At 41.2% G+C, this 72,089-nt stretch overlaps 2 protein-coding genes and 1 pseudogene across 2 annotated transcripts; 1 reads left to right on the forward strand and 2 right to left on the reverse strand.

Moving 5' to 3' along the window:
- Positions 1 to 6,589: 6,589 nt before the first annotated feature.
- On the reverse strand, positions 6,590 to 11,539 carry LOC143858528 (protein TIC 20-II, chloroplastic-like; annotated as a pseudogene).
- A 12,794-nt stretch (positions 11,540 to 24,333) lies between these two features.
- On the reverse strand, positions 24,334 to 25,149 carry LOC143858454 (uncharacterized). Its single transcript, XM_077369107.1, has one exon. It carries the CDS (start codon positions 25,147 to 25,149, stop codon positions 24,334 to 24,336), a length of 816 nt encoding a protein of 271 aa, XP_077225222.1.
- A 22,243-nt stretch (positions 25,150 to 47,392) lies between these two features.
- On the forward strand, positions 47,393 to 48,308 carry LOC143858455 (uncharacterized). Its single transcript, XM_077369108.1, has 2 exons — positions 47,393 to 47,829; positions 48,080 to 48,308. The coding sequence occupies exons 1-2, from the start codon at positions 47,393 to 47,395 to the stop codon at positions 48,306 to 48,308; spliced, it is 666 nt and encodes a 221-aa protein (XP_077225223.1).
- The last annotated feature ends 23,781 nt before the right edge of the window (positions 48,309 to 72,089 follow it).

Raw genomic sequence — 72,089 nt, forward strand, 5'->3', positions numbered from 1 at the left:
ATTTATAGTGGTCCGGTTACTACCACGGACCTACTCCACTCCACCAAGACTTCTTGGTGATTTCACTATGGATTCCCTTAACGGAGGGGAATCAACAAAATTACAAAGATGGTTCGGCTCCGCCTTGCAAGACTCGCCACAAACAGGAGAAAGCTACGCCGTCTCCAACACTTGCTCTTGAGATAGCTCCGCGTCTCTTTGCACTCGCCAAATATACAATTATCTTGAAGAAAGAAAACTAAAATTCCTTCAAGAGGGTTACAAGATGGATGAAAGATGTACAAAGATAAGCCTAATTCCACTTCTTTGCTTAGAGATGAGAGATGCACTAAAATAATTTGATTTTGATATTTTGGATGTTCAAGATAATGCAAAAAAGATGGTTTGGAAAGGTTTAGATAGTGTATATATAGCCCATTTGAAAATATGACCGTTTGGGGGTAAAACTGTAAAAATTTGGGTTGAAAAAGTCAACCTGCGCCAGCCCAAACGACTCTTTTTTTAGGCCGCGGCGGTCGACCGGGTCACGGTGGTCGCCCGCCCTTATCGGGCTCTCTTTTGAAAATTCAAATTTCTTACTGTCGCGGTCAACCGACCCAATGGCGGTCGCCGGGAGAGGGCTACCTGCTTGATAAAAAAATTAAGCTCAAACCTTTCCGCGGTCAATCGACCTTTGGTCGCCCGCCTAAACCATGCCGGATTTATTTCTGTGAAACAGAAACCTATTTGCAGTCGTCCGAGACACCCCTGTCGACCAGCCCGCTATTGAAAGCCAAGTGCAGGATTTCCAGCACTCCTTCCACGGCCGCCCGGGACACCCCGGTCGCCCGGCCCTGTATAAAATTCCATTTTAACATTTAAACTTCAGGGGCTTTTGAGCCATGGTCTTTGGACTTAAGTCTTATGTTTTCAAATACATTTTTAAGTTTATTCTAAACCTTTGTTAAGTGCCTTTAACATCTCTAAACACAAAGGAGAGGAATACAAATTAAATTGACTTGACAAGCACTTCAGTCTTCTCTTGAACTTCAAGGCTTCAAGTCAACTTCACTTCTTGGATCGTCCAAGCTTTGGCACTTCAAATGCTTTCCAATTAAGCTTCTAGGCCTCAATCCAAGCTTCCTTACATGCAAACTAATGGGATCTACAACTAAAGAAAATCAAACTCATTAGTGATACAAAATCACTTGAGATTGGAATCATCAAAACAAGAATGAGATGCCAAGGGTGGGAACCATTGTGTTACATTCTCCCCCTTTTTTATGATGACAAACACAAGGGATTTTCCAATAAAAGCATATACATATCTCTCCCCCTTTGGAATCAACAAAAAGTTGGGGCAAGAGACAAATAAAGAGAATAAAATTTTCAATTATTAGGGTCCCCCTAAATTAAGAAAAATTTGTAAACAACAACTCCCCCTATTTGATTGACAAATATAATAGATGAGGGATTGTCAAAAAGATATACAAAATAAGTTAAAGCTCTCCCCTTTTGTGAAAATAACTCACCCTATCAAAGATAAAAACTCAACACAAGAGGGAAACACAATTTTGTTTTTTGATAAAAAATAAACATGCCAAGGTAAGCAAATAACCAAGAATATATTTGAACCTTGGGCTTTAAATAACAAATTATGAAGGATATTCAAGATTTAGCACAAGCCCCTAAACTAAACCAACTTCAAAATGAAATCAAGTTGGGGCTTTGGGAGTCCAAGCTTTCTTGGTCCCACGGCTATCCCTACTTAGCTTAGATGCACATTGAAATTGATAATGCCCATGAAGGCCACAATAATGACATCTAACTAAGGGGTTAGCAAAACTAGTTCGATTATGATAGACATGTTAAGGTCTTGAACTAGCCTTTTTTAGGATTATGTCTATAATTTTGTCTCCATTCATAAAACCATATAAACACATCCTTAGCATCTCATTTTTATTTTGAAGATGATTTATTTGTTTTAAAAATTCAAAATTTTCATCTTCAAATGACTTGGATGAACTTGTCATATTTTGAAAGCTCAAAACATGAGTCTCAAGTTCACTCAAGCGACCCTTAAGGGTCTAATTTTCAAGCTTTAAGTCATTTTCTATTTTGGCTTGAGCTTGAAATCTAGAAGAAAAGTCTTGATTTAAAACTTCAAGTTCTTTTTGAATTTGAGAAAGAGTTTTCTTTAAAACTTTATTTTTAGACATTTGCAAATCCAAGGTTTGACAAATTTCATTATAAGACATTTCATTATCACTAGAACTTGAGCTAGAAGATTGATGTGAGCATACCTCATTTTTATTTTCTTCGGTGATGGCCATGAGACATACGGTCGGATCAATATGGGCCGAGATACAAAAGTTTGATTTTTCTTCTTTGGAGCTCTTAGTTGATGATAAACTACTGCTGTCACTAAGCCCATCCCAATTTGTCACATGTGCTATAAACTTCTTCTTCCATATTTCTTCATTTTGTTCCTGAGGAGAGGGCAATCCGGCTTTATGTGTCCCGATTTGCCACATTCAAAACATATTATAGGGTCATCCTTCTTCTTTTCTTCCTTATTCTTCTTATCTTTTCTTCCCTTCTTCTTATTCCACATTTTCTTAAACTTCTTGAAGGTTTCCAATTCATCGCTATTATAACTTGAGGAAGAAGATGATGATTTGGTGGTAAAGGCAATAGATTTTCCTTTGTCTTTCTCCTTGAGCCTTGATGCTTCGGCTTGTTGGTTCTCCCTTCTCTTCATCTTCATTTCGTGAGTAATGAGGGATCCAACTAACTCATCTAACTTCACATTATCAAGATCCTTAGATTCTTCAATAGCCGTGACCTTGGGGTCCCAATTAAATGGAAGACACCGGAGAAGCCTCGTCACCAATTCTAAATTTGCATAGGTTTTACCTAAACCTTCAAGCTCATTAACAATATTAGTAAAACGAGAATACATTTCGAAAAGGGATTCATTTTCATTCATTTTAAATGCTTCAAGGTCACTAACAAGAAGACTAACTTTAGACTTCTTGACTTGTGAAGTCCCCTCATGAGTGGTTTCAAGGATTGTCCATATTTCCTTAACCGTTTTACAAGTAGAAACCCGATTGAATTCTTCGGGAGACAGAGCACAAAAGATTGTGTTCACTCCTTTAGCATTCAATGCGGCTCTCTTCTTTTGAGCAGCCGTCCACTCAGTTCTATCACTTGTGGGAGCAATGTATCCATCTTCAATTGATTCCCACATTTCATAATCTAAAGATTGTAAAAAGAAATCCTTTTCCAATATCCGTAACTTGAACCATTAAAGTATGAGGGTCTAGAAACGGATTGTCCTTCAACATATTGGGATGGGGTTGCCATAACCTTTTTCTCTTCTATTTTTAAAAATTTACAAAAACCTAAATAAGAGCCTTGTGCTCTGATACCAAGTGGAATCCCAGGGGTGATGGCAACCCAAGAGGGGGGGTGAATTGGGTTTAAAACTTTTGCCAAAATTATTGCGGAATTAAAAACTAGATGGCAATTTAAAAACGTTAAGCACACAAACAAAAATAAATCACAAATGCACAAAGACATAGAAAGAGATAGAAAGAGTGCACCCGAGATTTATAGTGGTTCGGTCACTACCAAGGACCTACTCCACTCCACCAAGACTTCTTGGTGATTTCACTATGGATTTCCTTAACGGAGGGGAATCAACCCAATTACAAATTCGGTTTGGCTCCGCCTCGCAAGACTCACCACGAACCGGATAAAAATACGCGTCTCCAACACTTTCTCTTGAGATGGCTCCGCGTCTCTTCGCACTCTCCAAATATACAATGATCTTGAAGAAATAAAACTAAAATCCCTTCAAGAAGGTTACACAAGATGGATGAAAGATGTACAAAGATAAGCCTAATTCCACTTCTTTGCTTAGAGATGAGAGAGGCACTAAAACACTTTGATTTTGATCTTTTGGATGTTCAAGATAATGAAAAAAGATGGTTTAGAAAGGTTTAGATGGTGTATATATAGCCCATTTGAAAATATGACTATTTGAGGGTAAAACTATAAAAAAACTGAGTTGAAAAAGTCATCCTATGCAAGCCCCAACGATTCTTTTTTCAGGCCGCGGCGGTCAACCGGGTCACGGCGGTCGCCCGTCCTTATCGGGCTCTCTTGTGAAAATTCAAATTTCTTACCATCGCGGTCAACCGACCCAATGGCGGTCGCCCGGAGAGGGCTAACTTTTTTTATCAAAAAATTAAGCTCAAACCTTTCCGCGGTTGACCGACCTTTGGCGGTCACCCGCCCAAACCATGCCAGATTTATTTCTGTGAAACAGAAATCTATCCGCGGTCATCCGAGACACCCTGGTCGACCGGCCCGCTATTGAAAGCCAAGTGCTGGATTTTCAGCACTCCTTCCGCGGTCGCCTGGGACACCCCGGTCTACCGGCCCTATATAAAATTCCATTTTAACATTTAAACTTCAGGGGCTTTTGGGCCATGGTCTTTGGGCTTAAGTCCTATGTTATCAAATACATTTTCTAGTTTATTTTAAACCTTTGTTAAGTACCTTTAACATCTCTAAAAACAAAGGAGAGGAATACAAACTAAATTGACTTGACAAGCACTTCAATCTTCTCTTGAACTTCAAGGCTTTAAGTCAACTTCACTTCTTGGATCTTCCAAGCTTTGGCACTTCAAATGCTTTTCAATTAAGCTTCTAGGCCTCGATCCAAGTTTTCTTGAATGCAAACTAATGGATCTACAGCTAAAGACAATCAAACTCATTAGTGGTACAAAATCACTTGAGATTGGAATCATCAAAACAAAAATGAGATGCCAAGGGTGGGAACCATTGGGCTTACACTCGTAAACCTCCAAGGATGTGTGGTGTATACTCAAGATACATGGGAGAACGTGTATGGATGCCTCTCTCCAGCCCTTATGGCCTTACCACATAAGAGTTGGTGTTGGAAACAAATTACTTTCTTTGTAGATCCTACAATTTAGCAATTATTATCCAACAAGGAGTTTGAGTCCAACTCAAAGTCCTTGAGTAATTGTGACTCTTTTCCCATCTCTCCAACCGATATGAGAGTTTTCTGGGCCCCACAAACTTTATCCAAATGTGTAGTCCTATCACAATTTCCAATTCCGTAACTTTTGTAAAACCGGTTTGGGAATAATTATCCTCATTTGGATTACACATTATTATACTTATTATTAATCAAATTAATAATACATAATAATGTATAATAATTAAATAATCAATTAACAAGTTAATTAATTAATAACTCACATTCAATGTGAGTTATTTCGGCTCCAATTTATCTTCAAAAAATTCTCTTACTTTCTCTTGTTACTTACTTAACAAAGACATGTATATTTACATATAACACCACATATATATACTTAATTAATATCCACATTAATCTAACGGATCATATCCTTCTGTGCAATCGCATAAAATGTGGAACCCTGATCCGTTTGGATGTTATTGGGTCATTCGAGTTATGAGTGGGATCGTCGCAAGGATCCGACGGTCAATCATGTAGAACCCTATGGTGGGCTTCACTGCGATCTCGCTCTATAGTTAAACTACACTCGCATTAGGTCAGTGGCCTCCATCGAGACGTAACCCTGAAGATGACCGTCAGATCATCTTACCCCTAATCACATCGTAACTACATCTACTGAGTTGAGTCATAAAGGAGGTGGACACCATTTACCCCCTTGGCCCACTTTTGGTACCATTTTGGTCAAGCAGTATTCGGCCTCCAAATGCATTTGTAAAATTCTTTGAAAACAATTCAATGTTTCATAAAACTTTCTGATAAACGTTATATCAAATCCGCCTGGCCATGATATTTAATAGGCCTACCGCTCTGATAAAATTGTAGATGTCAATCCCTAAAATTTAGGATGAAGAATCCCTTGTTAAGTATCACTATTGGTCTCAAGGGTTTGCTCTAGGATATAGCTCTATCCAAATGTGACTCTAAAATAGAGTCACTATAAGATAGACTAAGACCCCAGAACGGGCTGGCAGACCAATAAGATCCCTCAGGTCTTAAGACATGTGAAATGCCATATCCGGAAGAACAACTTTATACTTTCTTGTCCACAAGTTGTTCTTTATTTGATCTGGTTCGATTGCGCGATCCAATCATCGCACTCACTCTTCTTACTTAGTGCCCACTACGCAGATGACCGAGATAAGTTACCTCACGACACGTGCATGTAGGCAAGACTGGTTCTAGTTGTATACAGAAAGAGATGTCCAGTCTCTTTTCCAACTAGGAACTATTAAGGCTTGCATAGAACTGAGATGACATATCTCCTTGCTCTCTTGGATTTGTGAATCCTTTGAGCATGTCATTTCTACTACGCTACCCAAGGATGAACATGTGTCAATAAACAAGCACATCACAAACATTCATTATTATAATTACCCATTCATGTCATGAAATAAATCTTTATTGATTAGAAAATATCATTCTACAGGCTTTTCAGGGCATATTCTCTAACAGTAATATCCATGTAAGAAGATTCAAGGAACAAAACCCTAACCCACACCACCATCTACTACCAATCAAATAAGATACTCAGAGCTACCTATCAGCAGCTCTGACAACAAAAGGCAAGTAAGGCGTCTTCCCAAGAACACAAAACCCTAAACTATAAATAAATCATGCAACGTTAAAAACAAATAACACATCTGTTATAAGGTGTATGTATTTGCCTAAGGGCATTATGGTTTTTGTACTCTTTCTCTTTAATATAAGTGAGGGGCAACAACTCTCAAACTCACTCTTTTTCTCTTATTCCCTTCTCTTCTTCTCCTCTCTCAGCATGGAATCAGAGCCCTAGGGTTTTGATCCCCTAGGGACCATCATTGTCTCCCCTCCCTTCTCCTTCTTCCTTAATCCTCCATGTCTCCACTCGCCACAATCCTTCTCTCCTCCACGCAAAGCCCTAACGGCAAAACCCTCCACACCACTAACGCTCTAACCCCACCCGCCGTGACCCTCATCCCTCGCACTGAATTCCTCTCTCGTCTCCCTCACACACACCAACCTTCATCTTCCTCCCTCCACACTTGTTGAAAAGCCCTACGTTCTCTCTAATAGTTCTCTTATAATCCTCTTCACCAACCCATTGTGCCTTCAACCTATTAAATCCCATCTCTAAAGGGGTTTCATTTTCTTCTCTTACTTTTTCCCCTCTCCTTCATGGCCTAACTTCTCATTGATGTTCTTCTCATTCATCTCCATGGCTTCGATTTTGTCCCTCGCCTTCCTTTATTCTTTTCTTTGGCTATTGCTTATATCTTCTTATCTCTGTCTCTTCACTGGAGCCGCGGTGCACGCTTCGTGTTCGATGATATATCCAAGTGGGGTGTTGTGCCTCCGATTTCATCTCTTCGCCTCTCTTCTCAACCTGGATAGTGGTCATATTTCTAATTCTACTATGTCTCTTCATCAGAGCCGTGGTATCATGGCTGAGCCCGTCGTTTGACTCGTCCTCTCTATTGTTTCTCCTTTGCCATCGTTGTGGATGAGCGTCTATCTATTTCTGTCTTCATGGATCCTCATGATAGTCGGCCTCATACTCTCGGATCGACCTCTTCATCTTCGGCTATCATCTCTAGTTCTTCCTCTTATGTAAAGGCTACTTTCCCCCATATGACTTCCGTCCCACTTGACAGGTCCCGAGCTCGGGTGCCACGCTTTATGAGGCTTCATGGGTCTAGTGCCCCTTCTATTTGCACTTATATTCTTGGCGCATATCTTGGTGGTGATCATTCTGGCTGTGGCGATTGTTGCTTTGCCAGATGTCTGGGCTGTCGAGGCTGTGTTCGTGGTTCTATAGGCAGCCGTGTCACTGGTGGGCATGGATGCCTTACTTCCAGCCCCCCTCTTTGCTCACATCATATTTGTCAGCCTCCCTGGTGCCTCTACATCCTCCTCCGCTGGCCCCGTTGCACCTGACGATTGTGTTCTTGTTTCGAGGGCCGACTATGATTAATTCTTGCGCCTACGTGCGCACCGTCGAGCCCCTACTGCACCATTCGCTCAGCAAGGTAGTTCACCGACTTCTCTCCTCACTACCTCCAGTTATTGGATCATCGATTCAAGGCCTCCAACCATATGACGGGTAACTCTGCCTCCCTTCGTTCCTTTAAGCCCTTTCATTCTGCCTCTCATACAATTACTTTGGCATATGAGACCACTGCACCTATTTCTGGTATTGGTACTATTTCTCCTCACTCTAGTCTTCCCTTGTCCTCGGTACTTTGTGTTCCTCATTCTCCATTTAATTTACTTTTTGTTAGCCAAATTATAAAAAGTCTTAACTGTTCTGTCTCTTTCTTCCCTTCCTATTATGTTTTTCAGGATCTATCAACTGGGAAGACGATTGGTTCGGTCCGTGTGGTGGATGGTCTTTATCAACTTGATTGCATCCTTCCTTCTGCTGCTTTACATGCATCAGTGGATCCTTATCAGTGGCATTGCCGTCTCGGTCATCCCTCACTTCAAAAGCTTCGACAATTATCCTTTATTCCTAGCCATGTTCCTTATTTTCAGTGAGAGTCATGTGAGCTTGGGAAGCACCGTCGTGTGTCCTTCCATCTCGAGTTCTTAGTCGAGCCACCACTCCCTTTGAGTTAGTGCATTCTGATATATGGGGTCCCTCCAGGACCACGTCCCTTTCTAGTTATCAATACTTCATCATTTTTATGGACGATTTCTCCCGTATGACCTTGTCATTCCTACTTAAAGGCCGCTCTGAGGTTTTTCATGCTTTCCGAGCATTTCATGCGAAGATCACTACGTAATATACTTCTACTCTTAAATGTTTGCACACTGATAATGCTAGGGAGTACTTCTCTGCTATTTTTCATGATTTTCTATCCACTCATGGCATTGTTCATCAGTCCTCTTGCGCTTACACCTCTCAGCTAAAATGGTGTCGCTGAGAGGAAATTACAATACCTACTTGATATAGCTCGCACCCTTCTCTCTCAGATTCGGGTTCCTCAACTCTATTGGAGTGATGCCATCCTTATGTCATGTTTCTTGGCCAATCGGCTTCTTTTGTTTTAGATGGTACCTCCCCTTTCTCGATTCTACACCCTAAGGGTGATCCCTTTCCCCTCACTCCACATGTTTTTTGTTGTGTTTGTTTTGTTCACAACCTCTCACCAGGCTTGGATCAATTTAAAGCATTAACACAAGTTAGGGTTAGAGTTTACCAATCACCACACGTGCAAGAGAGAGAGAAGGAAGAAGTCACACCACAAGGAACACACAATTTTTATAGTGGTTCGGTCTATCACAAGACCTACTCCGCTCTTCTAAGTTTTCCTCCTTGGATGCTCCACTAAGGTTGAGATTCTTCAATGGCGAATCTTCGAGCCGTACAACCCAACTTCTTCTCCAACTCCAAAGGGAACAAACCCTTTCTGCACGAAGCCTTGCGAGGGGAGACACCCTCTTACAATGGATTCACTTTTCTTAACGGGCCGAATCGGAGACCCTCAAATACAATAATTCACCTTTGTTACCGGGCTGAATCGGAGACCCTCAATAATGAAGAGCAAATAAAAAGAAAAACTCAATGCCTCTTAATACAAGAATTACAACTTTGTAAGCTTACATAAACTCTCTAAAAGATAAGCAAGTTAAAGCCTATGGAGATCCTCTTGTCGAATGTAAATCACAAATCAAAACATAGAAGAGGATAAACTAAGAACCTTTTGATTTTTAAGTTTAGGCTCAAATAGATTTGAAAATGAAGTGTAAAAAGGTTGTTTAGTTGTGTTTGGATGGGGTATAAATAGCCCATGGAAAGATATGACCGTTTGGGGGCAAAACCATAAAAAACGGGGTTGAAAAAGTCAAGCCGCGCAGGCCCCAATGGCTATTTTTCCAGACCGGCGCGGTCGACCTAGGTATTACGGTCGCCCGCCCTATTGGGCCCTCTCTTTTTATTTTCAAATTTCAAACCAGTGCGGTCGACCGGGTCATGGCTGTCGCCCGGCGAGAGCTACCTGGACTTTTATATTTTTGTCTAGTTCCCTATTCGCGGTCACCCGACCCTATGGCGGTTGACCGGCTCAGCCATGATGTAGTGTTTCTGGATTTCTAGAAACACCTCCGCGGTCGCCCTGGAAGCCCCGGTCGAGCGGCCCATAAAAATCCGATAGGTGCTGGATTTCCAGCCACCTTACTGCGGTCGCCCGGGAAGACCCGGTCGACCGGCCCTGTTTAAAATTTCATTTTAAAGTTAAAATACAAGGGACTTTGGGCCATGGTCTTTGGGCTTTTGTCCAAGGTTTTCAAGTACATTTTGGGGAGTGTGTAGATGATATTCAAAGATGTTAAAGTTGTTATGAAAACTATTTTGAAAACTTTTAAAAGTGCAAATACATAAAGCAAGAAGACTCCAAATACAATCTAAAATGATGTAACCTTGAGTCTTCTCGGATTGCTTGGCTCCTTTACACTTCCTTGGACATCTTCGACTTGTGAGTGGACTCTTCAACATTCTTCGGATCATGTGGCTTCCTCCATCTCTTGGACATCTTCAATGTTGCATGAGAAGGCCACTAATACTAGTTCAACTCCAAGCTTCTACTGGCACTGTGCTAGGCAACTTGTGGGATCTTTGACTTGAGCTCTTGACTTGAACATCCTCCAATGATGATGTCTCCGATGTAGGTGCAAGCTCTTTGGTTTGCATGTTGATCCCCAAGCCATGTGTTGTGTTAAGTTGTGTAATAGCGATATGACATGTTAAGTTCCTGTCTAGGACACAACACTCAAAGAAAACACATTAGTCTATAAAGACTAATCAATTTAGGTTTGCTAGCATTAACACAAGAAGGTAAGATGAATGATTAAACCCATGGGAACCCTTGGGCTTACAATTATGGTCTTTGTACTCTTTCTCTTTAACATATAATACATAAGTGAGGGGGAGCAACTCTCAAACTCACTCTTTTTCTCTTATTCCCTTCTCTTCGTGTCCTCTCTCAACAGCATCATACCCCATCACCATCAACTTAAACCCTAATATCTCCTTGGGATAGAAAATACTCTCCACAGGATGGTGCGAAATCGCAAGAAGAACATCCAAAACCAAGGTCTACATCGCATTAAACCTAACATAGCTTCTAAAACTAGGCTTTCGAATGACGGTGAGATAAAGCACGGAGAACATTACGAAGTTCGCGTAAGGGATTGTGGTAGAGACTTAACAGTGGGAAAATCAGCTTGAAAAGAAGACATATATTAGGGTATTTTACGAGGAGAAGATGACAGTACTGTACGCTGTTGAAGAAAGGGAGGATATAAGAGATTGTAGAGACTAACCTTTCTGTGGCAAGAACAGGTTTGTAGGACATGAAGATGGACTTTGAAGATAGGACTTTGGGGCGAGTGATCCTGACCGTTGATACGAAAGAATGGGGGATTCAGATGGTTGGAGATGGAGAAGAAATGTAGGGGTTTTGGGGAGGGGAGAAGGGAGAGGCGACTAAGAGGAAGGGAAGTCATTTTTTTCTTTCTTAGGTTTCTGGGATGAAATGAAAGCAACACATGAGTGAAATATTGGCAATATATATATATATATATATATATATATATATATATATATATGAGAAAAGGGTTCCTGAGGTTAACCTCATATAACTTATGAGGTGGGGCTCACAAAACATAAGGGGCCCACATTATTAGGATGATCCAAAGCATTCATTTGAAAGCACCAGTGATAAGATCGAGTACCCCAGCTATTAGGGTTTTGCAGAGAAAAGGGAGAGAAGGAGGAGAAGAAGAAGATCAAAGAAGGAATATTTCATTCGTTATCCCTCTTCTGATTACACTCACTCTTTTAAAAGCATATCCTAACGATCTGTCATGTCTGTCAGACCCTACAACCAACTAAGTATTCTACTACCCTTATACCTTCTAAATCCATGCGGCCAATACATCGAGTATAATACTACCTCCTACATACAAAAGTACTGCTAGGGACTGAAATTAACGATTATCAGTTAAGGACCATCTTATTAACAGGCTAATCCTGAACATAATCTGCCATCCACCCTGGTTTATGCCTTACTCTGCTTTCCTTGTTCTGAGTCTTGAACTCTGACTGATTCTCTTCAAGCCCTTCAACTTTGTCGACATCAATCTCTGTGTTTAAGTCATCTTCCTTGGTCTCCTGGATGTCTGAAATGCTATCAGATTCCGGCAAGATCGCCGGAATCAATGGAGGTCGAGGCTGGGAAAGGGGAAAGAGTCATCAAATCTAGGGTTTCTAAGTTGGATCTAAGGTTTAGGTTGAGAAGATGACTGAGATTTGAGGATTTAGGGGTAATAACAATGGGGTTTGAAGAGAGTAGAAGAAGAAGAGCTAGGATATGAAGCAAATGGTATGAATGGAAAGCTCCATGAGTGACCGGAGTTCCGGCATACTCAACGGAGAAGAAGACCTTCTTCTTCCTCTTCTCTCTCTCTCTCTCTCTCTCTCTCTCTCTCTCTCTCTCTCTCTCTCTCTCTCTCTCTCAGGGTTTAGAAGAAAACTCTAGAAAAAAATCCCCCCTATGAGACTCTCGATTCCCCTTTTATAAGGAAGTAATAAATTTGCACCCCTATTCTTTACCTTGGCAGCCCCCTTTATTTCTATTTCACCCCCCTCCCCCCTTTTCATTAAAAGAAGAAATAACATTCCTTTGCTCCTTCTCGTGTTAGGACCTCCTCTTTTGGATTATTCACCCTTCCTTTGCCCTAAAGAGCAGTAACATTTGGTTCTTTTCTGTTCTCATGGGCAGCTAGGAGGCAGATAATTCACCACCCTTTTGTCTTGGATAAAGGATAGTGTTATTTTAATTATGACACAAACTAAGCTTGTCTTATTATCCATTTTTGGCCCATGTTCCGCGAAATTTCACAAGGATGCTCTTGGGATTCTAACCTATCCTAGAGTAAATTTTGGAACACTAATTCAGAGGATTTTTATTCAAACACATCGATTTGGGGTTCGGTCAAGATGGGGTGTCTACACCCATGACCCATGTCCGATCAATATAATATAGTTAAATATTGTCCTATTTATGCAAGGTTTTAAATTTCGAATGAAATCCGAAATTTCGGGTTTCGGTTGAGACCGAAACCGAAATTGGGTAAACTCGAACGTTACAAAATTCAACCAAAATTTCAAGGATTTCACCGAAGTTTTGTAAGGGGTAAAATATTATGTTGTTTGATTTCGAGAAATTTCGTCCGAAATTTTGAAATTTCGGTTTCGGTGAGGACCGAAACGCACTTCGAAACTGAAATTTAAAACCTTGTATTTGTGATACTTTTAGAGCACGGTAATAAACGGTTTTTAAGAGCACACTCACAAAGGGTTTTCTTATGACGTCTCACATATTACTGTCCTAAGTGGAGGCCTACATAGAAATGGGACTAGGTGGGACCCAGCATAGTATGGACATGTTTAAAGGGCCTAACTTAACACCTTCCACAACTTGTTAGTTGTAACATATATACCACCCCTAGTCCCACCTAGTCACATAGCAAGGCACGCCCTTATTTAAGACCAGAACACCATGTACATGAGCACAAGATAATATTTAGTTATGGTCAATTAGGATATGTTTCATTCGACATAAAGTGGGCTTATAAATTTTTATTTCCTCGTTATAAAAGTGGGTGTAAATTTTGTTAGTCTCATTTTGCATCAAAAGAAAGGGATTTGCTAGGGAATTTCGCGGAAAGCCATTTCGCAGCTTACTACAGGTTGGCTGTTGTCTCATGCAAATCTGCTACAGGTTGGCTGTTGTCTATAAAATACTTCCACTTGATCATTCTGAATAGCCTTAATTACTAACAAATGATGACCATTCTATGTAATATAAGACAAAAAAAACCAATCAATTCAAAAGCAAGTCCCTTGCTTTCCAAACTAAAAACAGAAATGCCTACCGTGACCCACAATAAATCAAGAATTGATTACCATTGCCACTTTCTGATTTTTGTCTCACCTATATCTTCAAGAAATAGTCCCAATTGTCTATGAGATCCGGGTTTTGCTTCTTTTGGGATAAGACATTGTAAAACACATTGCTGAGAGCCGTTCTAGAGTTCAATGAAGCTTCTAAAAGACACAAAGCCTGCAAAATATATCCATGTTGGTAAATATCTAATGTAAAAGGCCATTGCATAGTTTGCTATTTGTGACAAATTTGGTAAATAAACTGGAAAAAGATAGCCACACTCCCCCATCTTTATAATGTCTCTCCCCACTTTACTAGGCCCTGTATCTTTCGACGTTAATTAAATGAGTGTAAAGCAAATTTTACGTGCATTTTGTAGACTTAAAAAGCATTTTGTAGACTTAAAAATGAGGGTAAAATTTGTTTTATACCCATTTCACATTGAAAGAAACAGAGCCTAAGCACTTTTCTGGTTAGCTTTTGATAATTGTAGGGCGCGTTCGGATTGTCGGACTCAAGAATTGGAATCGGCATCTCCAATACAATTTAACTAGAATCAGAATACTGCACTTGGCTAGAAAACATATTGGGCCATATATTCTCCTTTCTATTTTGTCCCGTTTCGATTCCACCATTCATTTATTTCAATCAAAGCCAATATCAGGGGGAATCGGAATAGGATGCTAATTCCGATTCATGATTTTGGCAATCCAATCAAACCCATAGAATGCTTTTGGATTACTGGAATCAGGTGTCAGAATTGAAATTATATCCCCATTCCCCATTAAATTCAATGAAAATTTAAAATAAAATTTTTAATTCAAATAAATTCCAATAAAAATTTCATTCTAACTAGGGCGGAATCAGAATACAACCTCTTGGCACGGGAAATATATTCTGACATTTCCCCCCTTTATTTCCACCCCAATTTCAATTCCAACCTGCTCCATTTATTTATTTTTGAACCAAATGTTTGAATAGAACGGAATCTAAATAGGATCCTGATTCCAGTGCTTGATTCTAACGATCCAAACGCACCCAACTTATTAGAAAAGTGTAAAATGAAGAATAGTTCCAATATTATTTTGGTAGGTAAGCTAGGATCGAACCTCAGACCTTAAGGTTGAAGGCCAAAGCATTTACCATTGAGCTAGAGGTTCAATCCCATTTTATTTTCCACCATAGGCTCTCACCCATGAGAGTAGTTTCAATATTATAACAAGTGAATGCTGAAACAATTTACCAATTTACTACCTATAGAAAATATCTAACATTACCTCTTGCTCCCCCATGCTTACTATCACTTCCTCCAAGTCATCGATCGGCTCTTTGATCGTATTGATAAGATTGATTGCTGTGATGGGCGAATACGGTTTGACAACCAAATCATCGGTTACCATGAATGTCGTACTTTCCTTCGTGTATCCACCTCCACTTTCGGTTGCACCATCGAGAAACTTCGGATTTATGTAGCATAATTCTGTACACCCTAACTTATGTGAGCAATTTTCTGCCTTATAGTTAAGTAATGGATTATTATTATAGCATATGGAACACTTAACTATCAATGCATTCCTTGTATCTTCTTCAATATGTAATAATTGGCTCTTGCAACCATAATGCTTCACAAGCCTTGGGTTAAGCAGCATGTCTAAGAACTGGGACTTAATACGATGCTCAGAGCTCAAATTTTTGACACTTTTGTACAAATTTTCGACACATCCGATCGAAGAAAATCCGCCCAAGAGTTTTACTATTGCTCCCAGAGGAAATGTGAGGAAACTAAAGAGAAAATCTGGGAACTCTTCCTCTGATTCGGCGTAGAACACCTTCTTCTTAGATTTGCTATGCAAAAGCTTGATGCAAATCTTCTTACCATCTCTTCTTCTCTTTCTTTCCATTCGAGAGCAACTTCTTTTTCTTAGGTTTAAGTCTACTATGTCGGGTATATCTTTTTCCAGTAGAAAAACATCGGTCATTGGCGTCTTAGAAAGCAATGAATGCTTCAGTAGACGCAAAGCCTGTCAAAAAAATAAGTCAGGAAATGAAACCATGTGATTATAGGAATTTTAAGGATTGCCCGCCAAAAAAAATTATGGATTACAAACAAATAAATTAATGAGTAAAAGATCAAACGATACAAAATATGGTTACGTAAAAACCCTCTAATCTTACAGTTACAAATTGACCAACTAGTGTGATTTTTAAGCTATGATATAGATAAACAATTTAGATCAAATAGACATGCCCCACTTGTACACCATTCTGTACTATTATAAAGCTAAAGACGAATGCTTTTAGAAGGAAACATCAGCAATATATAAGAAACATGTGTTTCTCGTGTCTGTTTGCAATATAGATTGTATTTCTGTTTTTTTGGTTGAATCTCTTGCCAACACTCTAAAATACACATGCTCAATAAAATTAATCCAGTAACTAAGGGTTCAACTTGGGTTGAGGTCAATCCGAGCCTGACGGGTTCAACACGATTTGGCTTGGGTGGGGCTGCCATTTCCTCATATTGGGTTGGGTTAGGGTTGAAAAAACCAACCCTATTTAATTTCTGGTTGGGTTAGGGTTGAGGCAATGGGCAACCCCACCCGACGTGAACCTAACCTCTGTCCTCTAATTTGGTTGTGATTTTTAAAATCTTAATATAGAATGGTTTCTATTTGAACCCTGTTCCATATCACGAGTTGAAGAAGTCGGATGTGGAAGCAATCCAAAAGCAGAGATGAACCATGCACATACATTTCTTATGACTCCCTGATTATACCACTTGTCATGGAATTGAAGGGGGCTTTGACTACGCTAGCAGGTTTGGTCTAGGTATCTTTTTCTCTAACAAATGGGCTTACAGCGCTCTAGGAAATAATGATTCCACTATGGGACCTGGGCTCCCAAGTTAGGTTTGAGAGATTTAGAGGTGGGATGGATTAGGGTTGACCATCCTCAACCCAAGGCTTGGGTTGGATCGGGTTAGGATTAAGGGAATGCTATCTCAGTTTGGGCTAGGGTCGGACAATGAAAGACCTTGTCTTGTCTCTTATTTAGACCTCTGTGCTTTCCCTTTGGCGTTGGCCCATACCCAACCCAGCCCGAGTTGCACCCCTACCAGTAATGATATCAGATGAAAAGAAAGTAGATGCTCTTACCTCCTCCACGCTAACATTTATATTTCTTTCCTCAAGAACAGTCCCTTCTCCCATCCCCAATTTGATTCCAAACTTCTTAAGCAACAGCAAGCTCCTCGTCGTAGACGCAGACATTACACGCAAATCATCAGTAATAATAAACCTCGAATTTCCCTTCACAAACACACCCTTGCTATAATCCAAATCTCTCTTCCAATACGTCGTTTTGTTCATGATTTCCCCACAACGACATCGAACATTGCTCACACTGCTAATCAAGCAGTTAAGTCTCGGTTGTGCAACCCCATGTTGGGCATATATAGTTGTCTTCTTTCACTTTAATTTCTGAAGCACTTCTTGGACTAAGCAACATGCTCTTACATTCCTTTGTCTCTAGATACTTCACGTCGAGATTCTCCACGCTCCCGTACAATGTATCCATACATCCAAGCCTAGATTTTTTTCCGGCGAGTCCAATGATTTTTCCTATTGGCATTGTTAGGAAGCTTAAGAGAATATCAACAAAATCCTTATCAGATTCCGCAAACACAACTCGATTCTTCTCCTTGTCTACCAGTAGCTTCAACCCAATTGAATTGGAAGCCATGGATGCAAAAGCAACAAAACCCAAAATCCACCAAATACCTATATACGATCTAATTTGTAATGTTTCCTGAAAATATTGAGATGATAGCGAATTATATTCGGAAAGTCTGAAGTATTTCTAATTAAGAATAATTCATTTCTGCTACTTTAATGTTTTTCTTCTCTCTTAAATTACCACGTTATTAAACACCTAATTTTTAGAGATTAGCAACAACAACAACAAAAGGATTTTTCTTTTCAATATTTACAAAAAGCAAACGACTTTCCACGTTTAGGCTTATGTTCCCTTCTCTACATTCCAAATTCCCTAAAACGTTACTTAAATTCAGTATTTACAAAAAGGTAACTACTTTCGACCTTTACTTCGGACAGTGATAAATCCCACCCGTACAATCCATTTTGAAAAGTACTTTGATGGGCCCAATAAATAAAAGGCCTTTCCATGAAATTCATCTCTATGTTGGAATGTATACTGAAGCGCATGTATTGGGGTCCACCTTGTTCAAATATATAAATCCCAAAGTAAATAGTCGTACCATTAAAATCATCGATGAGATTTCTATATGGTGTAGTTTATCTATAGATCAAAGGGTTAGGAACATCTAAGCCTAATGACATTAAGGCCCAATTGTAGGCTCCACCCGTATTTTTCAAAATGAAGTGTACGGTCCATATCATAGGATGATCCAAGCCATCCATTTTCTGGGCCCCAACATAGATTGCAGCCCTCTGATCTATAGAGGTTTCCATAATATGCGGTGTCTCTATAGATCGGAGGGCTAGCATTATCGTATGGAAATAATTTTTTGGGACACAACCTATTTATGATGTGGCCCATCAAATGGACAGTTTAGATCATCATCTGGTGCGGGTCATTCAATTCATTTTGAAAAGCATGGGTGGTGCCTACCTTGCTTGGGCCGACCAACAGTTCATGTTGGAGAGACGGACAGAGAGAGATCGGTTTATATAGTCTTGCACAGGTGGTGGTGGCTTTACAACCGGTTGCGGGATTTATTACTGCCCTTCCTCTTTCGTTTCTCTATATTACAAAGCTGGAAACCACTTTCGTTTCTAAAAGAATTTGCAAAGCTAAAATTATTAACTAAAACCTCTTTTAGTAATACAGAGTCCCGATCCATAAAAATATTTTCACCATTCAAAATCATCATAAAATTCCTATCAATTGGAGCCTTCCATAAAGTCATCAAACAATTAAATTGTAGTACTAAAAAGTGACAGAGATTGCTCCACCACCTATTACTAGAGTACCCCTTCTCCTCTGTCAAAAATCCTGATATCACCATTGAAATTGTGAGTTCCCACATCGGAAAGGGAGGAAAAGTTGTTGGGCTATGTATGGGTGTTCCCCCTCCTCTGTGTAGACGCGTTGATTAGTGCTGCTGGAAAACAAATTCGGGGAGGGTGGAAAAACTAGAACCGAATAATATTTACACAGTGGGGTCAGGTGATAGGACTACACTCCAATGGACGGTCTGAAATCCTTGACATAGGTGGATCCGATCCGAATTGGATCCATTGACACCCCATGTGTTGCAGAAAGAGAAGTTTATTTCTTTTGAAGGATCAGAACAAAATATTTTTCAAGCAGACAGAAGAAAAGGAAACCCAAAATAAAATTCCAAATCGCTTGGATATATCTACGAGAGGAAATAGTTGATTTCAGCTTACTTACCAAAAAAAGGAAAAGTAGTTGTTTACTGATTAAACTAAAACTTTCTCATGCTTGACTTTATATGTGCACTCCGCTCTTTATGTCAAACGTTAAGCTGCTCTAAATTGACTATTGACTGCAACTTAGGAATAAATATGATCTTTTTTTTTAGTGAAAACTAAAGAGATATCGTAGGGGTGTCAATGGATCCAGACGGTCCGATGGATTGTCCGAATCCGAACGTTAATGAACAGGATCTAATCATCTGAATAGGATCCATGGGCATATTTCGGATCATCAAATCTAGGATCAAAAAAATTTTGGATTGTGTATGGGCACGCCATAGATGCCCATTGGATAGTCACGATCCGAAATGGTTTACAAAAATACCCACCAAATTTTGTTAATGCTAACCGTTCTATGAAGGGTATTTTGGTCAAAACCTCTCTTATCACTTAATGAATCGGATGGTAATGCGATTTCACTCATTTCAGTCGTTTCATTTCATACCTTCATGAAGGAAAAGAGAGAGGAGTTTTGTTCTTTATGCATCATATTCTTTGATAATAATTATACATTATATCTGTGTATGTAATTTTGATTAGTTTTATTGTTTACAAGCATTATGATACACATAGATTAAACATAGATAAATTTTTAATTTAGTTGAAGAAAATGCATAGAAACACACTAATAGTGGACTTCTATTCTCTCTCTTTTTTTTTAAATTAATTTTTTATTTTGCTTAGTGAGACATAATAGGACACTCCGATGGACGGTCCGAATTAAAATGGATCGTGATCATGACGTGGAAAGTAGGATCCGAAGAACAATCCGACCCCAACCCGACCGATAAGGAATTTTAATGGATCGTGACTGTGACACAGGTGGATCCAACCCGAAGTGGATCCGTTGACACCCCTAAAGATATGTTAGACTATCTCCAAATTAATCAATGACTATAATTTCTCTTTTATATGGTGTGAGCCCATATAGTTCCGTATGTTTCTAAAAGTACTGCACGGCACCCCATAGGATGATAATGGACGGTTTGGATCATCCTATGGTGCATGCCAATCAGTACATTTAGAAAAATATGGAACTGTAAGGGCTTACACCATATAAATCTTGCTATTATGATGTGTGCACGCGTGAAGCAAAGTATTTGTAGAAAGTTACAGTGGGACCCACTTCAAAGGATGATTCAAAGTTTCAAATTGTTAATTTGTTGGGCCACAACTTCGATAAGTTGTACAGAGTAGATCATTTCCATATAAATTTAAGAATAAAACATAAATATTTTTTAGTATATGCCACGACCGTTAATTACTAATCATCCCCATAAAAGGTAATATAACTACGGTTGGAGAAAAATCATTCCTAGTTTTTTAAAAAACAGCAACGATAAATTTTCCCAAAAGCTTATTATTTTGTTGCGACTGATATGTTACCGTTGCTATTGGCTTTTTTCCTTGTAGTTATATAATGCATTGTGACAAGAACGAAGATAATTTTTCTTTCTTTCGTAATATAGTTAGGGTTTGCCCTATTTTTTCTAGTGGATTCAAGGCTTTACTTGAGGTTGAAGATGGTGATATTCTTTTTTTTTTTTGAAGAGGGCAACAGAATATATATATATATATATATATATATATATATATATATATATATATATATATATATATATATATATAGATAGATAGATGTATTAACAGAACCGAGATGGTCCTGAAGGAACAACGAGAATAGAAAGATAGCAATACAATAAGTCAAGGAGGGAGATAGTCAAAGCACTCAAACTCGGCCCGAAAAACGCCTTTCTTGGCCAGGGAGTCAGCATCCGCATTGGCTGATCTCCTGACATGGCGAAAAACTATGGAGGAGCCCTTAGATCTATCCTCTATCTCCTCTAAGAGAGGCAAAAATCGCCATGGGGGAGCCCGAAAGCCAGCGAATAACATTTAAGGAATCCCCTTCGACTATAATTCTATCGCACTCCAGGCGAGGCATGGAGTGAAGCCCGCTGTGCACGGCTCTAACCTCTGCCTCATTCGAGTCTGCCAATCCAATAGGCCCCGAGTAGGCCCAGAGGATTTCCCCTTTGTGGTTTCTACATAACCCCCCTACTCCTGCCGCTCCTGGGTTGCCGATAGAGGAGCCGTCAAAGTTAAGCTTCAGGGACCCCGGCGGAGGAGGAGACCAGGAGGGGCGGGTTTTCACTTTGGTAGCCGATTCCATACAGATGATTGACCATCCTTCCCAGAGGTCAAAAGCTGAAACAAAACGAAAAAGAGGAAGTATACGGGCCCAGGAGATGACCGCAGCTATCACCTGAATATAAATCCAATATGGAGAACTAGCCTTCCCTTCAAAAACACGCGCATTCCTCTCTTTCCACAAAAACCACCATGAGGTTAAGAGACACATCTTCCACAGAATTCTGCCTTTCCTTTTCCAAGGAGCCCATTCCCAACTCTGAATAAATTCAGCCATAGAATTGGAAGGGACCCAACTGATCCCAAACCGAGAAAAGAGAAGACCCCAAATAGATCGAGCAACCATACAGTGTATAAAGAGGTGGTCTATGGATTCTCCTGCGGATAAACATAGAGGGCAGTGATCCACGAGCCACATTCCTCTCTTCCTCAAGAAATTCATAGTTTGAATGCGGCCCCAGCTAACCGACCACCCAAAGAAAGTAACTCTCGGAGGGCAAGATTGGCGCCAAACCGAGGAGGACACATGCTCCACTAAAGGAGGGATCGGGTGATGATAAAAAGATTTGACGGAGAATATCCCCGACGGATTCCAAATCCAAATTCGACGATCTACGCCCGAAGACTTGATGAAGCAAGAGTCCAATAAGAAGAGGAGGGCGCTGTGAGATCTTAACTCGCTAACAAAGAAGGCTCTGCGGAACTTAGGAGCCCACGCCACTTTTCCCTGTTCCCGTACAAAACATTCCGATACCCAAGCCTCTTTCTGAGATGAAACGATAAATAAGTCAGGAAACATAACTCGAAGGGGATCAACCAAACACCAAGGGTCCTGCCAAAACCGAATATGATTCCCCCTATATACTCTGTATCGAACTCCAGGAGCAAATAAAGACTTCAACTGCAAGATGTCCCTCCAAACCGTAAGCCCTTTGTTTTTAAAATTATCAACTGATTCCCAATGCCCATGAGATGAACCATACTTACTTTCAATGACCCGGACCCACAAAGAGGAGTGTTCTTCGCCATATCTCCACAACCACTTGCCCATAAGGGCCTGATTAAAACTCTGTACCCTCCTGATACCCAAACCGCCATTTTTAGTAGGCAAGCAGACCATACTCCATTTAATCAGGGATACCCCCTTGGAAGACCCTGAACCGCCCCACAGAAAACGTCTCTGAAGTTGCTCGATGCGCTTAGTAACAGAGGCGGGACATTGAAAAAGGGATAGAAAATAAATCGGCATATTGGATAGAACGGCCTTTAGAAGCACCAATCTACCTCCTTTGGAAACCAACCGGCGCTTCCAGGTGGCCAACCGACGCTCGATCCTTTGTATAATAGGAGCCCATAGGGTGTGTTTCGGTTGACCCACTCCGAGAGGAAGACCCAAATAGGTTGCTGGAAAGACATCTAGACCACACCCCATAATTCCGGCGAAAGAGGATGCATCGCTCTCAGAAACATTAATCGCGTACATCCGAGATTTGGCGAAATTGGATCGTTGCCCCGAGACCATCTCATAACAACAAAGCATGGCCTTAAGATTGAGAACCTGGGATATGACCGGAGAACAGAACAGAAGAGTGTCATCCGCAAACTGAAGAAGCGAGACTTCCACCTTACTATTTCCAATAAGGGACCCTTTATATAGCCCCATGTCACTACATTTTTTCAGCAGACTGCACAGGGATTCGGCCACGATCAGGAAAAGAAAAGGAGATAGAGGGTCTCCCTGCCGCAAGCCTCTAGATGATTTGAAAAATCCTTTTGCTGATCCATTGATGAGGACAGAAAACCAGACGGATGATAAGCAGTTCCGAATCCACCCTCTCCACCTACCCCCAAAGCCCATACGACCCATGAGAAAATCTAAAGCGGCCCAATCCACTCGGTCATATGCTTTCTCCATATCGAGCTTGCATAAGATGCCGCCTTCCCCTTTCCTCCGGTAATAGTCAATGGCTTCATTGGCTGTTAAGGAACAATCAAGAATTTGACGATTGCTTAGAAAAGCACTTTGACTTACCGAAATAATAGATGGAAGAACCACTTTGATACGGTCCGCCAGGACCTTTGCGAGCACTTTGTAGAGGCTGCCCACCAAGCTAATCGGGCGAAAATCTGATACTTTTGATGCTCCTTCAATTTTTGGAATGAGGACTAGAAAAGTTGCACCCGTCCCTTTGTCGAGGAGAGCACCCTCAAAAAATTCTAGGAAGAATCGAAGAAGGTCCGATTTTACTGTTTCCCAACAAGTCTGAAAGAAAACCAAGCAGAAACCATCGGGACCAGGGGCTTTATCTTTTGCAAGAGAGAACAGTGCTGTTCGGATTTCCTCCTCAGAGAAGGGGATTTCCAATCCGGCTGAGGCTTCCAGGCTTAAACTTGCAAAACAAATGTCTTGAGGGATCGGGCGTAAAATCCCATCAGCGGAATATAAAGATCTGTAGAATGCAATAATTTCTTCAATAATCCGCTCCCGGTCAGATACAATCTCCCCCTCCACTTCTAAGGATTCAATTTTGTTCCTTCGTCTGCGAGCACTGGCTATGGCATGGAAGAAGGCTGTGTTTTTATCTCCCTCCAACAACCACTTGACTCGAGATCTTTGACGCCAAGAGATTTCTTCAAGCATCAACAACTCTTTATGTTCTTGTATTAATCTTCCTTGTTGCTCAAAATCCTCCGCCGATGCCAAACCACTATCGGCCAATTAATGTATCTCCATCAATCTGTCCTCAAGAATCCGCTTCCTACCGTAGTCAACTTCTTTCTGCTCCTTATCCCACTCTTTTAATTTTCCTTTAATGAACCTCAATTTTTTGCCAATAACGACATCGCCGGGACCTTCGAAAACACATTCAGACCACCATCTGACTAACTGAGCCTCCAATAGGGGATTTTCCAGCCAAGCTAACTCAAATCGGAAGGGTGGGGAGCCCCAGGACTCCATTTTAGGAGACAAAAGGATAGGGCAATGGTCGGAGACAGAATGGGGTAGAGCCTGCTGATAAACTTCGGAAAGAACTGCCAACCAGTCGCCCGATAGAAGAAATCGGTCAAGCCGACTCCGGTGCGAACCTCTTGCCCACGTGAAAGATGATCCACCCAAAGGTAAATCTGCTAGCTCATTGATGGCGATAAAATCAGCAAAAGATCTCATGCCCACAGTAATTCGCTGGCCCCCGAGGCGATCCCTTGACCCTAGGACTTCATTGAAATCCCCCCCGATACACCAAGGAGCGGAGCATAGGCCGCGCATCTGATTTAATTCTTCCCAAAAATAGCACTTCTTGGAGGGGGACAAAGGACCATAGACGCCTGAGAAGAACCAGACTGAACTATCTTCACATTTTCTGAAGGCAACAGAGAGAGAGAATACTCCTTGCCAAACATCTGAACTGTCCCACAAGACTGAATCCCACGCCACCAAGATACCCCCTGAAGCTCCTTTGGATGCTAAGAAAGCAAAATTCCAATCAGAGTTGAACCCCATGCTTCTCATATCTATGGTACTGATTTGCTCCATCTTAGTTTCCTGAAGACAAACAACCTCAGGGCGTCGATGTTTAACTAATGCTTTGATTTGAATTCTTTTCTCCCGAGAGCCCAAGCCATTTATATTCCAGGATAAAATCTTCATCAACAACTGTATTCCGATGAGTTCCTCCCCTCCCTGAAACCAATCTTTCTTCCTTTTTTCTTTCGTTTGAGACCATTGCTATGCGAGCCAGAGTCATAATTGATATCCGATTGAAGCCGCATCAATTCTCTCTCCGTGCGTTTCAGGTTTGCTTCGGATATGGATTCTGGAGATGACACTCCAGCGACCTCCCGCAATTCTGCCGCCTTTATGCTAGACCTGTATTCCTCAATGGGACCCGGGAATACTAGGCCCAAGTGGGAACTGAGATTCACGGTATGGTCCACCATCAATTCAATCACCTGTTGGGTAGAAACTGGACCAAAGTCATCCCTTGAAGGGACAGAATAGAGGTCTGGGGCACAAGGCAGGAACTGGATGTCCGCCTTGCTACACCATCTCGTGAACGAAGATGGGAGTATCTTCCAAGCGATACCTTGACGAGCGAGCGAAAGGAAATCCCCCTAACTTCACCATAGAATAAAGACTTCATACCTCCCCAGCCACTATAATCAAAGAGCACCGTCCTTCGCCCCACCCAGCACTGAAGGGTAAAATGGTCCTCTCGAGAGAAAAGGATGCACCTACTGTTGGGACTTGTCAGACGATGCCCCCTCAACTGGTTGACCCCAATCTCCTCCTCAGTCTCAGGAGAGGATCGAGTGATGCCCACTATATTGGATGCGGAATGGAGACTCAGAGGTCTAGAGCTCAATAAATACGGAGAAGAGGCAGCGTTTGGGTTGGAATTGGGAGAAACAAGCTTCAGAATAAAATCAAACGCTGAGAAAGAAGGAGAATGATACGCGGGCCCAATGTCTTTGTCGACCCAACATAGATATTCATACCCAAGACAGATTTGATGAGGCCCAAAGGCCCATACCTCCTCCTTGGTCCCAAGGCCCACCAGTGGAGAATCTCAAATGTCCTCTGAACCAACTCCTCTTTCATCAAATTCCTTTTGACCCGAAGCGGGCACGTGGCTTACACCCACTCGAGGATAGTCCCTGTGATACGGAGAAGTTAAGGCTGAAATAATGTCTGCATAGCTGTTGACCTTAGAGTAAGGAGTATCTGAGGTTGAGAATTCCTGAATAGGCCGATCGACACTGTGCCACCTGTATGATTGTGTGGGACCCACTTTTTGAAATTCAAAATTTGCGCCAAATGAAATGCTGCTAACCGGCGTCGCTTGCTGCACCCGAGAAGCGGGATGCGAAGGAATCGCCGACTCCACCAACCCGAGGACCCCGACATTTATCTCCGGCACAGAAGGAAAATCTGAGGCTTCATTGATGGCATTGAATGTATCCTGGACAACATTTATGGACTCTGAGGCTTCATTGATGGCATTGAAGGCAGCCTGGATTGCATTAATGGGATGGTTATCTTCTTCAGCTGCACATACCCCTCCCTTAGCATTATTTAGAGGAGTACCCAACGCCTCTTCCTCAACCAGCTGCCCTACTAGAGAAAGAGAGGAGAGTTTTGCAGAGTTCTGATAGCCTTCATCGGATTCCCGGGAGGCTAGAATCCAGCGAATTGTGCTATCGATAGAGCTTGGGAGAGATAGTTCACTTCCGGGACGACCTTCAGTTATGATCTGCATCCTACCCACTTCATACCCGAAGCCCTCGTAACACGACAAATCCACCTCCACCACCTGGCCTATTTTCCTCCCTATACGCCGAAAATTATCAGCGCACCATGCTTCAGGCGGAACGCCTTCGATTTTCCACCAGGAAGGCTTCCCCTCCTTAGGATATTTTGTATCCCATTTTTGCAGGTCTTCCAAAGGAGAATGGGATGGAGAGCACCAGTCTCTGATTAAATGCGATCGATTAGCGCCCGCAGGGATGGAAATTTGGATTTCAAGAGGAGCAATTTTACACACCACAGTTTCAGTCCCTTGACTGCCATTTCGAACGAGCCAGGCTTCCAACGCATCCAGATCACCATCCCACCCCTCCTTCATCTTCCCCCATAATCCTAAGTCTGCATTACTAATAGACTTAAGGGGGACTACTTCAAGGTTGAAAGCTAACCCATCCGAAGTTGCAGGAAGCAACGGCTCCATTCTAACATTCTCTGCTGGATGCTCTTTTGATTGAGGAAGAAGCCGACGCCTCTCCACCTGATCCGCTCTCTGTTGTTGGTGCCCTGGAAAATTGAAATCCGAACTGGACCAGACTTTGTGACACTTCCAGCAGCTAACCCTCCTTCTAAAATTCCTGAAAGCACATCTGTGACATCGCCAATCTCCCAATTCTCTGCTCTGTCTTTTGTGGAAGACACTCTCCAGGCGTCTTCCCTTCTTGGTTCGGACGGGTAGCCAAGCCGCCTCTTCAGTTCGGTGAAGCCACTTGTTCGACTCATCTGCCGGCTCCGATCGAAACTGCTGCCCACCTTCTGGAGGAACGCCCAAAAGGCCTGGTTCGGGATTGATCCGCCGGACTCCAAGAGGGGTTAAATTCGCCCCACTGGCCCATCTAGGGCGAACTCCCACCCCACGGCTTACCCCGCCGGAGTTCATAAAGTTCACCAAATCCTCCTCCACTCTGCAAAATGTGTCGCCCACCAAACCGTGGGAATCCCCCGAATTCTGAGTCGGATACCCACGAGGAGACCGAGATGGAGGAAGACACCGAATCTGAGGGATCTGAAGAAGAAGAGGTAGAGGATACGGATGAGGAATCCGATGAGGCCGACGTCTACAACAAAGAGACCTCCACGTCGGAAACCTCTATATCTGGATCCGAGAGGGATGAGTTTGAGGCGGTAATAGAAAGATACAGATGGGGAGATGGATCGACGGCGGCTACTACAACACCGATGCCGCCAAACTCGGAATCGCTCCGGATCGTGTATCAACCTCCCGAAGATCGCCAAATGAGAGCTTTACCCCCGGCGAGTCCCGAGTCTGTCATTGAGGGAACCTCAGATTCGTCCTCGGAGGAATCGTGACTCGGCCATAGGATGCTATAAGCGGGGGAAGTGCCGTGGAACGTCAGCAGCCGGGGAATCGCTCCGTCGAATCAGGCTCGCCGGAGAGAAGAAAAGGGGTGTTTTTACAGAAATTCAAATTTCACTCTAGAAATTCTTCCAAGAAAATAAGATGGTGATATTCTACCTGGTGTTTTTGCGTTTTTGGGTATTGTAAACTTCTTACAAATGGCTAGAGGTGGTGGGTCAAGTTCATCAACCTAGCCAGATCAAGATAATATATGCAGCAAAGGTCACTTAGGCTATGTTTCTTTCGACATAAAATGGGTGTACCGTTTAAAAACTGGTGTAAATTTTGTTTTACGCCCTTTTTACATTGGAAGAAATGGATTCTTAATAAATCATGCAATGTAAGGCTATAAAATAGTTCCACCTGATCATCCCAAATAGACTTTAACTACTTACAAATTAAATGATGACCTTTCTATGCTATATAAGACAAAAGAATACCAATCAAATGAAAGCAATTCCCATGGTTTCACCATAAATCAATAATTGATAGAACAATGAAACTTCAGTAATAAGGATTACCATTTTCCTGGATGATCCTAGCCTCACCTATATTTTCAAGAGATAGTCCCAATCGACTTTCAAATCATTGGTTTTGCTTCTTTTGGAAGAAGACACTGAAGAACACATAGCTAAGATTGGTTCTAGAGAACAATGAAGCTTCTAAAAGACACAATGCTTGCAACATATATCCATGTCGGTAAACTTCCAATGTAAACGGCAAGATTTTATATGGTGAGTGGGCGGACATGCTTGCGTTCCGGGTACCAGCCCTGGGTATTTGATCCGAGCATGTCCGCTCGTACACCATACAATTTCTCTGTAAAAGGCCATTGCTTACTTTGTTAATGGGAAATTTGATATAGAAATGGGAAATGATAGGCACACTGCCTTTCTTAATAATGTCACTCCTCAATTTACTAAGTACTTTTCTAGTTAGCTTTTGATAGTATTTTACAGAATTGCAGGGTGCGTTTGGATTGTCGGACGGACTCAAGAATCAGAATCAACATCCCCATTAGCATTCCACTGGAATCAGAATACCACCCTTGGGTAGACAAACAAATTGCACCATAGAAAATCTTATCTATGTAGCCTAACCTGACCCAACTCGACTCGATCAACCTGACCTGATCGGGAAATATAGGTTAGATGGGTCAGGTTAGGGTTAAGACATTTAAAGGTGGGTTGCGTTAGTGTTCTCGACCTGAGGCCTGGATTGGGTTGGGTTAGGGTTGAGGTAACACTATCTCAGTTTGGGCATGGATGAGTAGCGAAGTCATTGAATTTGCACAATGACAGGCTACAATATCTCAATTTTGGGTTTACCAATAGTTCTAATATTTTTGTTAGTGAAAACCTTTTTTTTTTCCCGACGGTCATGACCACCACGTAATATTTCTTTAACAAAAATATTTTTACTTTACCCGACTGTCACGACCCTGTTCGTTTTGGGTTATAACAATCGATTGCAAGCCCAAAAAACATCACTACACTGCCAACTGGTTCACTTGTGGTATCCCATCCAAAAATATATTACTTCTATCAACAGAAAACATCGCTCGAAGCCATTTTAGACATTAAAAAAAAGGCCTTGAACAAAGCAAGAGCCCCAACCACAAACTAATCCTGATTATGTTCTACAGACCAAAACGTTTTGACAATGATAAAACTATATATAACCAAATCAAACAAAAAATTATTATCGGAATGTTTTTTTTTTTTTTTTGAAGAAAACTTAGGGATGTAAATTTTGCAAAATCATTATATTATTTAATAATTATTTTCTTCAAAATGATTAACAAGTTGTCTGATCAAAATAAGGAACATTTTGAATTGAGGAAATCCGAAAATAAATGCATAATTGGAAAAATAGAAAAATCCCATGTTTGTATTCGATTCAAGATGGTGGGTTTATTAAATGTAATTGATTGGGAAACTATCTAAGGGTTGTACACAGTATACTTTATTGTAATTAGCGATTAGCGATTGATGATAGTTATATTGGTAATTATATGATTGGTGATTGGATGACAAATTCACCCCTAACAAATTGAGAATTTACCAGTCACGGTTGAACATGGAGTGGATCAAAAGTGGTCGGTACTTTTTTTTTCTGCAGGTTGGCGATTCAACTTCTCCAGATGCACGATTTGATCATCCGCTGCACATTGATTCGAGGTGTGATTCGTCTCTAGAACATAAACTGCTCTTACCACGGGAACAATTAAGGGGCCGTTTGAATAACTTGATTTAGAATCCAGGTTTTAGTTTGAAAACAGTGTAAAAGAGGGTTCATGATCAAGCTGTTGTTGCTGTCCTGACAACGTTTCGTGGAATTTAAGTAAGAAACCAAGGTTTTAGAAATCTATCCCCCATCCTGGGATTTCTAAAACCTGGAAACATGGAACGATCCTGCTCTTTTGTTGTTCGAAAGAGGGTGAAGAAATCAGAAAACGACGGCTGGTCTCTTTTTTTTCTTGTCTCCCATCTACAGATTTGAGGAAATCCAAGATTCTAAAATCCGCGTATCCAAACTGCTCCTAAATGTTGGCAAAAAATGAAATTTTAGATTTTTTCTCTACACATATGTTGCTAGGAGTGTCAATAGACCCAGATGGTCCAATGGATCTTTAAGGGACAGGATTTGGGAATAGCAGTTGGATACGACCGTGTCTATTGGATCCATATCCTAAGATAGAAAATTATTTCAGATCAAGACCCAGACAGCCACAAAATCTGATGTACCATCCTAGATTTCGAATGGAGGGTTAGGATTATCCTATGGAGATGATCTACTGGCCTATTCCTAAAAATCCTCTAACTCAATCCACGTAAAAGTGAAACTCTAAAATATTGCCTTCTCTTGGACGTCCAACCTAAAAACAATTGTTGAAAATAGTTAAATTAAATCCTAATTAAAAACAACTAAAGAGGACTCTTGAAACTTCTAGTGAATGAGGACCGTCAATCTTGGCGTTGTTCGAAATCTTCTAATCTGAAGGCCTCGGGCAATCCAATTAAGTATTTAACGATCTTGACCGTTGATCTCGTGAAGTGCGATATACACATGCATCAGTATGCCCTAGGACACTCCGAGGCCCGATTCAAAATGGATCGTGACCTGACTTAGCAAGTAAGACCCGAAAAGCATTTGAAAAAAAAATCCAGCTAATAAGGAATCTGAAGTGATCGGAACAAAGACATAGGTGGATCCGATCTGAATTGGATCCATTGGCACCCCATGTGTTGCAGAAAGAGTTTTCTTTGTTTTGAATGATCAAAACTAAATACTTTGACTGATGAAATTTAAATGTTCTTCCCTTTATTTATTTATTTTTTATCTATTCGATGTGATAAATTCTTCAGAGTTAATATTCACACAACTCTTGATTTAAAACGTTAAGCTGCTCTAAATTGACTGTTGACTGCAACTTAGGAATAGATGTGATTTTTCTAGTTTATGTGAAAACTGAAAACATCTGTTATTTAAGACTTTGAACGGCCATAGACTATCCCCAAAATATTCAAAGCCTATAATGTATACGTACATGCAGTTATTAAGTACCGAGAATTTTTATGGTGTGCGCGTGTGAAGCCCAGTATTTTTCGAAAATTATAGTGGGGCCCACTTCAAAGAACAATCCGACCTGTTGTTTTGTTGGGCCCCAAGTCCCAACGTAGTTAAGTTGTAAATCATTTCCGTAGGATGATCCTATCCCTGTAGAGGGACTGGACATTATAGAAAAATCTATAGATCGGAGGGTTAGGATTATCCTATGGAGATGATATACTGGCCTATTCATGCTGTGACCAAAACAAATGAACAGTTTGGATCATCCTATAAAATGGGCCCACTGTAGTTTTCCAAAAAATAATGTACTTAACGTGCACATAGCATATAAAAAACATATTAAGTACCTTATAAATGTAGATTGAAATATTGCAATTAAATATCTTACAAATGTAGTTTTTTATTGTTATTAGAGAGCATTTTGTCTAGGCTGGGTCCCATGTTGTTAAAAGATCCAAACCGTTATTGTCGGACCCAGGGGAAATAGGCTGTGTCTTGACCATCATCTTAAGAGGAAGATCCTAACCAACCGATTTGAAGAGTGTTCTTGACCATCATCTTAAGAGGAAATAGGCTGTGTCTTGGCCATGTAATGCCCCTCTACAAATCAGAGGGTTAGGATCATCCTATGCACGTGGTATTTGGGGCACTGACCAATTACGTTAGGAAGCAAGAAATGAACAGATTGGATCTTTGAAGAATGTGGGCCCCACTATATTTAAAAAAGAAAAGAAAAGAAAAGAAAATGTGCACCTATGTGCCCCACCATATATTAGAACAACTCCATAAGAAGTGTCACATTGGTAGTTGAGGGATGGCATACGATTGAACGCCAGCTTTGTACAATTAGAGATATGAAAGGGGAAGTGATATATTCCCCCTCTTTTCTTCCCAGGCCACTCCTCGTGTATTTACGAGTTACGGCTTCTCCTTTCTGACCTAAATGGGGTGGCCTGGGAAGAAAAGGGGGCGAATGTATTATTTTCCTATTGAATTAATTAAAAATCTTATGACTTATATTTGGTATGGAGGAATGATAGAATGAAGGGGCGCCCTTGAAAAAACAAGCTTCAAGGGCGCCTCCGTGGGTCAATTTCAGCAAAAGTCAAAGCTGTTCCGCTTTTTACGGCGCCATCCACTTTTTTCGGGCCATCATAAACGCACTTTTGAAGAAATTGACCAATGAGGGCGCCCTCCATTCTATCATTCCTCATTAGTAAGACGATTCGTTTTGCGATTTTTTAATTGGAATGAGTGCAAGCTAAATGGTTTGATAGCATTCAAAGGTGGTATGAGTGTAAGATGATCATGACCATTGATGATTATGGTGGGTCACCACATGGATGGTTTGAAGCAGACATGCCACACTGATCGAACGATCCTAGCCTTTCATCCAATCCCTCGTATTGGTTGATTTTTTAAAAATGTTCAAAATGATAAAAAATTACATCAATCCAATGGTTAGAATTGAACAATAATTGCAATCTTTGGGCTGTCTATAATCTAGATGATGGCCCACGAGATCGACGGTCTCAATCTTGCAACAAGTGTCACATGTACAGCAGAGACAGCAAGCCCAAGGCAGACCTTGAAATTTTTTATACAAAATTCAAACTCACCAACCGAGAATGCACGTCAATCTTGGGGACCAAATCGTTAAAGGGTATTTTCGTCATTTCATATGAATTAGGTAACACCTACTTATTCTTTTTCTAATCTCTCCTCGCATAGAGGAACCAGTCCATTCAAACACTAGACTACGGTCAATTACAAAATTTCAGACCAGATTATCTTAATACCCTTACTATCAAGAATTATTACAATACTATCCTTTTATAAATTGACTATAATACCCTTCATTTCAACAAAGACCACATCAAACTCCCTCTGAATCACTTGGGCATTTTGATAATTTAGACCCGTTTACGCATTCAACCCCAAAGACACCGCGTTCCCTGCTCACCAAAACCATGTCTTTATTCATATCCTATGACATGATAAAAGAAAAAACAAAGAAATAGACTTAGCCAACACGTAACTAAATTCCATGAAGAAACAGTGATAACTCAAATTGTCAAGAGACTTCACACAATACAAACACTATAAATACTCAAACACATCAAACCAACTCTACACCAACAATTCAACAAATAACCCTTTCTCTATACACCAACAAAGTTCCCTACCAAAAACCCTCTTGTCATCCCAATTCCGGCAACCGACCGCAATTCCGACGATGACTTTCCGGCAAGTGTGCACCCTTTTGATCATCTTGGCCTTCGGTGTCCTCATCCTACAACAAGGCAGTGAGGCGACTAGGGTTTTGTCTGGGGATTTTGCTAAGGAGAATCACTTGGTGGCGTACCCTTCGGTAGTGAAATCTACGGTGGAGTGTTGGATCGGCCGATTAGTATCTGGGCCGAGCGACAAAGGCGCCGGACACTAGATCATGTGTGATGCAAGGGCAACAAGGGTTGTCATAATTTAACTTTTGTTTACGTGGGGAAAATATACTGAATTGTACATGAAAAATGAGTATCTTTGAATATAATAATTGGTAATCACCTTTCATACATAGAAATCGTGATGTTCACATTGTAACCATATATCTATATCCATTTTCCATTAAAATGCTTCAATTATCCTTTAGATATCTTCTTCAATACAAGGTGGTGCAAAGTTTAAGATGGCATGCCACAACTCTACTAAATATAACCTTTTGTTTTGATAAGTTCACCATCCACTCTTCAATTTAAAACTTAATTTCATTGGTGTGTGTTTAACATGTTACTACTGCTCCTTGGGAAATTATTACTTGTAACAACTAATAAAGGAATATTAACTATATGAAGTAAAAGTCTAGAGGTGTCAATAAGCCCAGAAGGTCCACTGGATCTAATGGATTCGAATGTTAATGGAAAGGGTTTAGACACTGCAGTTGGATTGAACCGTGTCCATTGCATCCATATCTGGATGTCCATTGCATCCATATCTGGATGTCCAAAATCATTTTAAATCGCGGCCAGATGTAGCCACGCTATTTGATGGACAGTCCTATATATATCCGAATGGAGGGTACCAATGTATGAAAATATCCTTCATATTTTCGTTCAGTCACGTCTATTCGTAAGGATATTTTTGTAAAATTAAAAAATTATACTCAAAACAACGAACAACATTTTATTTTTCCGCTAGCTTTTTTATTTCAATGAAGATTTTTCACTCTTAATAGTTTCTTCCATCCGTTGGCATTCGGTCAAAAATACGTGTTTGTGTACGCTGTCGTAACAGCCTCTCTCGAGGTGAGAAATAAAAAACTTGATATGAGGGCTTCGAAGACCAAAACGTTTCCATCCCCTGGGATTGGATTTCAAGCTATTGAAAAGAAGAGGAGAGCGACACTCTTTCTTGGGCTTCTATGCCTTTGCATAGATGAAAAGGACTTTTCAGGTGCAAAGCGTGTGATACATGCAAGTATGGTGTATGTGATGTAGTTACAAGCATGGCTTTAAATTTCGACCGAAATCGAAATTTTGGACATAATTTTGGATTTCGGTCAACACCGAAACCGAAATGACCAAAATCCGAAATTACTGAAACGTACAAAATTTCGGCAAAATTTCAAACAAAATATTAATTTTTTATTCCTTTACAAAATTTCAGCCCAAAAAACCGATATCCCGCCTATCTTTACCAAATTTCGGCTGAAATTTCGGTTTCCACTAGGTCCGAAATTTATGGCGAAACCGGAATTTCAAACCATGGTTACAAGTAGTTATTGTAGGATTATGCTTTTTAGATTTGTGGGTGTTAATTATTTATTATGTGTCATGTAAGTAGGTAATGGGTTATGGAAGTGGGCAAATGGGTTAGTGATGTGGCACACTTTTGTGCTTGTATTTTAGTTCTTTATCTTAATGAAATTAAGGGGAGAAGAAGAAATTTACAGCACAAAGAAAACTTTGTTCTAGGAGAGTCATGGTTCCTCTCAATTTGAGCCATTAGGAGGCCCGGTTGCCTCGAATAAACCTCTCTTTCCCCATTTTCTATATTTCGTTTTGTTTGTTTGCGTTACAGCCAATTAGGCACATAACATGTGGTATCAGAGTCGTTGATCATGCGCCATGGCTGCATTTTCAGAGTTTTGGGAATCCATACATGAAAATCTGCAAGAGATTAAAGCACTGGTTTTGAAAATGATGGATAGACAACAACTATTTGTAGAAGGTTTGAAGAAAATCAGCATAGTGAAAGAGGAATTGTGCAACGATGAAGAAAAACAAAATCTTGAAGACATTGATTTTCAGATAGAGAAAAATGAAAGAATTCATGGCGACAAAGATAGTGTAGTCGACCATTTCAAAAAAAAAGAAAAAAAAGATAGTGTAGTTGAATACACTATCAAGGATTGGATAAATTATATGGTGGCCGCCCTTTACATATAAAGGGCGGAAAGAGAAAAAACCAACCACGTTGCTTTTTAATCAAGTTAAAAGTCAGAAAGGGGAGTTTGATCTGGATCAAAAATCAACGTGGTTGATTTTTTCTCTCTCTGCCCTTCTTGTCTGACGGTCGGCCACCATATAAAAACTCCAAGGATTGTATTGATTTTCTTGAAACATACGATTATTTCATCAATTCAATGATCCTTCATCAAAATTCGTATTTCCTCATAACTTTGATCACGATGGAATTTGAAGGCGGAATTCGAAAGTTCACAACTATTAAGATTTGGGATTCCGGTGGAATAAAATTTTTCTCTAATAATTCGACCTTGAGAACAAGGTCATTTGTAAGGGGCAAGGAATGATACATGCAAGTATGGTGTATGTGGTGTAGTTACAAGCATGATTTTAAATTTCGACCGAAATCTGAAATTTCGGATTTCGGTGGAGACAGACACCGAAATGCATCAAAACCGAAATTGTCATTTATTTCGACCGAAATTTCGGTCGAGATTCCGGTCGAAATTTTGGTTTTTCAGAAATTTGACCCAAAAATCTGTTTTTTTAATATTAATTTAATATTTCACCGAAATTTAATATGGAATAAAATATTCGTTTCAGGTTATGTACCAGATTTCGACCGAAATTTCGAATTTTCGGTCGAAATTTCGAAATTCCAGGGGCCGAAACCGGTACCGAAACCGAAATATTAAACCTTAGAAGTAGTTATAGTAGGATTATGTTTTTTATTTCTGTGGGTGTTAGTTATTATTTATTATTTGTCATGTAAGTGGGTAATGAGTAATGGAAGTGGGCAAATGGGTTAGTGATGTGGCCCACTTTTGTGCTTGTATTAAGTTCTTTATTTTAATAAAATGAAGGGGAGAAGAAGAAATGGGTTATTGATCTGGGTATAGCTACGAAAAGTAAAGGGTACAAGTGCTGAAAAACTAAAGATAAAATGCTAAAAACTGTTCGGATTTGGTTCTGGGACCTCTTCCTTGGAGACAGACGTCTCCTCATATAGTTTTAATTGGGTAGCCGTTCTTCATTGCCCCACGTTCTTCTTGGAGGGAAACTTTTTGGTAACTACCCACAGCGGGTCCCTTTATTCACACGTCCTCCATTGTCCAGGCGGTTATCATCCACCTTCCCACGATTGGCAACAGTTGTGCCGCATCCTTGAATCCACCCAAACTAACAGCATATTGATGGTTCAGTCCCTCTTGACCGACTGTCTCCTTAAAGATAAACATGCTTTGATAACATCTTCAATAACTATCCACCCTTATAGGTTCTAGTACATGCACGTTCTCTCAAATGTCCATTAAGTACCAGCGTGGCATATAACTTAGTTGCTCTAGAGTGGACTGCCACTTGATAAGTCAGTCATCTATGACCAATTGAACCCTAAAATGGGTATAAATATCATCATTTCTCCCCTAAACATAAGCCCTAATTGTGTTATGTGTACATAGAATCCAAGATACTCCGATGGGGCAGCTCCATTTAAAATAGATTGTGGCCCAAAATCAGAAAGTAGGATCTGAAAAACACTTAGAAAAGGATTTGATAATTAAGGATCCAGACGGATCGTGACTTGACATAGGTACATCTGATACGAAGTGGATCCGTTGACACCCCTAGGACTGTCTCAAGCATTCATCTAATGAATGTTTCAAACATTCATACTAATGTTTTCGTTAGGAGTGTCAATGGACTCAGATGGTCCAATAGACCATCCAACTCCGAACATAAACAGACAGGATCTAGATGCATTACGAATATCCATGGACACATTTTGGATCCTTGTTATAAGAACCAAAATTATTTCCAATAATAAACAATTAACAAAAACCCATAGGATGACCCTAAATCCGATTTTATTATACTATGTTATGAAAATACCCTTAAAATGTTTAAGTATCGTTTCAAGGGTATTTTAGTAAAAATGAGTCATGCATTTTTTCAAGCGATTCCCATTTTCAGTATTCTATCATTACTCTCTTTAATTCTTCTCTCACCCTTTTCTCTTACTTCTCTAATCATTACCCAACGTCCCTAATTCATTGTGCAGCAGCTGCTGCGGCTCACCCTCGCGTTTGCCTTCACCTACTTTTGAAAATTTTAACGGTGTACAATGTAAATGGGACCTACACTATGACACTCCAATGGATGACCCGATTTGAAATGGATCATCACCAATGGCTCAAGACTAAAAAATAGGTGCATCCGATCAGAAGTGGATCCATTGACATCCCTAGTTGCCTCCTATTAAATTAGGAGTAAGTTTTTTATTTATTCACAGAGAGAGACGGTGTATCTATCAAACTGAGGTTATAAGAAAATATCCAGTCTTCATTTTCTTCAACTACAGGATACAAGAAATACTGCGGTAGTAGGAAAATATAATTGTTTTGGGAGTGTTGGAAAAATGGAGAACTGTTTTTTCAAAGCTTTAAAACCAATCAAATGAATGGTAGAATTTACCATTCATGTAACGAGCCACTCTGATCCTAGTCAGAGAATTCCTCGTGGATAATTGCTTGAAATCAACTCTGTTATGATCCTGCCCGTTGAAAAATCCTACAATAACAACAAGAGGAATGCTAATCTTAGGAGCACCCTTGCAAAAAAGATGTGAAAGGTCGCCCCCATTCGCGCACGCTCGACATGTCACCGAATTGCATTAATAATGGCTGAAAAGTCAAATAGGATGGTGACGTACAGCAAATCGGGGTGCCCTTCCACATCATTTTTGCAAGGGTACCCTTGAGTCTAGCATTCCTCAAACCATAATCATATTTTACTATCATAAAAAAAGGCTACCAATACTGGCACTACCATGTTTTAATAATTGCACTAACTTACATTTGTCTTTTGTTTTTAAATTGGTGAGTTAGTGCAATTACTAAAACATGGTAGTGCTAATAGCAGTATACTAAAAAGTTGTGAATATTTAACCATTGATTTGGCCTATTCAACGACCCACAAGTTGCCCTCTTAAGAGTCATTGCACGGAGCGCAGTCAACCAATTTCAGACTGGATTATCTTAACACCCTTACTCTCATGAATTATTACAATACCATCTTTTGTTTAAATTGACCACAATAACCTTCATTTCAATGAAGACCACGTCAAACATCCTCTGAATGGCTTGGGCATTTTCATAATTTACACCCATTTACGCATTCAAACCAACAAACCCGCGTTCCCTGCTCACCAAAACATGTCCTTATTCAGCCCCAGTGACTCTTGGAAAAAAAAAGGGGGAATGCTAAACTCAAAGCCACCATTGTGCATTTATTGGCTGGTCAAGATTGTACATTTATTACTCTTTGACATACAGCCACTATAAATAAACAATGGTGAGGTGTAGTCAATGGGGTCAACCTTTCAGCCCATTTTTGAAAGGGCACCCTTGCGTTTAGCATTCCTCAAAATTTTATAAAAAAAGAAAAAAAAACCTAGTCAACACGTAACCCGAAATTCCATGGAAGAACCAGTGAGAACTGAGAACTCACATAGTCAAGAGACTAAAGACAATACAAACTCTATAAATACTCAAACACATCAAACCATCTTCACACCAACAAACAACCTTCTCTCTATACACCAACAAAGTTCCCTTACCAAACCCTGTTGCCATCTCAATTCCGGCAACAGACCACAATTCCGACGATGACGTTCCGGCAAGTGTGCACCCTTCTTCTCATCTTGGCCTTCGGTGTCCTCATCCTACAACAAGGTGGTGTCGAGGCGACTAGGGTTTTGTCTGGGGATTTTGCTAAGGAGAATCACTTGGTGGCGTACCCTTCGCTAGTGAAATCTTCGGTGGAGTGTTGGATCGGCCGATTAGTATCTGGGCCGAGCGACAAAGGCGACGGACACTAGATCATGTGTGTGATGCAAGGGCAACAAGGGTTGTCATAATTTATTTTTTGTTTACGTGGGGAAAATATACTGAATTGTACATGAAAAATGAATTTCTTTGAATTTAATAATAGGTAATCACCTTTTATACATAGAAATTGTGATGTTCTAATTGTAACCATATAGCTGTATCCTTTTTCCATTAAAATGCTTCAATTATCCTTCATATTTCTTCTTCAATACTATTACGGTGGTGCAAAGTCTAAGCTGGCATGCCACGACTCTACTAAATATAATCTTTTGATTTGATAACTTCACCATTCACTCTTCAATTTAAAACTTAATTTCATTGGTGTTAGTTGTTAGATGTTTCTACTGCTCCTTGGGAGATTATTACTTATAACAACTAATTAATATAAGGAAGAATAAATATATGAAGTAAAACTAGACGTGTGAATAGGCCCAGAAGGTCCGCTGCTGGATCCAATGGATCCGCATGTTAATGGAAAGAGTTTGTGCACTGCAGTTGGATTGAACCGTGTCCATTGCATCCATATCTGGATGTCCAAAATCATTTTGAATGGTGACCAGATGTAGCCACAATATTTGATGGACAGTCCTATATCCGAATGGAGGGTGGCAACGGGCTGAATTAGGATCGGATTCACCCGAATCCAAGTCCCGAGCCACTCGGAACCTAGTAAGAGAATTCCTCTGATAATTGTTTGAATCCAACTTTGTTATGATCCAGCCCGTTGAAAAATCCTACAATAAAACAATAAGAGGAATGCTAAACTCAGGAGCACCCTTGCAAAAAAGAGGTGAATGGGCACCCTTGAGTCTAGCATTAAAAAGGCTACCAATACTCGCACATGTTCTAATAATTGGACAAACTCCCCAATTTAAATAGAAAATACAAGGTGAGTTAGTGCAATTATTAAAATATGGTAGTGCTACTATCAGTATCCTAGATGTTTAAAATTTTTTTTTTTTATCACGATCCTTGTTATGAATATGTGACCATCGATTTGGCCCTATTCAACCACCCACAAGTTGCCCTCTTAAGAGTCAGTGCAGGGGCGCACAAAACCAATTTCAGACTGGATTATCTTAATATCTTTACTCTTATAAATTAGGCAAGTGATAAATGGGGGTCGATTTAAGATATATTGGGGTCGATTTATCACTTGCAATGCTATCTTTTATTTAAATTACCATAATAACCTTCATTTCAACGAAGACCACGTCAAACTTCTTCTGAATGACTTGGGCATTTTGATAATTTACACCCGTTTACACATTCAGCGCCAGTGACTCTTGGAAAAAAAAAATTAATGCTAAACTCAAGGTCACCATTGTCCATTTATTGGCTGCAAGTCACCATAGTAAATTTATTACTCTGACTTACATCCACTATAAATGCACAATGGTGACGTGTATCCAATGGGGAAACCTTTCAGCCCATATTTGCAAGGGCGCTCTTGAGTCTAGCATACCTCAAAAATTAAAAAGAAAAAAGAAAAAAAAACTCAGTCAACACGTAACCCGAAATTCCATGGTAGAGACAGTGAGAACACAAATAGTCAAGAGACTTTAGACAATACAAATACACCAACAAATAACCCTCTCTATACACCAACAAAGTTCCCTACCAAACCCTCTTGCCATCCCAATTCCCCCGACTAACCCCAATTCCGGCGATGACTTTCCGGCAAGTGTGCACCCTTTTTCTCATCTTGGCCTTCGGTGTCCTCATCCTACAACAAGGCGGTGTTGAGGCGACTAGGGTTTTGTCTGGGGATTTTGCTAAGGAGAATCACTTGGTGGCATACCCTTCGCTAGTGAAATCTTCTGTGGAGTGTTGGATCGGCCGATTAGTATCTGGGCCGAGCGACAAAGGCGGAGGACACTAGAGCATGTGTGTGATGCAAGGGCAACAAAGGGTTGTCATAATTTATTGTTACATGGAGAAAATATACTGAGATGTACATGAAAATTGAATTTCTTTGAATTTAATAATAGGTTATCACCTTTTATACATAGAAATTGTGATGTTCACATTGTAACCATATAGCTGTATCCTTTTTCCATTAAAATGCTTCAATTATCCTTCATATATCTTCTTCAATACTAATAAGGTGGTGCAAAGTCTAAGCGGGCATGCCACAACTCTACTAATTATAACCTTTTGTTTTGATAAGTTCACCCCTTCACTCTTCAATTTAAAACTTAATCTCATTGGTGTTAGTTATTAGATGTTACTACTGCCCCTTGGGAAATTATTAGTTATAAGTTATAACAACTAATAGAGGAAGATTAAATACGTGAAGTAAAACTAGAGGTGTCAATAGGCCCAGAAGGTCTGCTGGATCCGTTGGATCAAATGGATCCGAACAGGGGCGGAGCCAGGAATTTGGTCTAGGGGGGCAAAGAATGGTTGTTGTAGTATGTTGTGGCCCACACTTTTATACAGGTTTCTATAAACAAGATGCAGTCTATTTACATTGCGGCATTGCAAATGAACAGTTTGGATCATCGTACGAAACAGGACCTAGCCCTTTTCGAAAAATACTACAGTTTGGATCAACCTATTCACCTTGTGGCACAACAAATCCAGGATTTCAGGGAGGCAATTGCCCTCTAGCCCCTGATTTAAGGGATGCAACCAATTTATATTTTGGCACAACAAATGAACGGTTCATATCATCCCGTGAAGTGGGCCGTACTGTCCGTTTTGTAAAATGGTGGACTCTACCGCCGCACACTATATAAAAACTCATGACTGTTATAGGTAAATATGAAATTTTATATGTTGTCCGCATGTGCAGTCAAGTGTTTCTCAAAGGCTACTTTGAGGCCCACTTCATAGGATGATCCAAACCGTTCATTTGTTTGGCCGCAATGTAGATAGGTTGTGCCCAAAACTCATTTCCAATTGATGATCCTAACCAATAGAGGTTGTCCCGTTATTGATCAAAGGGTTAGGATCATCCTATGGAAATTATTTTTGGGGCACAACTTATTTACATTGTACCCCAGGAAATGAAGGATTTCGATCATCCCACGGAAATGGGTTTTAATTTTTTTTTAAAATATACATACGGCCACAAACCATTTAAAATCTCCTCAGTTATTTCAACTTTTGGCTATCAAACCATATCCATATTCTTTTGTTGGTACTCATGTAGAAATGAAAACTTCGATTGGGTAAGAGAGTACGAGAGAGAGAGAGAGAGAGAGAGAGAGAGAGAGAGAGAGAGAGAGAGAGAGTGAGTTAATTGCATTAATTTCGTTGGTTATTGAGGGAATTACAAAACAAATGCTATAAAAAAGGGGTTTACGGAAATTTTGCATTGATTTGGGTTGTTAGTGGAGAGAGGAATTAGGGAAAAAGGCTACAATAAAGGGCTTTACTAAAATCTAGGGAAAAATTTCTGATTATGGGGGGTTTCTACGAAAAGAACTAAATAAGCTTAAAATTTAACGCAAATTTTCCAGATTTTCAGGAGGGGCAATTGCCACCCCCCGCCCCCTGCTGGCTCCTTCCCTGGTTCCTAATGTTAATGGAAAGGGTTTGGGCACTGCAGTTTGATTGAACCGTGTCCTTTGCATCCATATCTGGATGTCCAAAATCATTTCGAATCGTGATCAGATGTAGCCACAATTTTTTATGGACAATCCGATATCCGAATGGAGGGTACCAATGTATGAAAATACCCTTAATATTTTCGTTCAGTCATGTCTATTCATAAGGATATTTTTGTAAAATTAAAAATTATGCTGGAAACAACATCAACATTTTAGTTTTCCACTAACTTTTTATTTCAATGAAGATTTTCCACTCTTAATAGTTTCTTCCATCCGTTGGCTTTCGGTCTAAAATACGTGTGTACGCTGTCGTAACAGCCTCTCACGGGGTAAGAAATCGCAAACTCAATTCGAGGGCTTCAAAGGCCAAAAAGTTTCGATCCCCTGGGATTGGATTTCAGACTATTGAGAAGAAGAGGGGAACACACTTCTTCCTTGGGCTTCTATGTCGTTTCACAGAAGGAAAGGACATTTTAGTTGCAGAGCGTGACGCTAAACGTAAGGGAGTGTTGACACGGGTGAAGCGTGAGCAACACTCAAGGTCGACAGACCTTCCGATTTGAGACACACGACAAAGCAGCACAAATCAGATGACAATGCGAAAGATAAACGAATTAAAGAGACAGACTCACCTGAGAAGATGAATTCATTACTTCCTTAATCCGGGTACAGCTACAGCTACGAAAAGTAAATGGTACAAGTGATGTAAAAATAAAGATAAAATGCTAAAATATTTTCGGATTTGGTTCCGGGACCTTCTCCTTGGAGATAGACGTCTCATATAGCTTTATTCGGGTAACCGTTCCTCATTACCCCATGTTCTTCTTGGAGGGAAACTTTTTGGTAACTACCCACAATGGGTCCCTTTATTCTCACGTCCTCCATTATCCAGGTGGTTGTCATCCACCTTCCCACGATTGGCAACAGTTGTCCCTCTTGACCGATTGTCTACTTAAAGATAAATGCACTTTGATAACATCTTCAATAATTATCCACCCTTACAGGTTCTAGCATATGTGTAAGCCGGAAGGCTATCGATCACCAATGTTTTGATTGTAACCAAACCCATATTGATTAAGTATGTCAAATTGTTTGCATTTGAGATGATCAGGATTGATACACCGAAGGCAAACAAGACATCGTGGACATTACAAGCTACCTATGGAATTACATCGCACACATCTTGAAGATCAAATGAAGTCAAGAAGATGATGATTGAAGTCTCAAGAAGCCCAGAACAGAAGTTGATCTCATAAAGCTTAGATTGTATGTTCTCTCTTGGTTGATTGTATTTTTGTCCATTAGGGAGGTTAAAATGATATTAGACATCCTAGGAATCACACTCCTCATAGTAGACTCAAGTTCGTAATGAATTTTCTCGAAGAAATGTGTATTTTAGTGTCCAGAGGAATTATGGACGTCCGGGATATCTGCGGACGTCCATCTCCACCTCAAAAATATAACCGAGGAAAATACGGACGTCCGTCTGAACATTTGATTTTTAAATAAAATAATCGAGAAGAATGCGGTCGTCCGGGAAACTGGCGGACGTCCGTCTGAAGATGAAGTTTTTAACATAAAAATAACCGATAGAATCGCGGTCGTCCAGGATATGGCGGACGTCCGTAGATGGACTTTAGCGCGCGTCTGGAATTTGAAACGGCTATCTTTGGCAGACGTCCGGCACTTCGTCCGCCACGCATTTGAAAACAAAAAATTAGGGATTTGTGTTTTTTGGTATAAAAACATCTTTTGGGAACCCTAATATACATCTCTTGCATTCTAAAAACCCTAGCCACCTTCTTGCAAAGCTTTCAACTCTCACCAACCTTATTTTTTATTAAATGTGAGATTTACCTTCATTTAATTTTCTCTAGTGCCATTACATTTAATCTTCCAAGAGAGAATCTTTAGGGTTTACATTTTGGTTGAAGCAAGAGTGATTATTGTGCCATTACATTTGTACTTGCTTATTAAAGAGGCTTGAGAGCATTTACTTTCTTTCTACCATTGTAAAAGAAGGGTTGCTACCCTTGTTGAGTTTAAAGAATCGGTGAGTTTAAAGACTCGGTATTTGTAAAGAGGCTGGAAGCCGGGCGTTGTGTAGTCTTCGGATAGTGAAAATCCTTGAGTGCGACCTCAAGAAGAGTGGAGTAGGTCTTTTGAGTAGACGGAACCATTATAAATCTTGGTGCTCATTTGGTGTGCTTTCTACTCTCCCACTCTCTTTCATTTTGTGAATATATTGGTAATATCTTAACCCTTTCATTTTTACAAGCACTTGTTAGATAGCTTTAAAGTAGTTAGAAAAATTATTTAAAAACAAAGGTTTCAAAATAACTAAGTTTTTATAAGACCAAATTCACCCCCCTCTTAGGTTGCCTAGCCTATTTTCACCTGATATCAAAGCTTGGACTCTTAACATAGGATTTTGACTTCTCAAAATCTTACAAGAATAAAAGATCATGGCAACACCTCAAGGAAATGTCGAAGGACAATCCATATCTAGACCACCTTATTTTAATGGTTCAAACTATGGTTATTGAAAAACTAGAATGACTTTCTTCCTTCAATCACATGACTATGAGGTGTGGGAACTAATTGAAGATGGGATATATTCATCCCACAACCGATAGAAGTGAGTGGGTGGCCGCTCAAAAGAAGAGAGCCATGTTAAATGCCAAAGGAGTAAACACAATCTTTTGTGCATTATTCCCTAGGAATTTAATCGAGTCTCCAATTGCAAGACAACCAAAGAAATTTGGACCCCCTCGAAACTACTCAAGAGGGAACCACTCAAGTTAAAAAGACAAAAATAAATATTCTAGTTAGTAATTTTAAAGCTTTCAAAATGAAAAATGATTAATCTATTTCCGAAATGTATACCCGCTTCACTAATATTGTCAATGAGTTAGAAGGATTAGGTAAAACATACACAAATGAAGAAATTGTGAACAACCCCTCCGAAAAATTGTTAACAACTCGGTATCAAGAAATCGAGAAGTTCGCCTTCACAGTCGTTACCTCGAAAAGAAAACTCCGACCGTATTTCCAGGCCCATCCAATCACGGTCCTCACCGACCAACCCCTCCGAAAAATTCTACAGAAGCCCGATACCTCAGGACGATTGATCAATTGAGCAGTCGAGTTGGGCGAGTTTGAAATTCAGATAAAGCCCCGGCCCGCTATCAAATCCCAGGTACTTGCAGACTTTGTAGCTGAACGCGTGTTACCGACGGATGAACTAGAAGAACAAGATAACTCCATTGAAGAACCGGCTCCACCGATTCAGAATCCTCTCTGGATGTTATATGTTGATGGTTCCGCCACTGCTAGGGACAGCGGCGCTGGATTGGTTTTGACAGGGCCAGATAGATTTCTCACAGAATACGCCTTGAAGCTAGACTTCAAAGCCTCTAATAATGGGGCGAAAAATGAAGCCCTGATTGCCGGGATAGCACGTGCCACCGAGTTACGCGCCAACCGAGTCCGAGCTCATAGTGACTCACAATTGGTTGTAAGCCAAGTCAATGGTTTCAGTGAGTCTAAAGAAGAACGGATGCTCAAGTATCTAGAAAAAGTGCGAAAAGAGATCTCTACCTTCGAAAATTTCAAATAGTACAGATCCCCCAAACCATGAATACCCGTGCCGACGCACTCTCCAAAATGGCATCATCCGGTATAGTTGAACGAGGAAACATCTTCACCGAGATTCTCTCAGGACCTAGCATCAAGAGAGAGGAAATGGTACAGATTGAAGAAGAGCCCAATTGGATGGACCCAATAATGCAGTATCTGAGAGACGGCACTCTACCCTCTGATAGGAAAGAGGCACGACGCTTGATTGCCAGAGCCGCCCATTACATCTATGACGGACAGGCGTTATACAAGCGGTCCTTCTCGTGGCCACTATTGAAATGTCTCCGACCCTCGGTTGCAGAACTTACAATGAGAGAGGTCCACAAAGAGATCTGCGGAGACCACTCGAGCGGAAAGGTGTTAGCACACAAGATTCTCCGCCGAGGCTTCTTCTGGCCAACTCTCCAGCAGGATGCTTCGAACTTCGTTAGGAAGTGCGAACAATGCCAAAAGTTCGCTACCGTGCCTCGCCTCCCCACGGTCCCCTACAAACCCATCTCCAATCCCATCCCGTTTGCCATGTGAAGAATGGACTTACTAGGTCCTTTTTCCAAACTCGACCAGGGGGCACCAAATGATCTACGTGGCTATCGACTATTTCACCAAATGGGTCGAAGCCAAAGCAGTGAAAAAAATTACTTCCAGAGAAACAAAAAATTTCTTTTACCATGATATCATTTGCAGATTTGGAATACCGAGAGTCTTGGTAACAGATAATGGGACTCAGTTTGCAAGCAGGCAATTCAAGGACTTCCGTGGCAGACTCTACATCGAGCAGAAGTTCACATCAGTCGGTCATCCACAAGCTAATGGACAGGTTGAGGTGACCAACCGGACACTCTTGCAAGGATTGAAGAAGCGCGTAGAGAACACCCGAGGCTTGTGGGCCGAAGAATCACTAAATCTTCTCTAGGCCTATAGAGCCACCCCCAGGACAGCAACGAGAGAATCACCATTCAGCCTCGCCTTCGGGGTAGACACTGTCATATTGGTTGAGATTGGTGCTCACTCTCCGAGGCTCGAAACATACAACGAAAATTGAACACCTGAGAAGCAATATCGACCTTATAGAAGAAACTCGAGAAAAGGCCAGAGTCAGAATGGCCGCGTATCAACAAAGAGTCGCCCAATACTACAACTCCAAGATGAGAGAGAGGGCAGTAAAAGCAGGCGACCTAGTACTACGCCGAGCCGAAGTCTCCGACCCTCGTAACTCGAGGAAGTTGGCTCCAACTTGGAAGGGACCCTACCGCTTCTCCCACGTACTCCAGCTAGGATCATATCAGTTGGAGAACCTAGAAGGCGACCTTATTCCCCGCACTTGGCACATTTCAAACTTGAAGAAATTCTATCAATAGGTAAGAATGTAGCTCTTTTCATTTTATATTGTTTTCCACAAATCTATGTGTTTGTTTTTGTCCTTGTGATATTGCAGACATGTAATCTTCTCCCCAAAATAATGAAATCTGCTTTTCGTTTCTCCATTCGTAGAGCGATTACCCCTCAACAATCATAGATCTCCAAGCTAGACAAGCTACGAACTAAGGTCAAAGACTCAAAAGCTACGACCCATAAACCGAAGCTCCAAGAGGCTAGGTAGAGCGTCTATCTACTTAAAAGATACGACCCAAAAACCGATGCCCCAAGAGGCTCGGTAGAGCGTCTATCTACTTAAAAGATACGACCCAAAACCCAATGCCCCAAGAGGCTCGGTAGAGAGTCTATCTACTTAAAAGATACGACCCAAAAACCGATGCCCCAAGAGGCTCGGTAGAGTGGCTATCTACTTAAAAGATACGACCCAAAAACCGATGCCCCAAGAGGCTCGGTAGAGCGTCTATCGACTTTAAAGATACGACCCAAAAACCGATGCCCCGAGGGGCTCGGTAAAGAGTCTATCTACTTAAAGATACGACCCAAAAATCGATGTCCCAAGAGGCTCGGTAGAGCGTCTATCTACTTAAAAGATACGACCCAAAAACCGATGCCCCAAGAGGCTCGGTAGAGCGTCTATCGACTTAAAAGATACGACCCAAAAACCGATGCCCCAAGAGGCTCGGTAAAGAGTCTATCTACTTAAAAGATACGACCTAAAAGCCGATGCCCCAAGAGGCTCGGTAGAGCGTTTATCTACTTAAAAGATACGACCCAAAAACCGATGCTCCAAGTGGCTCGGTAGAAAGTCTATCTACTTAAAAGATACGACCCAAAAATTGATGCCCCAAGAGGCTCGGTAGAGAGTCTATCTATCTAAAAGATACGACCCATAAACCGATGCCCCGAGAGGCTCGGTAGAAAGTCTATCTATCTAAAGACATGACCCATAAACCAATGCCACAAGAAGCTCGGTAGAGAGTCTATTTATCTAAAAGATACGGCCCATAAATCGATGCCCCAAGAGGCTCGGTAGAGAGTCTATCTATCTAAAAGACAAGGCCCATAAACCGATACCCTAAGAGGCTCGGTAGAGAGTCTATCTATCTAAAAGATACGACTCATAAACCGATGCCTAAGAGGCTCGGTAGAGAGTCTATCTGTCTAAAAGATATGACCCATAAACCGATGCCCCAAGAGGCTCGGTAGAGCGTCTATCTAATTGAAAGATACGACTCATAAACCAACACCCCAAGAGGCTCGGTAGAGCGTCTATCTACTTAAAAGGAAAGATAAAAAACTGACGCCCCTTGAGACTCGGTAAAAGATGTACCTTCGACAAATAAATGGTAAAAACCGATGCCCTATGAGGCTCGGTAGAGAACCTACCATCGTCAAAAGCAAAATCATCTCAATTGCATTACCATATATAAGGTTCGCCCCAAAGGGCAAACCACCCCGTCCACACCATTATAATAAGGATTACAACAAATCGAGTTCATAAGAAACCACAAAAAAACAACAAAAAGAAATAAAAAAGGACACAGCCCGTAGGTGTTCTTCTCCAAATCTTCCTCCGATGGAAGCTCAGCAACAGGTAGTACAGAATATTCCCCTTCAGGAGAGATGACCATGGGCTCGATATCATTTGGCTCGGTCGCTTCCGAATCCTCTCCCTCGAAAAGTTCGGTCCCAGGTGGTGCCTCGAATTTTGCAATAGGGAATCCGAAGTCAATGGCCTTGACTTGGGCCCAGCAATCAACAAATCCCTTTGCCTCAAATTCCAGAACGTGAAGGGCCATGTCCGTCTGGTACTCTTGGGACTTTATGAAATCTTCAATCACCTTGGACCGAATCTCCTCCTCCCGTTGGGCCGCCTTATTCAATTTTTCTTCAAGGTTAGCACAAATCTCCTTTTCCTGGTTAAGCTCATCCCTAACCTTCTGAAGATCGGCCTGGGCAGGTTTATGAAGTTTCTTCAGGTCTCCTAGAACACTTTTCTATCCTTCGCCTGCGTATCCGCATAATTTTTCACCTCTTTAGACGCATGGGCGTAAAGAGAATGATATCTATCCATGCGCGTCGAGGAATAAGAGCAAATGTCGGATAGCTACGATCACAAAAAGAAAAAGATGAGTATCCGCAATTCCTGAAAAACGTTTAGGAGATTAAAAGAAGATACGCACCTTCTTGGCCAGGGCGACCATGTCTCGACTCAGGGCATAGTGGGAGCATTTCTCCATCTCTGCCAAATCTTTCGGCAGAGGGCTTGTCATTGCCATCTCCACCGCCACACTAGGATTGCGAAGAGCCGAATCTCCGGTGCCGACCTTCCAACCAGGGTTAAAATAAGGCCCCTGTTGAAATGCCTGATCCTTTGGAAGGGTCACCGACAGAAAAAGAGCCCGGGTCCCGTCGCAACCCTCTGCAGGGAAGGTCTCCGAAGTCGTAACTGGGTCTGTACCCTTGAGACCCTACCCCTCTACCGATTTGCTCTTTCTACTAGGGCTCTTCTCCGGTAGATCTATTTGCCGCTTACTTTGCGCGGCTTTCTCTGAAGGTTGAGAAACAGGTACAACATCCTTGAATTTGACGGCCGGGACCCCCCTTTCCCAGCCTTGTCCGCCTGGCGCTTTAAGGCTTTCTCCTCCTTCTGTCGGGCTATTTCCTCTGTTTTTAGCCTCCGAACCTCCACATAGCTGAGGAAGAAATACTAGCGCCGAATCTTATGCTGCCATTTCTGCGATAAGACAGGAAACAAGTCACAATACGATAAAGAAGAAGCAAATAAGAAAAATGGAAGCACGAGGAAAAAGGTTAAAAAAGGGAGTCACCAGATTGACTCTCGCCAACAATGGACCCATCTTCCTCTTCCTCTTCTTCATCTTCATCATCTTGATCCTCTTCGTCCGAGTCTACTACCACGTTACTCAGGCCAAATTTGACCAACACGTGTTCGGATTTAAATTCCTGAACATCAAACCTCACCTTCCCTACTTCTATCCCCCTGCCTACGACATCATTAAACACTAACTAGCTGAGTTCCCCTAATCCGAGATTTAGCCCTATCCTCTCCTTGTTGGGCTCCCTCCAATCAAAAGGAAACCTTCAACCGGCCGTCTGGGGAGGCTTCACGAAGAAAAACTCAATTTTCCACCGTTTAATGGAGGATGGTAAACTGTCCATGATCATCAACGTTCGTCGTTGAGCCACGTCCACCCAACCATCCTTATGCTTCATAAGGAAACACTTCCGGATCACATCCAAAGATAGTGGGGCCACACCATCCTACTTTTCGCTATATATGCCATGAGACCCCTCCACCCGTTCGGATAAATCTGAGAAGGTGCCAAACCAAAAAAGTCAAAGAAGTCTACCATAATCGAATGAAGGGGGAACCAAACACCTGCCTCAATAACCTCCCTATAGAAAGCCGTCTCCCCTTCCACGTTACTGCTACAAGGCTGCTCGTCGGAGGTAGGGAACCGAACCTGATAATCATCTGGAATGTGATACTTCTCCTGCAATCGCCTGAGACCCAAATGTTGGGTGTGATAAATAGTGTAGACACCCCATTTTGACCAGACCCTAAAAGCCCCCAAAAATTGAATAAATTCCCAAAACCGAATTTTGAAATTTCAGAAAAAATTGAATCCTGAGTGTGAAATAAACCTGAAGAGTTCTCATTGGTGGATAATTTTTGAAATCTCTTGAAGCTTGAATGGTCCCCAAGCGCCAATTGAGACCCTTGTTTAGTCGCCCCAATATCCTTGACCATTGTTATGAGGCTCAAATGGCTTTGATGTTGGTACCCCATTATTCGAGCCTTGAATTGTTGTCTTTGATACCTCGCGCTTAAGTGTGCAATTCAGGTCATCTCAAATTAAAATTCCTATGAGAAAATGAGCTTAATCGGCCCGAACCCGATTCGATTTTATGTTAAAAGCATAGCTTGAATCCCAGAAAATTGACATGAGTAGTACCCGAACCCATGTTTGGGGTGTAGGATGAGCTTAAGTTGAAATATCATAGAAGGGGGGTGGGATATCCATCAGGAGAGTGCCAATACCAATCCTTTGTGTAGCAAAAGAGTGTTTAAATGCTAATCATTTTCCCTTACCCAAGGTCACCCCTAGCCAGGAGAAAGGATGTCAAAATTCATGTAAAGTGGCTGTCCAAGGGAAATAAAGAGTTGAATTTATCATCGCTTTGCTTATGAAGGGCTTATTTCTTACCCGAGACCACCCCATTTAGGATGAAAGAGAGTGAGAAATACACTAGATGAGGTTGTCCAAGGGAAGGAAGAGAAGGGTAAGCATGTCATTTCCTCTTAAAAGAGGATCGAATTAGGGCTACAAATGGGGGAACCCATTTTCGTTAAAATGGGAGAGAAAGGGAGGGAGCCTCATTTTTTTTTTTGCCAGGGAGAGAACGAGAGAGGGTTTGAGGCCAGCCACCATCTCCTTCTTCTTCTTCTTCTTCCACCGCCATCTCAGCATCACCTTCCACCATAGCCATCAACCGACCAAACCCACATCCACCACCATCTTCTCCGGTGAGAAATCCCCAAATCCGACCGGATCAACCACCCATACCAGCCACCACCGTCCTCCGGCCTCATCTCCATCTTCGCCAATCATCTCCACCATCGAGCTCCACCTATCACCGCCACCTTCAACTTCAAGATCCACCTCCACTACAAACCCATTTCAAAACCCCTTCACCAAACCCCTTTCATTTGCAGAGGGAGGAGAAAAAGAGGAGAGAGGTGAGAAAGAGGGAGGGAAAAGGGCTTTGCAGCCATCTCTCCACCACCCTCACCCCCCAAAATCCGACCGGCCATTTTCTTCTTCCTATCTTCTCCGGCCGGATTGCCGGAATCCGGTCGAGCTCCACCACAGCAAACCCATTTTTCCTGTTAAACCCCCACTTCAATTTTCTTCCATCACATCCGACCCAAAACCCACCTTCATCTTCCCAACTCCATCGTCTCTGCAACTCCTCTATTTCAAACCCAAACCCACTTCGAATCCTTGTCCAAAACTCCATGGATTCCACCGATCCCTAACCCTTTTCCAAGCTTCGGTTTTCCTCTCCACCACCGATAGCAATCTCCTTCTTCCCCTTTCCATTTATTTCAACCATTATTACCTCCAAAACATCTTTTACCCCATCCCTGAAATCTCAATTTCCATTTCCACAATCATCTCTTTCACCCAAACCCTTCGGCAATTATTACCCTCGCCAAGTTTCGGGTGCCGAATAAGGGAGATCTGAGCAATGTTTGTGTCACTTCAAACAAATATCATCGCCTCTGGAAATTGCAAGTAAATCTTGGTTCAATCCTCAAAGGGAGAAGGTAATGGCATTTAAACTCTGCTGAATTTTATAATTTTCATGGTATGTGGATATTTTCTTCTAGGGATCTACTCAATGCTGGGTGATTGAATTTTTCTTTGAGTTTGTGCTAATTCTCCTGTGCACTATGGTTATTTGACATTTGATGAAGCATGTGGTGAAATGTAGCCATGATTGGTTTAGAATCAGTGCGAGAGCTTCTGTGATCTATAAAAGTGCTCTTACCATGCATTCATTTGGAGATTTGTAGTCATGGTTTTGTTTAGGGATTTGGTAATCTCTCATGGTCTGTTGTTCCTTCTTTTTCTATGTTTGTTGAGAATAAGTGGATATGCCTTGTTTAGAATCAGTGGCAGACCTTTGCAATTTGTTGTGTCTTGCTGATCATGGGAGAATGATCTTTATTGTCATTGGTTCCCTATCACTTTGTCTTGAAACATGTTATAAATTGGAATCGTGGGTTTGTGATTGAAGTTGAGTTTGGGATTGCATAATGAAATGGTGTGGGGTGTTAAAGCTTATACTCAAGCACTTTATGACAGAGGATTTTTCTGTGTACTCCTATAATTTGGATAATTTACAGATTTTAACTTCGGACTCAATAGAAATTTGTAAACAAAGTTTATTCTGTTCAAATGGTCATAGAGAACTGACTTGGCCCTACTTCATTATTGACCCCATTTTACCCCTTTGTCCTTCATGTCTCTTTTCTTATCTCATCACTTCTTATGGGGCTTAGGAGTTTCCTCTCCTTCATGATCATCATTTGTGACAGGGTTCAGAGTTTCTTTTTCTTCGGATTTACTCTCCTCATGTTCCTAGGGATCCTACTCGGGCTTCGAGATTCTTTTGATTATAGCGATATTTCCTTGGGTTTCTTCTCCATTCAGAGTCATTCTCCTTTCTTTCCTTGGGATCCTTTTTGAGTTTCGGGATTCCCTCGATCATAAGAGCACTTTGTCGGGTTTGGCAACGATGGAACGTTTCTTGAGCCAGCCTCTTCCGTTCCTGCCTTAGAGTTTTCGCAGGTTAAGGGATTCTCTCCTCTTATAATGTTTAGCCAGTTATGACCGTTCCTAAGTGACTGATCGTTTAGTAGATCTTCTTGTAGAGTTTTTATCTGTCCCCTTTTGTTTAAAAGTTTACCCTTTGGGTTAGAGGTTTTTCATCTCTCGTTTATTTTGGGTTTTCCCTCGCAGGTTAGAACTCGTCTCTTTTGGATACTGGCTAAGCCTCGTCAGCTTTTGGTCATCTCTTTGAGATTATTTTTCTCGTATCGGAACTTCGATTCCCTCGTTTGTCTTCTTCCCCCCAAGGCTTTAGGGATCCCGTTTTCCTCTTTAATACCCTACCGCGATATGGTGGGTATAGAGGCTCTTCTGTCGGATCCCCTTTAGCCGAAAGAGTGTTAACGCACTTTTAAACGTCAAAAATATAAAAGCACTTCAGAAACATTTGAAAACATCCAAAAAACCTTAAAAAAATATAAAGTGTTGAGTTTTATAGCGTATTAGGAAAGTTCGTTTCGAACTACGTTGGCTTGATCCTCTTCCAAGAGGTACGTAGTGCAGCTCGGGATCTTTATCCCAAGTCCAGTCAAACTTTTGTAAATAATATTTTAAATCTTCTTCAAAACCTTGTTTTCAACAAGATCTTCCTCTAGAGTTAGGAGTTTGTCATAGATAGAGAGTTTTAGAGTTAGGAGTTTGTCTTTGATTTGTTGTGTGCTTGTTTGTGTTTGTTTTAGAGTTAGGGGTTTGTCCTAGAGTTATAGGAGCTCCTCCGTCCGGTCAGCTGGCAATCCACATCGCCGACTGATGACTAGAATATGATGCGTTAGTCCCCCCCATTATTTTCCTTAGGAAATACAGCCTAGTTACACATAGGTTATAGGAACCACCTGCATTAGCTTAGGGCTAACCTACATTTAGTTAGGGCATATAGGGTGTCCTAAAATCTACAATCCATTGGAATTTAAATAATCGCACAAGAAGCTTTACTAATTAGTCCGGTCTTTTAGATCGAGTCTAAGATAGAGGTCTAGGTGTCTTAGGCATCATAGTTTAGAATAGGTGCGAAGAACTACGTTGCCTTGATTCTCGTGGAGGCGGGGATACGTAGGCTTCTTTGGATGAACATCAGACCATCCGAGGACTCGGGCTAAATCGTTTAGAGTCTTAGGATTTGTTGTGTTGTTATATTGTATATTTTGTTGTGTTTTCTTACTTTCTTGTGCAGACCTTATACCTGTAGTTGTAGCAGGCATGTGTTCGTCCACCAGAACTTAGACACTTGTTAGGCATGTCACTCATAACCTAGCAATATTTAGGTGGCACCTCTTTCATTTATTTTTTGTGTGCTTATTATTTCTATTCTCAGGAAATGCATGCTTAGATAGACGACTCCTGAGGATTGTTCCCATTTCACATGATTTTTGCCCAAAACTCTTCGAGGTTAATAATAAATGGCATAAGAGACCAAGTGTTCGCTCTCGGACGAATTGGGGGCGCTCTTCAGACCTTCTCCATTCGTCATCAGGCACGGACCTTTTGTATCTCTAGTTATCCATTGCAAACAGAGCATTTGTTTTAGTTCCATGGCGCATCCATGGGTGGCGACTCTGAGTTATTTTTAGGTGTATCTTGGTTTCGAGCCCTGGCTCCGGATCAGGATGTATCTCTTTCTTTTTATATCGCCACTCATGCTATGCTGTGAGGGTGGTAACCGTTTCGAGAGTTCCTTAGTAGAGCTTTCCATTCACGTGGATGATCCAGAGGGTGTTAGGGACCCGTTCCCTCGCCGTCCTCGGATTGGGGTCCACAAATAGCCAAATGGATTTCCTTCTAAAATACGAATACCATTAATAAAGCCACAAGCAAAGAGATGAAGAAAATGATTAAGGAAAAATATGACTTGCTGGAGGAAGAGGGGTACAGAAATCTCTACCGTTCCTTTGAAGGAGATGAGGATTTAAGGTATCAAGTCGCCGACTATCCCGAAGGACAAGGAAGAGACTTGCTAACTTGTACCCCAAAGGCGTGAATAGAGAAATGGATCCCTCTGAAGAAATGTGTTGGCTTCCTTTTCCAACTCATATCTTCAACCAGCCATCCATAGTACTATAATAGGTATTTATAGGGAGAATTTGACTCTTTGCATTCATGATGCATTTACTCTCCAAGCTGGACATCCTTGGAGTTAGCAATATACAATGAACGTAAAGGCCATCAAGAGTCCCCAAAACACCACTTACACGTGCATGAATTTTCAATGTTGAAGTCTCTTTTAACCAACATGGAAATATAATAAAGTGCATGTAATGGCATCTAAATTAACCATTGATGTGCATAAGTGCAAGTACATGCACATAATCAAGCACATAAATGGTGAGACTTAAATTATTGAAAATATCTAAATACATTTCATTGTACGTAAATTGGGTGAAGGGCATACAATGAATGGTCTAGATTAATTCATGTACATATAAGCTCAATTACTTCCATTTTGATCAATTAGGGTGTCCCATGAGACTGATCAGACATAGATTATTAATATGATCTCAATTGTTGCATAGGGTGTCCCTTGATTGCATAAGATCGCATGTCATCACCATGTCAGGAATTAATTGATATCATGGTAGGTCGTGTCCTTTTATTTCATAACACAATGTGCAATGTGTTAGGCCCCATAGACATTGCCTCTGTCCGAGAGTCCAGTTCCATTTCCAATGGAGACTGTGGGTGATGGCCAACCATTAAGACAAAGGTGCATTAACCCCGTCATCCTAACTCTAGTTCGGTGATTCATTTTGGGATATGTACTTGGTGAGATTGTCCCATTATAGAATCATTAAGGGATAAACCCATCCTCCTATACACCAAGTCTTTAGTTTACGGAGTAATATGCCACCTAGGCAAAGGGAAAGTCCGGCCATGCATGGTCAATATCCAACACCGAAGGCTGAAGAACACCTATTGAACCCATAGCCTCTTCGGGTCGATACACCGCACCAAGAGGCACCTGAGGCTCACGAAGCTCCGCAGACTCTCGAGCAAGACGCCTGGCCTGAACATCCATCGGTGCCGACCGTGAATCGCTCTTATCCACTGATAATGCTGCAATCACAGGGGCATCACTCGGCACCGATTTTGCTGCCCCTGGAGGTTCTATAGGAAGAATGGGGTCCACCTCTTTTCTAGGGCGTGGCACTATCTTTTCTTTTTCTGAGATCCCCCACCTTTCCCAACCGTTAAGGCATCACCGATTTTCTTGGCCCTAATCTTAAGGTCTCTCGCCGACGTTTGCACCGGCGTACTCTCCACCTCCGTTTTCCACTGGATCTGGGGAGAGGAAGAAGATTCGTCCATTCCCGCAGGCTCAATCGACTAGTTTTGTGAATCCGTATTTTTCGACATGACTATTTTAAAAGAAAATGAAATGAAAAGTCGGGTTGAGAAACGCACCGGTGAGGTTGGTGAAAAACGTCGAAAAGGCTCGCCCGAGAAGACGAACCAATACCGGAGACGCCTCCAGAAAAAGAAACGACCGGGTTGATAAACCCGGAATCTCGCAGAACTTCAGAAGAAGCAAGGAAAGGATGGAAAACCCAAAGCTTCACACCAGAAGACACAAAGAAATCTCACCGGAACAAAAGGGAAGAAAAAAGATAGAGAGAAGGGGTGGAAATGAAAGAGAGAGTAAAATGGGTGGACTTTTATAGACCCACGCGCGGGAAACTCAAAAGTCATGTCCCACTGACACGAACCGCCACGTGGCTCCCCGTAATCCGCGCACGACTATTAAGGCCATAAATATGCCATTTCGCCATCATAACTTGAAGCGCCAAAACGCCATTACCAAAGAGTCGCGACCGTTACACGTGTCTTTTCGAAGCACCGCCTCAAAATATCTCCATAGATGGCCTAAAGGCAGCACTCTACTCGGTACCGAATGTCATCCAGAAAATTTAAGCATGTTGTACTCCCAACCTATGCTTGAGGACTCCAAAGTCAAGGAATCTTTAGAGCCAAACCTGAGATGGAAAATATACTACTCGACACCACTTATGAAACTTGTCATTCAAGACAGACTCTACACACTCGGATATCTCCCACCGACCAGCATAGCCAAACATTAACAGGAGGTACCGGATAATCACGATAAAGAAAGTTATCAAAACGCTCACCACGTTCGGTGCAAAACAACAATAATAATCACAGAAAAGTAGCAAGAATGAAGAAAATATTCTTTCATTTACTAAAAAACCTTTACAAAAGTGGGGCTTCTAGGCCGACTACAAGAAAAGAAAAACATTCAGAGCTTCTCTACAGTTAACTACAAGAAGCAAAATGCGGCCGACGATCCACCAGCTTGAACAATGGTATGCTACTGGGATGTTTAACCAGGTGCTCGAGAAGGAAACTGAGAAGAATCAACACCCGACATCTTCAGTATCATATGCCTGGTGAACTACAGAGCCTAGTCGAACATTGGACCTCACCATCACCACCCTTATGCCACGGCACCCACTTGGCACAATTTTCTTCGCCCCAGAAGAGAGCTTGATCTTTGTGGCGCCGTTACCAGAGGTATGGCCGATGGCCCGATCACTTGGCCGGATCCTCCTTAGGGTCGTCCTTCGGGTCTTCTTCAAGATCCCCATCCAGCGGGCTCTCCTCCAAATGAGGCTCGAGACCGGGGGACACAGATCCGACCCTCATGTCGCCTTCAAATGTCCCTTATAATCAGACCTTCAGATCTTCATTCTCGTCCTTCAGCTCGCTGACCCTGACCCTCAGCGGAAGAACGTCTGCTCCCAGCCGGAGGAGTTGGTCTGCCACGCTACGTCCCCTCTCCATCGCGTGCCTCTGGGATCGCTTATAATTAGTGGCGAAACTCGGGATGTCACCAGGGGCAAGGCTCTTCTTGCTCTGAGATCCGCCCTCCGCCTTCTCCTCTCCGGCTGCCGGGGAAGCCACCGGTGAAATTGTCTCAACCGGAGTCGCCACCGCCGGTGAAACAGTTTCCACCACTTGCGCCTTCCCTGCTCTCTGCGCCCCCCTTGTCCTACGGGACACCGGTTCCTTGATGACGGGTGGAGCCTCCTCCTCTCCATCCGACGACGAATTAACCTCCACCACCAGAACTATCGCCCTCGAAGGATCATCTCCAGCAAGCTCTTGAGACATCCTTTGGTCGTAAAAAGAGAAGAAGAGTGGAGGGAGAAGAGTGGGAAAGTGAGTCAAGTGACAACAAATCCCTTCCCCTCACCATCGTTTTATAGGCATGATAGGGCGGGAAAATCGGGCGGGATTTTATTATCCAGCCAATTTTCGAAACTACATTAAGGTAGGATTCAATGATCCCGCCCGTTTTCAAAAACACCGATTGGAAAAACCAAGCGGGAATTTAATTCGGCCGCCGTTTTTCGAAAACCATTATGACGAAGATAATTAAATCTCATGGAAAGGCGTGCCACAATGAAAACCATCCCCTCAGAAACCCGTGCTAATCAAGGGCCACGACTCATCAAATTCACTCGCCATGGACACTGTGACTCCACATCAATCAAAAGCTCGGTACCGATTCACCGCTCAAAATTCAACTACTTCCTTGATCCTTACAAAAGGACAAGAAAGTAGGGGGCCAGTATGTTGGGGGTAAAATCGATATGTGCGGCACCGACCCTCAGACCATCTCCGTCACTTAACCAGACCAAGATGACTACCACGAGCAACATCCGCTAACGAACGTTGGCCCAACACCCCCTCGACATTTCTCCTTCGACCTGTACCGAACGTCCAGGGGAATCAGACACAATCGCGGGAATCTCGCCATTATTCGATCAATTCGAACTACCGTTACACGCAAGGCGCAATATTCAAATTCAAAACATCCCGCCTAGGCCACCTTCCAAGATCTCCTCCCAGAATCACCGGAAATCATATCTCCACGATCTTATCTTCCATCCATCACGCCCCATGTGGGCTAAATCAAAGGCTTGATTGATATCTTCGAGATCGTGGACCTCCACCCCTATAAATAGGGGTCTACGCACTCAAACCAGAGCGATTCGAAATCAACTCTCCTTCTCCTTCTCCTTCTCCTTCTCCTTCTTTGGTCTGGTAACTCGTCTTGGCGCTATCTATCGTCCATTGTCTGTGATTGCCTATCTCTGACTTGAGTGTCGAAGTGGCTGTCCGGAGCCACAACTCCGGGGCAGGTGATGTTTTTTCTATGAGCGCAGGATTACAGGTTCTGCTAGGCTAGTACGTGCAGTTAGATTTTGGGCATCATCACAAGTCAAACTGCAGTCGTAAGAAAATACCATTGTTTTCGGAGTGTTAGAAAAATGGTGAACTGTTTTTTCAAAGTTTTAGTGGACAAAAAGGGCTCCGTCAATGACAAGGGGGCAACAGGCTGAATTAGGATCGGATTCACCCGTATCCATGTCCCGAGCCAGTCGGAACCGAGTAAGAGAATTCATCGGATAATTGTTCGAATCCAACTCTGTTATGATCCAGCCCGTTGAAAAATCCTACAATAAAACAATAAGAGGAATGCTAAACTCAGGGGCACCTTTTGGAAAAAGGAGGTGAAAGGTCGCCCTCATTTGCTGGACATCACCAAAGTGCATTAATAATGGCTGAAAAGTCAAATAGGATTCCACATCTTTTTTGCAAGGGTGCCCTTAAGTCTAGCATTCCTCAAGCCATGATCTTATTTTACTGGGGCACTAATATCCCCCCCTTGACGGCTGGCTAACGTTAAACGTTAGGATTTAACGTATATGTCACTTTCCCACCATTTGACCGGTCTCTCTCTCTCTCTCTCCACACACACACACAACAGGAACAGTTGGGGGGGCCAACAGGAACCGTTGGTGGAATGGTGGGCCCATCTTTGAACAACGTAGGCCCCGCCTATACCACACCATAGGATAATCCAAACCGTCCATTGATGGGCCATAAACGTAAATAGGTTGCGTCCCAAAATATCATTTCCATAGGCTGATCCTAGCCCTCCGATCTAAATAGAAACTACATCTTATGCAACCTCTATAGATTGTAGGGTTGTGATCATCCTATGGAAATGATTTTTCGGTCATAACCTATTTACATTTTGGCCCATCAAATGAATGGTTTGGATCATTCTATCGAGTTGGTCGTAAAGTAACATTAAGGCCCGTCCACAACATAGGACGATCCAAGCTGTCCATGGTTTGGATAATCCTATGGAGTTGGTCGTACAGTAACATTAAGGCCCAATCGTAGGTCCCACCGATATTTTTTCAAATTGAAGTGTACCGTCCACAACATAGGATGATCCAAGCCGTCCATGGTTTGGATCATCCTATGGTGTGGTTCGTACAGTAACATTAAGGCCCAATTTAGGCCCTGTGGGACACGATCCCGCGAGAGGGGCAGGGCGCGAGCCGCCGCGCACTCTCTTGGTCTCTCGTACCCACGCGATTGGCGTGTGCTCTTTTAGTGTTGATTTAGATTCGTCTTTTATGTGAACTTGGGATCACTAAGGCAATCCGAATTCCACATAAAAGAGACTGACAGAGTCGCCACCTAGATGTGGGATCTAGGACCCGTAATTAACCAGAAATCTAGACTCGCTACCTGGTTACAAGAATGGAAGGTATGGGGATTTATCCACCACATGCACCATTCCTGCCCGATAATCGGTCTTCGATTCCAAAAGCTAATTCTTTTGAATTTATTTTAAATGGCTCATTCAACTCTATGTTAATATGTTATCTACGGGACATGCATCCTATGATTTAATTTCAATGTGAATCCTAAATGTGTATTTTGATTTCTTGATTTGTCTGGATTCAATCTAAGTGCAAGTTCTCCTAAGATTCTAATCTCATGGAAGATCCTAAGTGATTTGATTAAGCATTTACAAGAAAATTAATATACAAAACACCACAATTTGTTGTGGTGCCGACTCGCGGGTGGTATGCCATCAGACATCCAAGCTGCCTACGTACCCAAGCCTCACTGGGATCAGAGTCGACGTAGTTCGGTGCACCTAAGCTAAGCTACATATGCCTAACTCAACTAGGACACCGACTTGGACGGGATTGACTGTTTCAACAGTTTTAAGAGGAGTTATTTAATTCAAGTTTAGGATTTTATTATCTTAGGATTTCATCTAAGATGCTATATGATTCTTATCTAAGTGCAAGTTTTCCCTTAGACTAATGCAGGTTTGCCTACATCCTAGTTTACTAGGCATGTCCTAAGGAAAGATTGGGCGACTAGTGTAACTAGACCTATGGTACGGTTGCTATTCATAGCAAGCGTCCGTGATGAGGCTGGACTCCTAACTCTAGGACTCCCTAAAACCTAGGACACGGCACGACACCAGTGTTCCTAAATTGGGCTCTAATGGTTCTTAGATTGGAAACCATAATCCAATGGTTCCGGAAGACTCGAGACAAATCGATTCAAATTCTTGAAGTTAATTAATTTCAGATTTCATGGATTTTCGGTTTCTGGACATTTAAGGAATACCAATGGTTCTAGGGTTCACTAATTTCGACCCAAAATAGCATCCAAGGAAGGGAATCGTGCGTTCTTTCCTTGCGCAATTTAATACTTAGGTTATAACATCTTATTGCCTGGCATATCTCAGGATTTCCGTGGACAGTAACCTCGGAGCCAACAACATGTTATAGCTTAAGTATTCAAATTGTCAAAGATCGGTTGCAATTGGTATACGATTATGGATACACTGGCCATTTTTCCAGGGAATTCTAATGATCCTAGAATTTCTGTTTCAATGGATTAAGGAGTTAATATGTGACAGAGATTCAAAGTTCTTCAGAGATTTTCAGATGAATTTCAATTAATTTCGAATTTTCGATGAATTTTAAACATATGAGTGATTTTTACAAGTGAAATTGTTGCAAACGAATTCGAAATGAGTAGAAACTTTTACAGCAACAAGATGGGAATACATGTAGCTTACTGGATGAATTTTGTAGATTTTTACATTAAGCTCATATTTAATTTTGATTTAACAACAATAAGATCAGATTGCAAAAATAAGACAGAAACTGCTAGAAATAAGAATCTAAATTCAATGAAATTTCTACTTTAGTAAGATATGAGCACCAATAGCATGCTGTAAAATGTTCATGAATTTTGAAAACCATTTACTATCAATTTCGGATTTTTCAATGTTTAAACCAGATTATGAATTAACACTACATCCCACATGAAACAAGATCTAAATCACCTGAAACTTTTACCGCAAATAGAAATGTGAAATCTAAGACTACTGTAAAACTTTTGAGAATTTTCGATGTGATCTGATGTCAGTAGAAATTCCTCCAAAATCTGATAAATTTCAAAGAAAGCATAAAATAACATACTAAACAACTTCTGAAAATTCTCACAAATTCATGGTAGAATGTATCAGCATTATATTATTTTACCACGAAATTTCATTAATTTTGGAATTCGTTTAGTATATATTTTAGTTTTCTTCGTCGAAAAGATATTTTTGAAGAGTTTTCTATTTTTAAAACACAATTTTCGAGAAAATTACGACTCGGGGAAACGTCCTCCAACCTTGTACTGATGTGATGAACACAGGAAAAATTCTAAATTCCAAAAAATAGATCATCCTGAGATGGCTATTTTTTCGAATTTCGTAATTACTCGACCCACATTTTAAATAAAATTCTACTCTTCACTCAAATTCTAAAAAACCGTCGATTCAATGTCCGATCCGATCCGACAGTTATTTTACTCTATTTAAGTAGAACATCGTATTAAATTTTGGGACGAAACGGATTTGAAACACTCATGCAGATCATGATTCTTAGCACACACATATAATATTCATTTAAATTCAATTAAATACTTAAAAATCATGCAAAATACATAAAAAATACCAAACAATCTTGGAAAAATCTGAGAATCGTGTACATACCTGTAGTCGAGATACTCGCCGCATCCAAATGCCGAAAACTCTGAAAATCCCGCGGACGCTGCGATCCGACCCGCTTCCTCTTTCTCTCTCTTCTTTTTTGTTTTGCTTTTTATTTTATTTTCTTTTTTTTACTGTGTTCTCTTCACTGGAGTCACTGGACTGTTTTAAATAGAAATCTCTTTAGTTGCTGGATCGACCGTACGACCATTGGAATTTGATTTTGAAATGGGTAACGGTTTTGAAATTATAACTTCCCCTCTAGTTTCTACATATTTTTGAAAGATGGAGAGGTGGGGAGGTGGATGGAGGCGGCTGGCGGTGGAGAAGGGTTGAGATGGGGGTGGTGGGAATGAAAACGGTGGAAGCAGAGAGAGTGGCGAAGATGGTGGTTTGCGGTGGTGGAGAGAGAGAGAGAGAGAGAGAGAGAAACAATATTCGGCCAATGCAAAACAATGCTCTGTTTTTGTGTTTCTTTTTTTTTTTGTTTCTTTGTTTTCTATATAAGGGTGGGTTAAAGAAGGTGAGGTTGATGGAGAAAGGTTGGGTGTAAGAGAGTGAGGGATTAAGAGAAATATAGAAACAGAGGGAATGATGGGTGTGAGAGAGAACTGTGAATGTGAGAGATATAGATAGAGAGGGAGAGAGGGAGTGTAAACCGAGGGTGAGAAGTTGAGGAGAAACAGAGAGTGAAGGGAATGGGACAGAAAACAGAGGTTGAGTGGAGGAGAGGAAGAGATGCCGAGAGATAGAGGGAGATGGCCGTGAGAGAGAAAGTTGTTGAGCGGGAGAGCCGAGATAACTATTACTCTGCTATGGGTGTATGGAGTGAGAGAGATCAGAGTAATGGAGGGTTCTCCGAATGAGAGTTGATGCCATCGTCTCCCTCACATACAGAGCGTGCTCTGTTGGGAAAGCACCATATTTTTGCTCTTCTTTTTTTTTCTTTCTTGCTGCTGTTTCGTCCCTCCTAGAGGGAGATGAGAGGCTGCTCTTAAAGAAGGGAGAGATGAGCTGCTGTCCCTCTTCCTTTTCTTAACATTATTGCCCTCTAATAAAGAAGACAAATTCAGAATTATTCTCCACAAGAGAGAAGGCTGCCGAGTCTTTAATGAATTGGAAAGTTTGTTTATTTTTTTTAAAAAAATATAGAAAATGAGCTGAGAGATGAGCTGTTGTCCCCCCTCCTCTTCTTAACATTATTGCCCTCTAATAAAGAAGACGAATTAAGAATTTTTTTTTTTCACAAGAGAGAAGGTGGCGAGTCTTTAATGAGTTGGAAAGTTTATCTTTTTAAAAAAAAATGTCTTTTTGTCAAAAGAGATAGCTTGCCCTTTTTTATATGAAATTCCAAGAGTAGTTGATTATACTATTCTTAGAATCCTAAAATGCCACTTGCCTCTTTTAATAATGGCACTCCTCACTTTCTTAAATAATCAACTAATCGGATTTTTTTTACCTTTGACGATCCCTATCTTGTGAGGAGTGTCATACACAAAAGAGGATAGGAATTAAACCCCCTCCAAATTGAGTGCCATCTTAATGACCGAATGCATGGTGGGCCCAACTCAATTTAGAACGAATTCTCAAATTCTTTCCTTCTTGTAAAACAAAACATGCACATTTCAATCCGTAGTCGCCCAAATCAATTTCATAGGATGATCCTGACTATCCAACTTGTAGGCCAGCCAATTTAGTCGTGCGCCCCCTCATCATCCTTGTAAATTGATCCAACCCATCCAATTGGAGGACCGCAACTCAAGTTGGTTGTGTTCCAAAGCATCCCCTCCATGGGCTAATCCACAACATCCAATTGACGGTCTACACTTTAAATTATTCGTACCTCCTAAATCATATCCATAGGCTGATCCGAACCGATCAACTTGATCGTAACAAAATTGGTTGTTAAATCGACTTCTCTGAGATCTTGACCGTTCTTTTGATGGTCATCTTTAGGCGTTGGATCGAAGTAGTTCAAAACTCATTTTTCACTAAAACAATGCGCGGGTCCCCCTGTTTGATCCAAATCTAAACAAATGCTCAAGGCGGGCCCACCAAACGGATCCAAATTCTCTCTTGCTCGGATTCTCATGAATAACCCTTCTCAACACTTAGCGGAAAAATGCGAAACACAGCAGAAATGATCGGAAAGATTGAGAAAGCATAAGGGACAGACACGGGAATGGAAAACACTGAAAAAGACTGATAACAAGAACACTAACTTCTTTGTTGATTAAGGCAGAGCAAAATGGGGTGTCTACAGATGCCCCTCTTTGGTAGAGACGACGTAGTCATCGAATACCAAAGTCAAAATGACAGAACCATTTTGCGTAGCTTTAATCGACAAAGGACTCCCTAAACACAATGCAACCTAATATAATGCAAGACCCTAGATGAAATCCTAGAATTGGAATATCTATCAAAATCATTTACTCTAAACACTATGAAATGACAGTTTAGATTAACGGAGAATCGGGTTTACTCTGGGTGCAAAAATCTTTGCAACCAAAGTAAAAGATGATTATGATGTGGCGCCGTCTTCGAACGGGCAGCAAAAGAATGGGATACCATTTTCAAATGGATATCCGGAGGGGAAGGAAGACAGTTTTTGAATGGTTTCCGAGGAAATGAGACGCCATTTAAAATGGTCTCAGAGAGAATGATTGCTGACTTTCGAAAGATTTTTAATGAAGACGAAGCATCATTTTTGAATGAGCTCAGACAAATTTACATAGATTCAAAGGACACGAGACACCGCTTTGAATGGATTCAACAAGAATGAGGTCTAACACATGTATGAGGTTTAAGGGTTAAGAGACCGTATTTGTACGGGCTTGATGAGAGTGAGACCCTGTAGTTGTACAAGCCCTCAAGGAACGGGATATCAGAATGAGATACCGTCCCCGTACAGTTTCCCAAAGAGTGAGCAACCATATTTGTATGGATCCCAAAGGAGAATAAGGGACTATTTTTCAATAGACCAATGACGGATGAGATACCGTATTTGTACGGTACTCAAAAGAGTAAGAGACCATTCTCGAATGGACCCAGAGAGACTGAATCAACATATTTATATGAATTCCACGGAAGAGAGACATCACACCTGTATGATGCTCAAAGAAAATTAAGGGATCATTTTTGAACGGACTCGGGTAAGATGAAATACCGCATTTATACGAATTTCAAGGAAATGAGACATTTCACTTGTATGATGCTCAAAAAGAACAAGAGAACATTTTTGAATGGTCTCAGAATGAAATACCGTATTTTTACGGCTTCCAAAGAAATGAGACATCATATTTGTATGATGCTCAAAGAGAATGAGAGACCATAGTTGTATGGACTCGAAGAGAATGGAATACCGTATTTTTACAGAGTTCCAAGGAAATGAGGTATCATATTTGTATGATACTCAAAGAGAATGAGAGACCATAGTTGTATGGATTCGAAGAGAATGGAATACCGTATTTTTACAGAGTTCCAAGGAAATGAGGTATCATATTTGTATGATGCTCAAAGAGAATAAGAGAAGATTTTTTTTTTTTTTTTTTTTAATGGACTCAGAATAGAATGGAATACCGTATTTTTACGGAGTTCCAAGGAAATGAGGTATCATATTTGTATGATGCTCAAAGAGAATAAGAGAACATTTTTGAATGGACTCAGAATGAAATACCGTATTTTTACGGCTTCCAAGGAAATAAGACATCACATTTGTATGATGCTCGAAGAGAGCAAGAGAACATTTTTGAATGATTTGAAGAGAATGAAATACCGTATTTTTACGGTTTCCAAGGAAGTGAGACATCACATTTGTATGATGTTCAAAGAAAATAAGAGACCATAGTTGTATGGATTTGGAGAGAATGAAACAACATATTTATACGGCCTTCAAGGGAATGAGAGACCATAATCATATGATGCCCAAAGATAACTCAGAGATAATGGACATCGTATTTATATGAATGCCAAGGAAAACGAGACATTATATGTGTATGATGTTCAAAGAAAGAAGACCACTTTCAAATGGACTTAGAGAGTATATGATAATTTGAATTTTGACAGAGATTATCAGGAAAGGGGGAACTGGAATCTCCAATTAACAATTTTGGAAGCAAAGAATTCAATATCACCATGCAGCAAGGGACTTTCAAGGCTTGAATATGAGACGCCACATCATTAGCAACCTGCCCCAGTTTGAGGCATTCTAACCTTCTTCTATTCATTGACCAGAGATCATCTTTTCAAAGATTTTTCGCCATTCGTGACAGTCTCACCTTTTCCAAGTTTCTCAGAACCTGTTAATGAACCTGCTTTTAGAGTGATTGCACCCTACAACAATTCTTAAAATAGCATTCGTAAATTTTTCTACAAATAAAATCACAGACATTTGTAATAAAAAAAAACAAAATAAGAAGGATTATTCCAGTAATCTCGTGATGCTTCTGACTTATCAGTATTTTCTTTTGGGTTACGCTTGCCTCTTTTTTAAAGAATGTTTTTCCATTGATAAACACCTTCACTTATTTTTAAGACAGTAATACTTCATATATCTTTCTATCAACTTTCGGATTGCTTTGAAATTAATGCCCCTAGTTTCAGGAATCATTGTTATTAGCTTTACCTGACCTACTGCGATTTCAGAGATTGTTGCAATTCTTCTGGCGCGAACCCAATCTTACCACGACTAAGTCTTCCCTTTTGGATTTTCAACTTGGCGGACCGTTCGGCCTTAACTTTTGCCTGAATCGCCTTTTCAGGTTTTCGACTCAGCAGGCCACCCCCTTAACTTTTGCCTAAGCTGCCTTTTCAGGTTTTCAACTTAGCAGAGGAATGATCCTAAATTTTGCCTAGATCGCCTTTTCAGGTTTTCAATCTAGCGGATCTTCAAGCTCCATTTTTTTTTTTTTTTTTTTTTTTACTTGAACACCAAAAGGACTTTACAGGTGAGGTAGAGCTTTTTCAAAGAATGGCTTAAGGTTTTGCAAGAGTTTCGACCGAACCTGTGAACAGGTGGCCTACGTATCCCAGTGTAGGAATCAGGTCATGCGTAGTTCAGGGGAATGCCCCTAGTACATTGGGTTTTGAAGGAAAATTTTATGTAGGCGCAAAAGGGTTTGCAAAAGGTTATATATTTTTTGATTTTGGGTTATGAATTTGGGTTTTATTCGGCCAAAAGAAGGCCTTCTGGTGTTCAAGCATAGAACCTCTTGAGTTGATCAAGATTTGTTGGTTCCGGCAATATTTCTCCATTTAAATTACGGAGCTTGACGGCTTTTCCAGGTAAGATTTGGTCCACGATGTATGGCCCTGACCAATTAGGCTTGAATTTGCCTCTTGGGTCAAACACTGGTGCTCGGTTTTCTTTTAGAACAAGATTGCCTTCTTCGAGATCTCTGATTTTAACCTTTTTATTAAAAGCCCGGGCTATTCTGCGCTGATAACCCTGCACATGGTAAAGCGCTTTTAACCTCTTTTCATCTAGCATATTCAGCTCTTTATATCTGGCGTCTGCCCATTCATTTTCTGGCAACTTGACTTCAGCCAATACTCGGAGCGAAGGTACACGAATCTCTACAGGTAGCACTGCTTCCATACCATAAACAAGAGAGTAAGGGGTTGCCCCAGTTGAAGCTCTAATTGATGTTCTGTAAGCCCACAAGGCGTACGGCAACTTATTCGACCAATCCTTATAAGTTTCTGACATCTTGCTAATGATAGTCTTGACATTTTTGTTTGCAGCTTCCACTGCTCCATTTGTCTGCGGCCGATAAGGTGAGGATTTGTGATGCTTAATCTTGAACTCTTCGCAAAGAATGATAACTTCTTTCTTGAAATGAGATCCGTTATCTGAGATAAGTTCATGGGGAATCCCATATCTGCATATGATGTTGGTTCGTATGAATTTAGCAACTGATGCGGATGTAAGCTTTGCATAAGAAGCGGCCTCAACCCACTTAGTGAAGTAGTCAATTGCAACGAGTATGTACTCGTGACCACTGGATGACTTAGGGGAAATTTTGCCAATAATGTCAATTCCCCAAACCGAAAACGGCCAAGGAGAAGTAAGAGAATGCAATTCGGTAGGTGGTACATGGATGAGATTCGCATGTATCTGACATTTATAGCATTTCTTCACAAATGTGTGACAATCTGCTTCCAATGTTGGCCAATAGTACCCCAGACGTAGGATCTTCTTTGACAACATCTTCCCATTCATATGAGGTCCACACACCCCTTCATGAACATCTGCGAGAATTTCTTCTGCCTGATCTTCAGTGACACATAAGAGTTGAATTCCTTCGAAGGACCGTCGATACAGCTCTCCTCCACAAATGACAAAGTTAACTGCCAATCTCTGCAAAGTCCTTATCTCCTTATTCGACGCCTCATTGGGATGCCCCTGGCCCGAGATGTAGTTCTTTATGTCCGTATACCATGGTTTACCATCGGGACATCTTGCAGCTATCTCTATAGCATCAACATATGCAGGAGCCCATTGCTCTTGAACCGTGATGGGCCTCATTTTCATATTGTGAGGTATGTCAATCATAGAAGCTAACGTCGCTAAGGCATCGGCGAATCTATTCTTCAACCTTGGCAAATAACTGAAAGTGATGTGCTGGAATTGCTTAGTGAGAATATCCAAGTATTCATGATATGGCAGCAACTTTTCTTCTTTGGTTCTCCATTCTCCTTGGGTTTGGCAAATGATTAACATTGAATCTCCATATACGTCAAGATTCTCTATGCCTAAGGCCAATGCTGCCTCAAGCCCAACAATGCATGCTTCATACTCTGCCATATTGTTGGTGCAATTGAATTGTAACTTAACTGCAAGGGGAACATGCTCATTTCGGGGTGACACAAGCAATGCCCCTACTCCTTGCCCTGTTTGGTTTGCTGCTCCATCAAAATAGAGGGTCCAACCAGTTTCTGGATATTCATCTTCTACCATCATGATCTCTTCATCTGGGAACATCGTCTTGAAAGGCTGATTTTCTTCTCGGGG

Source organism: Tasmannia lanceolata, unplaced genomic scaffold, assembly GCF_043159265.1.
Source record: "Tasmannia lanceolata isolate RefF3 unplaced genomic scaffold, GAP_Taslan_0.1 ptg000026l, whole genome shotgun sequence".
Lineage (NCBI taxonomy): Eukaryota > Viridiplantae > Streptophyta > Magnoliopsida > Canellales > Winteraceae > Tasmannia > Tasmannia lanceolata.

Excerpts from the sequence above, each read along its gene's own strand:
- LOC143858454 (XM_077369107.1), bottom strand. The coding sequence starts at position 25,149 with ATGGAGCAAATCAGTACCATAGATATGAGAAGCATGGGGTTCAACTCT.
- LOC143858455 (XM_077369108.1), top strand. The coding sequence starts at position 47,393 with ATGAATACCCGTGCCGACGCACTCTCCAAAATGGCATCATCCGGTATA. Across the intron at positions 47,830-48,079 it reads GCTTCGAACTTCGTTAGGAA|ATTTGGAATACCGAGAGTCT; the intron begins GTGCGAACAATG and ends TATCATTTGCAG.